Here is a 59,620-nt window from a genome sequence, read left to right on the forward strand (position 1 = left end):
CAGTGAGCCTCCACTGAAGAACGAGGAATTTCAGGCCTAAATAGGTTTCCCAGCATCTGAGAATCCTCCAAAGGCTTGTGCAGGTGAAGTGTGGCCCTCAATAAACGTCCTAAGGCTCACACACTGGAGTGAGGGTTAGTGAAGAACCCGCACCCCACCCTTCCTGCTTCCCATATGTGGAGTCCTGGTCACTGAATGACCCCCCTTCTCTGCCCTTCACCACTTCCACCACCTCTGAAAGCTATAAATCACCATGTCCATGCAGCTCCTGTCCTTGGGGCCGAGGAAGCAGTAGGATACAGCTGGGGCTGTCCTCTTGGCACACATCCCCTTCACCCTTTCACTCCAGAGCTCCTCACGAGGACCAGAAGGGAGCCCAACCCTCATGAGACTTAGGACGGGCACTGGAGTGGATCTTGGGCAGACCCTAGCAAATCTGTCTGATGCAGGAAGCAGGGACTGGGTTAGAGGAGGCAGCAGAGTAATCAAGCATTTAGCAGGGTCATTGCCGCCAGAGGGCACCGTCACCACCTGGGGTGGCTCTGCAGAGGCCCTGCCTCAGTCCCTTTTGAGGAAAATAATCCACAAGGCTCTTTTTGTGGCCAGTAACACTCTTGCTCTCTCAGCAGAGACTCTCAGGACTTCTAGTCTGGAGTTTGGCCTTATCATCTCGAGGAAGCTCCAAGGCCTCCTTTGCCTTCACCACAGGCCTCCTCCCTCTGACTCTCCATAGGCTTCTGCTTTACCTACCCCAGGCCTGGTTGGATCACATGACTCCCTGCTCACCACTCCTTCATTGTCTCCACCTGGAGAGGAGAACTGGGTATGTCACAGATGGCGCTGAGACCTCTCTCCTTTTATAGGGTCAGCCACCCTGTGACTGGCATGGTTCCTCTTCTACATCTCCTGATGCCACAGGGAGAGAGTCCTAGTCCTGCGGATTTCAGTTTGGAAATTATGGCCATAGATTTCAGTTTGGAAACTTTGTGCTCATAAAGTTTCCATGTTGACATTAATAATGATAATAATAATTAATAATCAATAGAATGCACTGATTTCTATTGCAGTGGCATCTCTGGGCCCCAGTGAGGGATTAGGGCTGGGTCATCATCCAAGACTACTATAACTTGAAATGCACGGCAGAATGTGGGTAAAACAGAGCAGGAGACATACAATTCTCCCTCAAGGAGTTCAGTCACAAATTTCATTAACACATTATTTTTTTAACTACAGTAACTTCTCACTTAAAGTCATCCCGGTTAATGTTGTTTCATTGCTACATTGCTGATCAATTAGGGAACATGCTCGTTTAAAGTTGTGCAATGCTCCCTGTGATGGAGTAGGGGCTGTCTGCATGGGGGATGGGAGAGCCGGGATGTCTTTAGATGAGGGACAGGTTCTTTAAGCCTGTAACCTGAGCCAGGTAGGGGGGAAGGGGTTAGCGCCTTGGCTGGGAAGCTGGACAAAGGAATCGGCCGGCTGGAGGAGGGGCAGTTCAGTTTCGATTTTGGGCTGGATGAGGGGAATTCAGGGGATCCTATGCTGGACCCAAGCACCCTGAAACTCCAGAAGGACTCGATTGAGGGGTCCTGACTGTGCCTGCAAGCTCTGCTGTAACCTGCATTCCTGTTGTCCAATAAACCTTCTGTTTTATTGGCTGGCTGAGAGTCACTGTGGGTCCCAGGAAGAGGGGTGCAGGACTGGACCCCCCCACACTCCGTGACACTCCCGTCTAATGTCATTTAGCAGCCACCTACTTTGTCCACTGCTTTCAGGAAGAGCAGCCCGTTGCAGCTAGCTGGTGGGGACTTGGAACCAGGGTGGATCGGCAGGCCGCTATCAGCTCCCCCATCAGCTCCCTGCTCCCCTAAGTTCCTTGTGCAGCCACCACCCAGTAGGCCTTCAATTGCCGACAGTTCAGCTGTCCCTTCCTCCATTGCCATGTGCTGTCACTGCCCTCTGCCTCAGAGCTGTTCCCCAGCCTCCTGCTTGCTGTGCGGGGGTGGAAAGAGGGGGGCTAATATCAGGGTGTCCCCCTCCCCCCTGCTCCTGCACCCCGCTTACCCCATCTCCACAGAGGAGGGGGGACACTCGACAGGACTCAGGACGGATGAAGCTTCCTGGCAGAAGCTGCAGTCTCAGCTTGCTGATTAACTTAACAAGGCAGTGTACTTAAGAACGGGTCAGTGCACTTAAAAGGGAAATGCACATTTCTCTCTCACACAAAAGGTGCGTGTCTCTGTTTGCCATGCTGTCTCCTCTCCCTCCTTTCCTGCTGCCTTGTAGAGTGTGTGAGGCTACATTAACAACGAGTTAACTCTTGAGGGCTCAGCCAATTGCTACTTCATCATTCTCATTGCCTTCAGCCAGATCGGGACACTTGGATGTCTGACTCTACTGCCACTAACACTGGCAGGCTAGGAGGACTTCTTTGGGGGAGGATCCTTATTTCCAAACTGTAATGAGGGTGTGATACAGGCTGAAATCACCATAGCTTTCCAGTTCCTTTTCTACTTTCGCTTTCTATCTCCCTGAAGGCATCAAGAGAGACACAGCTCAATTCAGTGTCCAACAAAAAATAAACACCATTTTGGCAGAAGTACGGAAAGAAAGACCAGGGTTCAGCTCTTTGTCTCTGTAATTTCTTACGAAGAATTAATTTTGCAGTCTCATCACTGAAAGAGTCACTGACAATGTAAACTAACCAGAGGAGAATGGATGAGGGTTTTAGAAAACCTGCAAACACCAGAGAGAGCTCAAAACTGTTCCAAAGTTTATTTCCAGGGTATATCAAGTAAGTGAGCTTCTGTCACTTGAATACCATCTCCCTTGCTCTTTGATATCTCCTAGCAGACATTTATTCCCTGTGTGAATTATTAACTGCAAAATGAGCCAATAATCCCAGATAAATGTGTCTTACTCTGAATATACAGTTTGCTTTTGAACTATATATTTAAAATGATACATGAGCTACTTTTTCCATCTCCTTTCATTGTAATGTAACTCCAGACTGTTCTGGTTATTTGATTTAAGAATCTATTTCTTTGCTCCTATATTTTAGTCAAGAAAACTGGATCTGATCCTGCTCTCAGTGCATTCAAAAGGAGATTTGCTATGAATTAGTTTATTGTATATTTCTGTTTTGTAAAGTAAGTTACAAACTCTTGCAAATCCAAGTTTATGGGAAGCCTCTTTCTCTGTGGCCCCTGTTACTGAGTAACTTTGTTTATGGGACTGAATCATTTTGCCTCGGATACGTTGAAAGAAAGGAAATGGGTAAAAAAAAAAACAAGAATCTTTCTCTCTCATACACACTTTCTCATTTCTTCAAACTTTTTTCTCCATTCGTGGAATTACTACCAACTTTTACTCTGATTTGACTTTTATTTAATGTGAATTTTGTAGGGATGGGACAAAATCAGAATGGTAAAGGAAACACATTTTCAACTGTAATTGAATGGCTGTTCTAACTCCATAATATGAAAGAGTTCACTTAACAATGTATTTATTCCTTTTTTTATTTAATGTGTCCTCTTTAATGTTTGACTTTAGTGATTTCATGTTAGTCAATGTTATGCTGACTATGATGAATTGTTTTCCTCCTCCTCCTTCCTGTTGTCTAGATCAAGTTTCAGTGAAGATGAAGATTCTCTCATTCTGCCACGGCTCCAGAGCCAGCTCCCCTCTCCCTGGTTTTATTGTTTTCTTCATTATATATGTTCGCAAGATGGAATCAGGTAGGAATCCACACTGTGTCTGCTGTCTCTTAGAGGATTTATTTAGGCCCCTGAAGTGTCTTAACAACATGCTTCACTCAAAGTCAATGGAACTACTCCCAGTGTGTAAACTTAACCACAGCAAGATCAGCACCTTCGCTGTTCATTGTTTGCTCTAATTGTGTTGCTGCTGGGTTATTTTATTTGCTTCTGGAATTGTGCCCAGGTCTGTTTCTTCACACAAGTATTTTTAAAAGATTGTCAAAGATGCCCAAAGCATTGGGTGGACACTTGTTGAAGAGTTTAATAACAGCAATAATAAATAATAGAATCAAATAACGTAGTGGGTTTCAGATGTAGAAAAGATCAGAGCCGTAGTCTGAGACTAATCTGCAAAAAAACATAAGAACCAGGATATAATGATGTCATGTGACTTTTTAAATTGGGCCTGTTAGCTAATACATATATGTTAGGTGTAGTATACACCATATTATTAGACATTATGTGCACAGTAGTCCTATAATATACATTAGAGACAGAGAGAGGGAGAGTGATGAGAAGTTAAGTTAACTAAATGTATTATGCTCATCCCACAATTCTGTTCACCAATATCTAATATCCCACAACACTTTACAAATCTGACATTAGAATTCAAAATAGAAAATAGGAAGCCTATCAATGCCACGAAAGGTGTCTCCTACCACTGCTTGGGATGTACTCTACACCCACCTGGTTTGGAATGCGGTATCCAAAACAGGGGTAAGGAAGGTACAGAACAACAAGTTAAGAAACTGGTGGGTTGGCTCTTAGGGGAGGTATAAAGTGCTTTCTCACTTGCAAAAAGCCACAGTATAAATATAAGTGGGTTCAGGGTGTATTTTTCAAGCATACCTTGTGTGTAAGGTGAGCACGCTGCAAGATAAGAATTGCTTCCCAGGAGGAGGGTATGGATGTCTCCTTTTCATAGTGTATTGTTTTGTCTTTAGGCAATAATTTTCGCTACGTTTGGTTATTTGGTCTCTTGAGCACATGAAATGTTGAACCATAATAGTCCAAAAATTGGCTGTAGCAATAGGGCAATGTCTCAGGAACCCTTTGGTGAAAGAACACCAAATATGGGCCTCCAGCCTTACCCTTATTCCTGGTGAGGCCCAACAAATTTCATGGCAATGTCAGTAAGCGTGTCAGTTTGAGAGCAGTTACAAAAACGAGCTGTTGAATAGTAAGTTTGTCTCAACTATACACTGAGCACGTCCATTCCCAGCTCTCTGCCTCAGTTTTTCTGATGAGTGACTGTGACATGGACTGAATACACCTGTCTTCAGCTTCTCACCCCATGTCAGCACTGTGTGCCTCTGTCATGCACTGAACCTACCAGTTGTCACCTCCGCACTGTGTCCATGCTCTGTGCCTGGGCCATGCGCCAAACTTGCCCATGATCAGCTTCACCTCCCATCTCAGTGCTGTGTGCCTGTGCCATACTCTGAGGCTGAGTGTTCTTATAACGGAGCCCCAGTCCCGCTGCTCATGAGCGCTGCTCTCCCTTAAACGTTCAGGCTGAAATGTTCCATGCTGAGTGTCTGTCTCTGGCTGAACTTTTTGAAAAGTTTGTCTGAAATGGAACCTATTGGCCGTGTCCTTCATATCAGATTCCCACTTTCCTCTGACTTACTTTTCGTTGTTATTGTTCTGGTGCATTTTCCAGCAAAGTTCACAGTGATTGGACCCCGTGACCCTGTCACTGCCATCCTGGGTCAGGAAACTGTGTTACCCTGTCACCTGTCCCCCGGGATGAGTGCTGCAAACATGGAGGTGAGATGGTTCCGACCTGAGTTTTTATCCTTTGTGCACTTGTACCGTGATGGGAAGGATCAGTTTGATCGGCAGATGCCAGAATATCAGGGAAGGACGGAGCTTTTGAAAGCCGGACTCACAGATGGGAATGTTCCCTTGAGGATTTTCAATATCAGACACTCTGATGAAGGACAATACCACTGCTTTGTTCAAGACGATACTTTTCATGAAGAAACCATATTGGAACTGCAGGTTGCAGGTCAGTAGTTTGTGACAGTTTTAGCTTTGTGCGGTTTGCAGGCTTTGTTCTTTCCTATTACAGCTGTGACTCCCTGGTTGATATATATTTTACAATAACACAGTGTATCCATGTTACGGAGTGTCAGGGAGTCAGGGCCTTGCATCCTTCTTCCTGGGATTCACCGTGATTCTCAGCCAGCCAGTAAAATGGAAGGTTTATTGGACAATAGGAGCGCAGTCTACAGCAGAGCTTGTCGGCACAACCAGGACCCCTCAATCAAGTCCTTCTGGGGGGTTCAGGGAGCTTAGACCCTAGCTTGGGGTTCCCTGCGTTGTACCAACCAGCCCAAACTGAAACTAAAAATTCCTCCAGCAGCTTTCTCCCACCTCCACTCTGCTCCTCCTCTCCTTTGTTCAGTCTCCCAGGCAGAAGGCGTCACTTCTCCCAACCCCCCTCCTGGCTCAGGTTACAGCTCAGGTAGCTTCCTTCTCCTCCCCAATGTAACTCCCAGGCAACATTCCCAGGTCAAATCTGCACTGCTTCCTGCTCTGTCACAATCTAACTTTCTGCAAACAGGGAAAATATGCTGGAAACTTTCATACTAGGGAAAATATGCTGGAAACTTTCCCAACATGTTATTAAAAACATTTTCAGAATGGCCAAGACACTTTCTTGCCCAATGTTAATTCACTCCAAAGTGGTCTTTAGTTAAGAGAGAAAGGACTTCTGGACACACATGGCCTTCCAGTTGCTCTGGAATCAGTTCTAGGCTGTGGGGCTAAGGTGAGGCTGACAGACTTTTATGGTTTTCTCATCGGTTCACTGTTGGTTGTTGCTTTGGGGTGTAGTTAAAATAAAATACAGTGTTTTTATTTGCTGAGACTGTAAAATGGTGATGGTGGTGGTGGGAGTGACAGATTGTTCCTCAGGGTACCACCTGGAACTGGGGTACAGCTGAGCCTTCTGTCTCACCAATCTGGGTTCCCTCTCGCACTGTGACATTGTGACAAGCTGCAAAGCCCTCCACACTTGCACTCACACCAACATCCACAGGCAGGGACCACACCCAGCTGTGTGCATGAATGCATCTAGCCAGGCACTCATGAACCAACAATAGTGAGGCTTCAGCCAAAACACCCCTCAGCTTCCCAGCCAAGGACCCTGGAGCTGTACCGTCCTGCCCTGGTCAAAAGCCTGACCATTAAAGATAATTACAATTACTCAGTTCGCCACTCCCTTGATGTGGAGGGGGATATACACAAAACCTTTGTTAATTGAGCTGAGATTTTTTCCAAACACTTCACACAAACCACACTGCTGCAGGTAAAAAATATAAAATAGATTTATTAACTACAGAAATATAGATTTTAAGGGATTATACGTGATTGCAAACAGATCAAAGTAGATTACTCAGCAAATAAACAAACACATAATCTAAGCCTAATATACTACACAGGATTTTAATCAAACAGTGTCTCACCCTGTTAGATAATACAAGCAGTTTGTAAATGTTTCGTACACAGGCAGGGTTTCCTTCTTTCCCACCTGTGACCAGCACTTCCCCAATTCAAAGTCTGTGCTCTTCCAGAGCTATATAAAGATGTTGGGTTGTGGGGAAAGTGAGGCCTGTTGGTGATGTCACTTCCCCCTTTTATAGTTTCTTCCATATGGCAGGAACCCCTTTGTTCAAAACCAGATTCCCAGCCAAGTTTGTGGTAAAATACAGGTACCAAACTGGAGTTCAATATCATGTGATCTAGTCAGATGCCCCTACATGCTTGATGAGTCATGGCAGCCATTATCCATAAACTGTCTGCATTGTCCCCCGGTGAGGACAAGACTTTACCATGGCCTACTCTTTTTGTTCATGGGCCATTAGCACTGTCTAGCTTCTTCACTCTTGCACCTGAAAGGCTAGTTGTGGGTGTTATCCAGCATAAGCACATTTGAAATACAGCTGCATAGTCAATATTCATAACTCCAGATTAAACATTTATGCATACAAATACGATAACCATACTCTAAAAATCATAACTTTTCCATTGACACCTTACATGACACATCTTGTATAAGATGCAACATAATTATATCATAATCATATTACTATGGTGAATATGGAGTGCAGAGTGTCACAGTGGGGAGGGAAAATTATGTATTTACCACTCTTAGATAAGATTTAAGATTTCTCTCCTGCTGCTTTTACACTGCAACAGGGCTGCCCAGAGGATTCAGGGGGCCTGGGGAAAGCGGGGGAGCTGCGGCACTTGTAGTGACCTGGTGGCGGTCCAGGTCTTCAGCGGCATTTTGGCGGCGGAGGGCCCTTCAGTCACTCAGGGTCTTCAGCAGCGCTGAAGGGTCCCCCAATGCCGAAATGCTGCCGAAGATCCGGACTGCTGCCGGGCCAGGGCTCATGGGGCCCCTGTGGGGCCCGGGTCCTGGGGCAAATTGCCCCATTTGTCCCCCCTCTGGATGGCTCTGCACAGCAACCATGAAGCTAGTTAGACTTTTTAAATAATAAATATATCTATCCAATGCACTAATGATCAGATTTTCAAAAGTTCAAATCCTATTCAGGTATCTATGTTGTCATATCTCCAAAGGTGCTCATCACTCAGCTGCTCCTATGCTGAAACAAAAATATCTGCCACTCACTTAATGAAATTATTTAAAATATTTGTTTACGTTTTTTGTGTCCATAAGTACTGGGATTTCAAACATTCCAGAATTTATTCATCCTTTCTACTGACTACCCACATGAATTAGTGCTTTCTAATATGAGTAAGGGATCCACACATAGTCCCTCATCCGTTCTGCTTTATCAATTAATTTATGGAATTGACACCTTTATGTATTTTCCCCTTAGGTCTGGGCTCTGCTCCTCTCATCTCTGTTGAGGGTCACCAGGATGGAGGGATCCGGGTGGTTTGTCGATCAGCTGGTTGGTACCCAGAGCCTGAGGTGCTGTGGAAAGATCTCAATGGACGACATTTACCATCACTCTCTGAAATAAAATCCCCAGGGGATAACAACCTGTTTGAAACAGAAACTGTGATCATTGTAACAGAGCATGCAAACCGAAACTTGTCCTGTTGCATCAGGAACACTGTTCTCGATCAAGAAAAGGAATCAGCAGTTTATATAGCAGGTCAGTTACCATCCAAATCCCACACTGAACTCACCACCACCAGAAACAAAACAAAATATAGGAAAACAAGAACTGAAATATCTGTGATCGATATTTCATAATCCACATACAAACAGAAGATGGGAGGCTGGTGTCTTTACAGGGTCGCAATTTAGGCTTATCAAAGTTTTGGGTTTCATGTAAATTTAATGCTATGTCTGACTTTCCTGATATTCTAGCATGCACGCGCGTACAGATACAAACTTCCAACCTTTTGATAAGAAACTTTTACTCAATCCACTGACGCAGTGTGTTCCTGCTACCTTAACTCCAGCTTATTGAGGTTTTTGAATGTGGTAAATTCTGTACTGTGGCTTCTTTGTGATCTTCTCACTCCTACAACTTATTGTTCATTACTTGTGTGAAATGTCACCTCAGTCATGTGATGGTCTTTCTACTGACTTTTAGTGCGACTTGTGCTCCTTAAGTCACTTTGGTCTGGATCCACAAAGGGACTCGTTTTACCCTTGTCTACACACAAAAGTTGCACTGATGAACTATTTAGTTAATTGATGACACTTGCTTGGGTCAACACTCATATAAATTTCAAAGGGCCCTGTATCGACGTAGCTTCAGTCAATTCCTTACTGACTTCAGCTAAATGGAGGTAGGGCACTATTCAGCCGATTTATGATTTAAGGTTTTGTGCATCACTTTATTCAAATTGGTGCAATACTCGTATGTTGTCAATTCTTGAACCAGTTTAAGAATGGCCACATAAGAGGGTTGCCCCAGTTTCACTGGATCAAAGCACAAACCCTGGGCAGAGAAAGCTTTAGGTATATTTCCAAAATTCCATCCTGGATGGATGTCTGAATCACTGTGAACACAAGAAAAGTAAATGAAGATTAATTAGTTTGCTACAGAATTGTCTGGAGAAATTGTGATTATGATTCCTTCAAATATTTGGGGGATAATAGTGGATTTTTCAGAAATATTCCAATTAATCTGACAATTTCTGAATGTTGCTGAACACTAAGGATTAAATTATTTGCTGGTGTAACTCTATTGGAGTCAGTGAGGTTTTATGAGCAGAGAATTTGCCCCTGAATTCTATGGCTTTCTGAATAGCAATGGATCAAACCAGGTCTGTTTTTTCCAGGATAAATCAGTGTTAAATCTCTGTTGATTGGGGCCATTTTTAAAATCAGTTTCTGGCATTTTGTGTAGTGTGGACATGGCCATTCTTTCACTCTTATCTCACAGAAATCCTGCTGGGTACTATTTATGTATTTGTATGGAGTAAAAACATCTGATTTTCATCACCACTTCCAAACAAAGGCAATTTCTGGGTGTGGTTTTTTTTCAGATCCATTTTTCCCGAGGGTGAATTCCTGGATGGTGTCTCTCAGTGTGATCCTGGTGGTTTTGTTTGGTTTCATTGGCCTCACTGTTTATCTCTTTAAAATGAAAGGTAAATATCAGATGGAGAAATACACTGTGTATAAAGGTTTTATTCTAATAAATAAATAAGAGGAATTTCAGAATTTAATATTAAAAGAACGTGTGACCTGCTGATCTTGTCCTAAATAAAGAAGAATGCATGTGAATTTATTAATAGACAGTAAGGGCAGAGCTGTGTGTGTGTGGCAGGAGGTGGGGGTATTGATAGAGGGTACTGGCGAAGTTGAGGGTGTGAGAATAGGAGGGAGGAGAGTCTTAGGCTATAGAACTGAACCAAAGAATCAGATCACAGCAGATACATCTGTGTTCTGCTCATTCCTTCATCTCCCTGTCTTCCCAGTTCTCAGGGGCTTATCACTGTCTGTCTCTGTCCCACTTGAGAGAAAATTCTGCAAAGCCTAGCCTCTCATATTTGTACTTCAAAGATCCTTTTTGTTAACAAAGTGTAGTGCATCTCGATATTACAGTGCTGGGCCCAATAGAAACACCCCTGTGGTAAATCAGTAAATAAACACATTTCTTCTTCAGTTAGGACAAAAAGCATATCAACTATCACATATGTCCATGTGACATATGTGATAGTCACAGATGTCCATGCTCCAGGGCTCTGGGTTCACTTAGTCCATAAAGAATATCTGCCCAATTTCCAAATAAATTGGACTTGTCCCTCCATGCTCCTAATGAATTTTGTACTTATAGGATGTAGACTTTTAACACTGTTTCATGAAGCAGGGAGAAGAAAATAATTTATATTTATTTCTGTATTTTTAAGGGAAACTTACTGAAGAAGTTGGTAAGTTTCAATTTTCCTTTTTCCACAAATACAAATGTTGATTACAGTCTCAGAATTGTATATAGGCTTGTTGGGTTTTTTAATTTATTTTCATTTCTCTGTGTTTGTTGGATTGGGGAGGGTTGATGTGTGTGTAATAGGCTGGACCATTGTAGGGCCCGATTGGGTGTTTCCAGAGAACCGTCTCCCTTTAAAAGTCCTTCCATTTAGGGGGTGAGGTTGGCCTAGCTACATGTCTGAGGGTGTAAGTTTTCAGTGCAGACCAGCCCTCACTCTCAGAGTCTTTCAGAAGAATCTATAGATGTCTGGCTTGTCAATGAAGGAGTGATGAAGTTGGAATTTTCTTCAATATTTTTATGAATTCTATGCATGCCTCAGTTTCCTCTATATGTGACATTGTTACTCAGTAAGTATAAAAGGACTGTTTGCTCTATGATTAAGAGACATCAGTATTGATGTTATGGGCCTTAGTCCCCATATCGATGGTGTATTAGAGAAGACAGTGGCAAATCCAGTCACCGGATATTGACATGTAGCAACCAACAGCCCAGAGGGAGATGGATTCCCCCACATCTAAGCAGGGAAGCTGAGTAACATTCCCCAGCTCAAGAACAAAGGGCTGGAGAGGTGTGAGATGGGGGATAAGAGCTGGCTGCTGGAAGGAGTCAGGGCTCTAATCTGGAGTCTGAATAAGGAGGTTGGATGGAGAAACAAACAGAGCTTGAACAGTGGGGTTCACTACAGAATATGGGCTCTGGGCTGACCAGAATGGTCTATGTTTTAACCTTCAGTTCTTTATGACAACCTATGCTGTGTCCAGTTGACTAATACAGCCGACTGTTTTGATAATGCTCTTTGAGTGCCACTGCAAACACTTGGTGAGGTGCATTTATCCCTGAAGGGTGTGCAAGTCTCTATTGGTAGTATCTCAGTTGGACTCACTGAACAGAACTCAGAGTGCAAAACAGGAGTGCTGAAGGCTGATAAGTCCAATCTAAGGAAGCGGTGAAGCCATGTGGCTTACCCAAGAGGAAGAGAGAGTCTGGCAGACTGAAGAGTCTAGAAACTGTTGCAAAGCTGGGGTGTAGCATGAATCAAGTGAGTTCATGACAGAAATTTCAGTACAGCTAGATCCCAGACAAGGTTTATCTTCAAACACTCCCTGCTGCAGTCAGCTTGTGCCTCGTCTGAAGGACCCTTGTCAGTGGCAGAGGTTCACAAGTTGTCTTCCAGTGACTCTGTTGCAAGAATCAGCTACCCCTGAGTTCCAGCAGCCCTCCCCTTCCTGTGACAAATTCTCCCTTTCAAGATCATTTCCTCCAAGTGGAGTAGGCCCTGCAGGATGCCTGTTTAACTCCAGTTGAGGCCAGAGGAGTTATAGACTTTTCCTGACTGGGATGGGGATGTGCCCCAGGATAGGGTTTGATAATCTAGTTTCATAGCATTTGGGGTAAGTCTACATTAGATAAACTTCACACCAAAATGTTATTTGGGGTGGTGGGGAAGCAATAGAAAAAGGGAAATTGAATAGAAATAATCACTTGGTTTTAACTTTCATGAAAAAGAGAAACAACACATAAGGGAAGGAAAGGTCATAGAAACATGTATGTGTATTTCTGTGTATTTTTTAGGCAAACAAGATCTAGAAATTGGTAAGTGTCATTTTCCTTCCTCTGAGAAGAAAGTTTTTATACAAAATTGGATCCTCATGTGGGAGTGTAATCGAGTTATTGATCACAGGCTTTGACTTTTCTTTTTGCTGGTGGGTGCTCCATCCCCACTTTGCCCTCTCCCTCGAGGCCTGCCCTCACTCCGTCCTCTCCCTCAAGGTTCCCTCGCCTGAGGGCCTCCCATCAGCTACTCTCTGCCCACTCCTCCGAGGGCCCCTGCCCATTGCTCACTCCTCTCCGCCCTCTCCCCCAAGCACCTCTCACCTGCCACTTGCTGCAGAGGGCAGAGAGGAACGAGTGGTGGGGCTTCGGGAGAAGAGGCGAAGGGGGGAAAGAAGGGGTGAAGTACAGGTGGTGCCACAGACCAGCCCCAGGGCCCACCCCCAAATAGCTGGTGCAGTGAGATAGGGGAACCCGGGTCCCCCCACTACACCGGTCTCTGATCCAGCATCCTAGAATGGTCAACAGTGTCTGGACCCCAAAGATACCGTCCAAATAGCCCTCCCTGGGTCACTTCCTATCAGCTGCTGGGCTTCCCCAGCTTCCAGTCCAAGATAACGTGAAAAGAAAAAGAAAAGGCACCAAACCATCAGCTCCAACCGGGTCTAAGCGAGCAGTGAGTCCCTCAAGGAGGCTGCTCCCGTGCCCTTGTCAGTAACCTTCAGGGTAGGTCTGTCCCCCTCTCGTGCCTCTCCCTTCTGAGCTGGGTTGCTCCCTTCTCAGCCCTTTCTCCAGTTGGAGCATGATCTGCAGGGCTGGAGGGGCAGAGTTACCTGGCACAGTACTGTTCTTTCACCCTATCATGCCCAGGGTGGTGTTTGGTAGCCCCTCACACACCCTTCCTCTCAGGCGCTGGGCTATGGTGTCCTTGGGCGGGTTTGTGTCGCCACCATCCTGTGATAAGTCCACATATATAGTTTCAGTGCCTGAATGATGTACCAATTGAAAGCTCTATGGCTGCATTGAGAGATGCTGCTGCATAATGCCTAGTTTATGGCTTGTCATTGACCTCAGCCAGTGGAGTGGTGCTTGGTCAGTTACTAGGCAGGAGGGCTACCCCCATAAATAATAGTACAGGGCATCAATGGCTTGTTTCACTTCCAGGGCCTCCTTTCAATGACCTATTAGGCTACCTCATGTGGCAATAACTTCCTGCTGAGATAGAGAACACGGTTTTCTTCTCTTCCAACTTCCTGAGATAGCACTGCTCTGAGTCTGACATTGGATGCATCTGTTCAGAGAATAAAGGGCTTTGAGAAGGCTGAGTGGAATATTTACTGGCTCCTGGGTCAACAGGTCTTATAGTGCTCTAAATGCCTTGTCACAGCTTTTGGTTCAGTGGATCTTTTTGGGTGCAGTGCCCTTAACCAGGTCTGTCAAAGAGGCAGCCATGGTAACGGAGTTTGAGATGAAATGTTAGTAGTATCCCACAGGCCACTAGGGCTTCAACTTTTCCACCAAAGGTCATAGCTTCCCTCCCCCCGCCACCACCACAGCATACTCTAGATACGTGACTTCTTGGGTGGCCAGCTGACACTTGGTTGGGTTGACCATCAAACTTGCCTCCTTGAGAACCCAAAATATTACAGTAATGTGCTTCATATATTCAGCCAAGATCTCACTGTAAATGATGATATTATCAATGTAGGTGGCCACGTAGGACCCATGTGATCATAGCACACTGTCCATCCTCCACTGGAGAGTGGCCATGTCCCCATGAAGTCCAAAGGGCATGGTTTTAAACTGGTGTATTCCATCACAGGCAGCTTGTTTAATTGTTGTGGAGTTGTTTCCTTTTTTAATTTACCCTTTTAATTTACTTTTTTTTGCATTATTAAACCTGTTTTTGTTTCTTTGCTTTCTTGTTTTTTATGATTATTCTCAAGGGGGGGGCATATAACTTTATAAAATGTGAAGAAAAACTAACCTGGATAAATTCCACACAAAAAGCTTATTTGATTAATTGGTAAGCAATAGAGTAATTGGGTTTGTTTAGTCTGGAGATGAGAAGGCTGAGGGGGGACATGATAACATTTTCAAGTATATAAAAAGTTGCTCCAAGGAGGAGAGAGAAAAATTGTTTTCATTAACCTCTGAGGGTAGGACAAGAAGCAATGGGCTTAAATTGCAGCAAGGGCAGTTTAGGGTGGACATTAGGAAAAACTTCCTAACAGGCAGAGTGGTTAAGCACTGAAATAAATTGCCCAGGGAGGATATGGAATCTCCATCACTGGAGATTTTTAAGATCAGGTTGCACAAACACTTGTCAGGGATGGTCTAGATAATACTTAGTCCTGCCACGAATGCAGGGGATTAGACTTTCAGTCCTATGATGGTATGATTCTAACAGAATTACAGAGTTTACAAACAGAAGGGACGACCAGATCATCTAGTCTGATCTCCTAAAGAGGAAACTGAATAGAAATAGTTTCTAAGGGTATATCTACTCTATCCGCCAGATCAGCGAGTAGTGATCGGTTTGTCGGGGATCGATATATCGTGTCTCATCTAGACGTGCTATATCAATCCCCGAATGTGCTCCCGTCGACTCGGGAACTCCACCAGGGCTAGTGGCGGTAGCAGGGTCGACAGGGGGAGCCGCAGCCGTTGATCCCACGCCATGAGGACAGGAAGTCGAAATAAGATACTTCAACTTCAGCTACGCTATTCCCGTAGCTGAAGTTGCATATCTTACATCGACCTCCACCCCCTAGTGTAGACCAGGCCTCTGCCTTAATTATCGTATTGATGATAATGAGAAATAAAACATAAGAAAAGGGAAACAACAAAAATATGCGTATTTCTGTTTAATTTTTAGGCAAACGAGATATAGAAATTGGTAAGTGTCATTATCCTTCCTCAGACAAAATTTATTTTTTGTGTATGAAATTGGATCCTGATGTGGGAGTTTGTTTAATTCTTGTGGAGTTGTTCACTTTTCAATTTAACTTTTACAATTCTGATGTAATATTTAACCTGTTTTTGTTTGTGTGTTTGCTTTTTTCATTATTTTGTTTTTGGTTAGGGGATTACAGTAACTTGATAAAATGTGGGGAAACACTAAATTGCATAGATTTCAATAAATAAAATAAATTTAAAAAACTGATAAGCAATAGAGTCACAGAGTTTAAGACCAGAAGGGACCCTCTGTTGTTTGATGTCCTGAAGGGGTTGATTTCTCTCAGCCTTCACTATGTACTGATGAAAAATAGAAATAAAACATAAGAAAAAGGAAATTCCTAACAAAAATATATATTTATTTCTCTTTTACTTTTTAGACAAACGAGATAAAGAAATAAGTAAGTATCATTATCCTTCCTCTGACAAGAATTTTTTTCTATCAGTTTGGATCCTCATGTGGGAGTTCTTTTAATTGTGGTGGAGGTATTTGTTTTCAAATTATCTTTTTAAATTGTTGCAATATGAAATCTTTTGTTTGCTTGTTTTTTTTATTGTTATCATTCCTTTTGGTGTGTATAAGCATTCGTTTTGTAATGTAATTTTAATAAATGTGGGGAAAGACTAAACTGGATGAATTTCACAGCAGAAGCTAATATGAAAAATAGATAAGCAACAGAGTCATAGAGTCACAGAGTTTAAGACCAGAAGGGATGACTGGATCCTCTAGTGTGACCTCCTTAAAAGGAGATTGAATAGAAAAAATAATCGCTCTGCCTTAATTTTCATATTGATAAGAACATAAGAACGACCATACTGGGTCAGACCAAAGATCTATCTAGCCAAGTATCCTATCTTCCAACAGTGGCCAATGCCAAATGCTCCTGAAGGAAGAACAGAACAAATAATCATCAAGTGATCCATCCCTTGTCACCCATTCCCAGTTTCCGGCAAACAGAGGCTAGAGACACTATCCCTGCCCATCCTGGTTAATAGCCATTGATGGAACTATCCTCAATGAATCTAGTTCTTTTTTGAACCCTGTTATAGTCTTGGCCTTCACAACATCCTCTGGCAAGGAGTTCCACAGATTGACTGTGTGTTGTGTGAAAAAATACTTCTTTTTCTTTGTTTTAAACCTGCTGCCTATTAACTTCATTTGGTGACCCCTAGTTCTTGTGTTATAAGAAGGCGTAAATAACACTTCCTTATTTACTTTTTCCACACCAGTCATGATTTTATAGACCTCTGTCATATTCCCCCTTAGTCATCTCTTTTCCAAGCTGAAAAGTCCCAGTCTTATTAATCTCTCCTCATATGGCAGCTGTTCCATACCCCTCATCATTTTTGTTGCCCTTTTCTGAACCTTTTCCAATTCCAATATATATTTTTTTTGAGATGGGACAACCACATCTGCACACAGTATTGAAGATGTGGGCATACCATTGATTTATATAGATGCAGTATTATATTTTCTGTCTTATCCTTTCTATCCCTTTCCAAATGATTCCCAACATTCTGTTTGCTTTTTTGACTGCTGCTGCTCATTGAGTGGGTGTTTTCAGAGAACTATCCACAATGACTTGAAGATCTCTTTCTTGAGTGGTAACAGCTCATTTAGATCCCATCATTTTATATGTATAGTTATGTTTTCCAATGTGCATTACTTTGCATTTATAAACACTGAATTTCATCTGCCTTTTGTTGCCCTGTCACCCAATTTTCAGAGAGCCTTTTATAGCTCTTTGCAGTCTGTCTGGGACTGAACTATTATGAGTAGTTTTGTATCATCTGCAAATTTTGCCACCTCACTGTTTACTTCTTTTCCCAGATCATTTATTAATATGTCGAATAGGACTAGTCCCAGGATAGACATCTGAGGGAAACCACTATTTACCTCTCTCCATTCTGAAAACTGACCATTTATTCCTACCCTTTGTTTCCTATCTTTTAACCAGTTACCAGTTGATGAGAGGACCTTCCCTCTTATTCCATGATAGCTTACTTTGCTTAAGAGCCTTTGATGAGGGAGCTTCTCAAAGGCTTTCTGAAAATATAAATACACTATATCCACTGGATCCTCTTGGTCCACATGCTTGCTGACCCCCTCAAAGAATTCTAGTAGATTGGTGAGGCATGATTTCCCTTTACAAAAAGCATGTTGACTCTTCCCCAACAAATTATGTTAATCTACGTGTCTGACAGTTTTGTTCTTTACTACAGTTTCAACCAGTTTCCCCAGTACTGAAGTCAGGTTTACTGGCCTGTAATTGCCATGGTCACCTCTGGAGCCCTTTTCAAAAATTAGCGTCAAATTAGCTATCCTCCAGTCATTTAGTACAGAAGCAGATTTAAATGATAAGTTACAGACTACATTTAGAAGTCCTGCAATTTTACATTTGAGTTCCTTTAAAACTCTTGGATGAATGCCATCTGGTCCTCACGACTTATTACTGTTTAGTTTATCAGTTTGTTCCAAAACTTTCTCTAATGACACCTCAATCTGGGACACTTCCTCAGATTTGTCACCTAAAAAGCATGGTTCAAGTTTGGGAATTTCCCTCACATCCTCAGCCATGAAGACGGATGCAAAGATTTCATTTAGTTTGTCCTAATTGGCATTATTCTCCTTGAGTGCTCCTTTAGCATCTCGATCGTCCAGTGGCCCACTGATTGTTTAGCAGGCTTCCTGCTTCTGATGTACTTAACAAGAAAATCGCTATTACTTTTTGAGTCTTTGTCTAGCTGTTCTTCAAATTCCTTTTTGGCCTTCCTAATTATATTTTTACACTTCACTTGCCAGCGTTTATGCTCCTTTCTATTTTCCTCACTAGGATTTAATTCAACTTTTTAAAGGATGCCTTTTTGCCTCTCACTGCTTCACTTTGTTGTTTAGCCCTGGTGGCTCTTCTTTAGTTCTCTTACTATGTTTTTTAATTTGGAGTACATATTTAAATTGACCCTCTATTATGATGTCTTTAAAAAGTTTCCATGCAGCTTGTAGGGATTTTACTTTTGGTGCTGTGCCTTTTAATGTCTGTTTAACTAATCTCATATTTATGTAGTTCCCCTTTCTGAAATTAAATGCTACAGTGCTGGGCTGCTGTGGTGTTTTCCCTGCCACAGGGATGTTAAATTTAATTATATTATGGTCACTGTTACCAAGCGATCCAGCTATATTCACCTCTTGGAGCAGATTCTGTGCTCCACTTAGGACTAAATCAAGAATTGCCTCTCCTCTGGTGGGTCCCTCCAGTCTAGCTGCTCCAAGAAGCAGTCATTTAAGGTGTCAAGAAACTTTATTTCTGCATCCCTTCCTGAGGTGAAATGTACCCAGTCAATTTAGGGATAGGTGAAATCCCTCATTGTTATTGAGTTTTTATTTGAATATCCTCTCTAATCTCTCTGAGCATTTCACAGTCACTATCACCATCCTTATCAGGTGGTCGGTAATATATCCCTACTGCTATATTCTTATTATTAGAGCATGGATTACTATCCACAGAAATTCTCTGGTAATGTTTGGTTCTTTTAAGATTTTTACTTCATTCGATTCTACGCTTTCTTTCACATATAGTGCTACTCCTCCACCAGCACGACCTGTTCTGGTCTTCCGACATATTTTGTATCCCGGTATTACTGTGTCCCGCTGATTATCCTCCTTCCACCAAGTTTCTGTGATGCCTGTTGTATCAATATCCTGATTTAATATGAGGCACTCTAGTTCATCCATCTTATTATTTAGACTTTTAGCACTGGTATATAAGCACTTTAAAAACTTGTCACTTTTTAGCTGTCTCCCATTACATGATGTAATTGAATGAGACTGTTTTTCATTTGACCGTTTCTCATCAGATCCTACCTGTATTTTATCATCTTCCATCCTCTCCTCCTTACTAGGACATAGAGAATCTCCATTAGTAGAGCCTGTCCTAAGGGATGTCTCTGTCTAAACCATATGCTTCTCTGCACCTGTTAGCTTTCTCCAGCCCTTAGTTTGAAAACTGTTCTACAACCTTTTTAATTTTAAGTGCCAGCAATCTGGTTCCTGTATAGGCTCCTCCTTTCCCAAAAGTTTCCCCAGTTCCTAATGATTCTAACCTCCTCCTCCCTATACCATCGTCTCATCCACGCATGGAGACCCTGCAGTTCTGCCTATCCAACTGGCCCTGTGTGTGGAACTGGGAGCATTTCAGAGAATGCTACCATGGAGGTCCTGGACTTCAATCTCTTACCTACCAGCCTAAATTTCGCCTTCAGGACCTCTCTCCTATCCTTCCGTATGTCATTGGTACCTCCACTTACCACAGTCACTAGCTCCTACCCAGCACTACACAGAAGTCTATCTAGATATCTCGAGAGATCTGCAGCCTTCACACCAGGCAGGCAACTCACCATGCGTTTCTCCCAGTCATCACAAACCCAGCTATCTAGGTCTCTAATGATCAAATTGCCCATTACTAATGCCTGTCTCTTCCTAACAACTAGAATTCCATCCCCCAGAGAGGTATCCTCAGTGCGAGACGATACCACATCATCATCTGGAAGGAGAGTCCCAACTATCATCATAAAGAGAAATAAAAATAAGAAAAGGGAAACTCCTAACAAACAATATGTGTATTTCTGTTTAATTTTCAGGCAAAAGAGATATAAGAAATTAATGTCATTATCCTTCCTCCAACAAGAAAATTTTTATACCAATTTGGATCCTCATGTGGGAGTTTGTTTAATTGGTGTGGAATTGTGTGCTTTTAAATTTAACTTTTACAATTTTGTTGCAATTTTAAACCTCTTGTTTGTTTGCATACTTGCTTTTTATTATTATTCTTTTGTGGTGAGTATTGTAACTTAACAAAATGTAGGGAAAGACAAAACTGGATAAATTTCCCATGAAAAGCTAATTTGAGAAATTAATAATGAATACAATCATAGAGTCACAGAAGGGACTACAGGATCCTCTAGTCTGACATTCTGAGGCACGTTTGATGTCTCTCAGCCTTCACAGTCATATTGATGATAAAGAGGAATAAAACATACGAAAAGGGAAACACGTAACAAAAATATGCATTTATTTCTCTTTAATTTTAGACCTACGAGATAAAGAAATAAGTAAGTGTCATTATCCTTCCTCTGACAAGAAATTTCTTGTAACAAAATTGGATCCTCATGTGGCAGTTTTTTTAATTCTGGTGGACATATTTCTTTTCAAATGTAACTTTAAAAGTTGTTGCAATAGAAAACCTTTCTTTGTTTTGTTTACTTGTTGCTTTATTATTATTATTAATTATTATTTTTATTCTCTTTTGGGAAGGTGGGAGGTTGTTTTCTAATTTAACTTTATAATATGTGGGGAAAGACCAAAGTGGATAAATTTCACACTAAAAGCTAATTTGAAAAACTGAGAAGCAACTGAGTCATAGAGTCACAAAGTTTAATGCCAGAAAGGACCACAGGATTCTCTCACCTGACTGTCTTGAACAGGAGTTTAAATAGAAATAATCTCTCAGCCTTAAAATTAGTATTGATGATAAAGAGAAATAAAATATAAGAAAAGGGAAACTTCTAACAAACAATATGTGTATTTTGCTTAATTTTTAGACAAACAAGATATAGAAATTGGTAAGTGTCATTATCTTTCCTCTGACAAGAATTTTTTTGTACCAGCTTGAATCCTCATGTGAGAGCTTGTTTAATTGTTGTGGAGTTGTTTGCTTTTAAATTTGACTTTTAGAATTCTTTGGCAATATTTAACCTGTTTTTGTTTGTTTGCGTACTTGCTTTTAGTTATTATTGTGGGTTTTTTGGTTAGGGGTTTAGTGTAACTTCATGAAGGGAAAACCAAATTGGATTGATTTCACACCAAAATTTAATTTGAAAAACTGATAAGCAATAGAATTACAGATTTAAAGACCAGAAGGGACCCCTGAATCCTCTCCTCTGATATAATGACAGGGAAGTGGGGAGGGATAGCTCAGTGGTTTGAGTATTAGCCTGTTAAACCCAGGGTTGTGAGTTCAATGCTTGAGGGGCCCATTTAGGGTACTGGGGTACAAATCTGTCTGGGGATTGGTCCTGCTTTGAGCAGGGGATTAGACTAGATGACTTTCTGAGGTCCCTTCCAACTCCAATCTTCTATGATTCTCTCAGCCTTTACTGTCATATGCATGAAAAACAAAAATAAAACTTAAGAAAATGGAAAGCCCTTATAAAAATATTTCTTTTTCATTTTTAGAAAAACGAGATAAAGAAATAAGTAAGTGTCATTTTCCTTCCTCTGACAAGAAACATTTAGTAGCAGTTTGGATCCTCATGTGGGAGTTTGCTTAATTGTGCTAAAGTTGTTTTCTTTTTAATTTAACTTTTAAAACCTTTTTTCATTTCTTTGCTAGCATGCTTTTTTCTTATTTTTATTATAATCTTTTGGGAGGGTGTATAGGATTGTTTTTTTTTTGTTATGTAACTTTATGAAATGTGGGGAAAGACTAAAGTAGATGAATTTTCCAGCAAAAGCTAATTTGAAAAACAGATAAGCAATAGAGTCACAGAGGTTAGGACCAGAAGAGATGACCGGATCCTCTAGTCCAGTGGTCCCCAAACAGTGGGGAGGGTCCCCTAGGGGTATGTGGAGGAATGTTCAGGGGTGTGTGCACAGCAGGGCCCTACGGGGGGAAGGGAGGAAGCACCACCCAGCCCCGCTCTGCTCTTGCCCCAACTCCGGCCCCAGCGGCAGCTCCACTCTGTCCTCTGCTCCTCCCCCAGCCCAGCTCTGCTTTCATTCCCTCTCTGCCCTCAGGCCAGCTCCACCTCTATTCCCAGCTCTTCTCTTATCCCCAGTTCTTTGCCCATCTCTGCTTTCAGCCCAAGCTCCTCTGCTGAGTCAATTATGCAGTAATGAGGGGTGGGGGGAGGTTGCACACTGATTCCTTTACTGGTAATGGGGGGGAAGGGGGCAACAGGAAAAGTTTTGGCACCACTGGCCTAGTCTGACCTCCTTAATAGGCGACTAAATAAAAATAATCTCTGTGTCTTAACTGTTGTAGTGATGTTGAAGAGAAATAAAACATAAGAGAAGGGAAAGTCCAGTCAAACAATATTTGTATTTCTGTTTAATTTTTAGGCAAACTACATACAGAAATTGGTAAGTGCCATTATCCTTCCTCTGACAGGAAATGTTTTGGGATTCTCATGTGGGAGCTGGTTTAATTGTTGTTGAGTTGTTCACTTATAAATTGAACTATTACAATATTGCTGCAATATAACACCTCTTTTTGATTGTTTTCTTGCTGTTTATTACTATTCTTTTTTGGAGGGTTTAGTGTAATTCTGTAAAATGTGGGGAAGTGCTAAACTGGAGAGATTTCCCACCAAAAACTAGTTTGAAAAACTGATAAGCAATAGAGTCATGGAGTCACAGAGTTTAAGATCAGAAGGTACCACTGGATCTTCTTAACTGATGTCCTGAAGAGGAGGTTGATTTCTCTCAGCCTTCACTGTCATATAGATGCTAAAGAGAAATAAAACATAAGAAAAGGGAAATGCCTAACAAAATGTCTATTTATTTCTCTTTAATTTTTAGACAAACGCGATAACGAAATAAGTAAGTGTTATTATCCTTCCTCGGAAAAGAAACTTTTTGCACTATTTTGGAGTCTCATGTGACCGTTTGTTTGTGGTGGAGTGTTTGCTTTTAAATTTAATTTTTAAAATTGTTTCAATAGGAAACTTGTTTTTTGTTTATTTGCTTTTTATTATTATTATAATTTTTTGGGACGTGTGGGGGTTGTTTTTTAATGTAACTTCATCATATGTGGGGAAAGGCTAAACTCGGTGATTTCACACCAAAAGCTAATTTGAAAAATTGATAAGCAATACAGTAGTAAAGTTGGTAGTGGGCAAGAAAATATGACCCAGAAGGATTTGTGGGAAGGCACTGGAGGACTATCAGCCCCTGAGATGATTAACTTCCCTCTACATTGCAAAGTGGGCAGGTAACCAACCTGAATGAAAGTGGTACCTGAGCTACAGCCTATACCCAAAGTCTTGCCAGCCAGTCTGGTGTAAAGCACAACAAACTAGAGTCAGAGTTTTTGTACTTGTAAAATAAACAGGTTGGGGCAAGAGCCAGGTAAGATCCTGGGCTAACTCTGCAGTGAAGATCCACCCTGGGAGACAGACACACATGCAACTCAAGGGAGGTTCTGATGAACTTAGAATTTTTTTCCCCTCATTGTATTAGTTTGTACAATATTGAATCACGCAATACTTGTTCAAATCCGCTCTCATATCTAATTATGTGGTTGTTTTTAGGGTGGAGAAGATCTGTGGCACCTATAGAAAATGGTAACTAAAGATCATATTTTATCAATGTCCAAATATCAGTCCCTATGAGGCAATATGCCTCTTTTCCCTTGAACATGGGAGTGGATGTGATAGTTCAGGTACATCCCCAGCACCCTGCATTTCACAGCACATCACAAGGTGAGATGGGGTTTGTGCCTATGTCCTACCACACCATAATGAATCTACATCATATTGCATCTACTCTTCCTGCCCCTCCACTGCCCACATGTGCACTGCACCCTGCAGAAATCTCTGATAGCAGCTCCAGTGGGACATGCACCTCCACAGCCACGTCTCCCTGCACTGATGACTGATCTCCGATTTCTCTGTTTCTTCCTTCATCTTTTCCCCTCTGAAGAAGGCTAGGAGTTCTGCAATGACCCCATGCTGATGGGGTGAGCAGGGACTGTGTCTGTGTGCAACCCTTGCTCCAGTCTCCAGCAGGGGAACAGAGCCTTGCTCACAGACAGGGGCTCTTCTGGCTCCATTATGCACATCTGGGGAGCTCCTGTGAACAGAGCTGTGAGCTTGTCTCTTTTCTCCTGTCTCCACCCACCATGATATCAGCATTCTCCTGTCTCTCTGGTAAACAGGACGTCACTTTAGCCTCCCATCACTAGCATGACCCTCTCCCTCTTTACACCAGCCACCTCCTCCTCCCCCTTGTGGTGGATTACCCATGAGGGGCCCATGAAAAATTGCTGTCTCCATGCCCCGACCTGGTCTGCCTGCCCCGCGCTCCTCCAGAGAGTGGGGTCAATGTTCGGGGGCTTGCCAGGCTTTCCCCACTCCACTCATTCATACACCAGTTGAGGAATGGGGTCAGGGCACAGGGGCTTATCCCACTCTCCAGCTGTAGAGCCAAGTGGGAGGAGCAGGGCAAGCCCCCATGCCCTGACCCCATTTTCCCAGCTGAAGTGTGTGGGAGTGGGGAGAATTCAGGGAGAAGGTGTCCCCATTTGTTCTGGCCCAGGGCCCCACAAACCCTAATTAGCCCCTGCCCCCCGCGCTTGTAGCTTCTGCCTCATTCCACCATGAACCCCCTTCCCTTGTGTTGAGTCCTCACTCCCTGCCCCATGCTAATGTGCTTTTGAATTTCTGGGCATGTTCAATCCTGGTACCATGTGGCCTGTCTGAGCTGTGACATTTCAGAGCAGGCTGGATGCAGTGAGGAGACCCCATAGCAAAGTCCAGTATGGGGCAGCTGGGACACAGTGAGATTTAAGGTGTGGAGTGGGAGGGGAGCTCTCTCAATATTCACTGAGTTGTACCATCTGCTGGGGCTCCCAGAGTCTCTAGTCCCCTCTCTGGGGAGTGGTGGGGGCAGGAGGGGAAAGATTCTGTGTTTCATGCCTGGTCCAGTCTATACTTTCACCTTGTCACTGACAGTCTCTGCCAGGGGAATGACTCTCCCCAGCCCTGTGCTGAGATCTCAGAGCTGAGGGCTAAATCCTGGAGGAAAGAGATTCCCTGATTCACTCTCCAGCTGGGGCAGAATCTGTGACTGACTCCATCAGACTGTTGCAGACACAGCAGTGCCAGAGGCAAGCAACAGCGGTTCGTTGCCCAGAGTGCTTAAGCGCCAATAAACACACCAGGGTAGAGAAGCAAACAACCAAATTTATTTGAGCTCAAATAAGGTGCCAAGGAGAAATAACAATCTCAGATCCTGCACCCCTAAAACAAGCAGTTTCTTCCTTTTATATCCCAGTTGTTTACTACAAAACTTTCTTGCTGACTAGCTGATTTCTTACTCCCCCCTCCTTTCCCATCCAGCTGCAGTATCTTCTCTCATTCAATCTTTTGACTTCCCCCTTCCTCCCCCCTCTCCGCTGCTGAGCCATGTACACAGTATCTTAAAACGACCTTGAACATGCTCTAGCCTAGCTTCAATGTGTTACAACAGAGAACTGGCTATTACAATCAAAAGCTAACTGCTAATACTACATTTTTGCAGTTATTAGTACATTAGGTTACACTAGGTTACACAAAGTGTTTAACATGGAGGAACATTGGTTCATTAAGACCTACAGCAGAAGGGCTTCATTGACACTTGTGGTCTATCACCTTTTCGAGTTACCTAGGGTTATGCCAGAGTGACACCAACAACTCCCTCCTTTGAGAATACTCAACAAACTTTTGGCTGAGTGTTCTCACATTTAAAGGATAACGTGTGATTAAGCTCTAGGGAGCTGGAGTGCTTTACTGCAAGCAAGCAAGAGAAGAGTAACGATACACAACACCACACTAGTGAGCAGGAGGTGAACAATACCTTCCCTTAGTTTTTCCAGGTTGAGCAACCAGCCCCAGAGGGAATTAGAAATAGTGGGTTTCCTTTCCTGGGCCTTCCACTGTTCAAAAGCCTGTTTGGCTGACAGGATGTGCTTGTTAATATCCTGTGCGCTTTCTGGGACATAAGTACAGTATTCATCCCCTATAAGGGCGCACACCTCGCCCTGGGAAGCCACACTTCCACCCAGGAAGTGTCCACATATGTCTCCATGATCACAGATCAGATGGTATTCCTGATGCATCTGTAAGGGCAGTGGGCCAAGTCTGATACTCAAGATCACTCCGAATGGCCATCAGCTGGTCATTCAGGAAATCCCGAATTCCTAAACATACTAGATCCCACTGCAATGCCTTCCCAGCCTGAGTTATATTTAATACCATCTTTTCTTGGTGTAGTACTATAATACACCTGTTATTTAACTATTCTCAGGTACTGTCAAAAGGCATTTCCATTAAGAGCATACATTATTAGTCATTGGAATGGTTTCAATATGGGTAAAATTTTTAGTAGCAGAACAAACTTTTGGGTACTTGTTATTTAAAATCCAATTAGAGAGAGCTATATATATGCTGAGGGATTTATCCAAAACACAGGGCGCAGCCTGTAGAATAAACCCCAAAATCCATTCAATACCACATTCTCAAACATGGGTCCCACAAATGTCCTCCCACCAGTGTATAATTCTTTGTTTCTTCACCAGGGTCAGTTCTTAATGTCCTTTCTAGTCAGGAATTCCTGGACTTTGGCAATTTCAGTGGAGCGAGTGTTCCTTCTTCTTTCCCAAAACAGTCGTGATGCAGTATCCTACAGGGCAGAGGTTACTAGCACATAACCCTGTAATGGTTTTGATTCTTCTAGAAAAATTCAAAGGCACAGTAGATCTGTCAGTGGATAAGGGAGAGGTTACTAGCACGTCACCTTGTACTTTTTCCCTGCTGTCCAAAAGGCACAGTGGAGCTAGAAGGTGAAATAAGCTAATCATCAGTAGGAGAATTCTCCCGATGTGAAGGGGTCTTTTTGCAGTGAGAATCTTGGGTCCAAGCAGTCAGTCTTTGGCACTTCACAGCAATGTTGGTAGTCACCGGGACTTAAGGGCCTTTCCAGCATGGAGCCAAGGCAGTCTTTCGTCGGTGGACCTTTACATCAATCCCGTCTCCTGGTTCCAAGGAGTGGCAGGGCTGCTAGGGTCTTTGGGTAGCGCTTCTTTACCTGTGAGAAAAGAAACGTAACACATTTCATTAGTGCCTGGCAGTGTTTTCCAGATTTCATAGCTGTGTGGGCAAATCCAGGCCCTCCTTTTCCTGGTTGTTAGCCATGTCTTAACTGTGAGCAGGGTCCTTGAATGGAGTCAGTGTCTTATCTATAGCCTGAGCTTGCTAGCTAATTCTGTTTTCCAGTTAACTCATTCTGTTCTTTGTTCTTTTTCCTTTCTTGTCTTCTTTTAACCTGCAAAGGGAACTTCCACTTTTTACTTATACACCTTTTTCCCAACAATGAAGACATAAACATTGTCATTATACAGTAATTAGTCTTATTATTTAATATATGCCACACACACCCTTTTACCAAAATAACCTTATTACAGAGCTTTGGAGCAACAAGCCAGAACAAGCACACCCACTTTGAGGAGTTCATTCAATTTAACCTTTAGTCCAATAGCTTTCCACCATCGCCAGCCCTCTGGCTAGAAATTTGAGGTAGCCAGAAAGATCCCATATACAATATGGGGAGTGGGTTAACTTTTCATGTCCTTGCTTTCAAAGACTGTTGGTATGCAAATTTTAACAACAATTTTTGCAATTAACAGTTTGACCAATGAAGTTTCTTTTCCTTGAGGAAATGCATTAGATTTTAGTATATTACATTCTTCTGATTTACCCAAACACTTTGTATTCCAAATTGAACAAAACAAGTATCTGCATTTTAATTTAACCTTTTTGTTTGATTTTAAACTAGACTATTTTATAAAAATATTAAACACAAAAATTCCGGCCACAAGACAAACACCACAAGACAGAACATAGAACACAAAACATAATTTCTATTGTGCCAGTAAATGCATGGTATGTTGAATGCTGTTCAGCTGGCATCAGTTTTCTCTGATTATCTGAAAGACAAAAAAACAAGAGGTCTACCCACCCTTGCTGGGCAGACAATCATCACTTGAAATATACAAATACCCTTGTTGACTTCAGGCAAAAATAGAGAAATTACCCCATATTTTCTTGTATTTTTTTCATAAGCAGCCCAGGTTTTCAATTACATAACACTGTATACATTCTTCAGCTAATTTAACTAAATTGTTCATAGCCAAACCAAATGATTGCAATCCAATAATTTCTTTGCCTGAATTTATTTACAAACATTTCACAGACACCAAAAACCTTTTTTTTTCTTTATCTTTTTCACAAAGTTCAACTGCTGTTCCCTCCAGCAGCTACAGAGTTAACTTCTCACTCTCCCTTAAATCACTTGCTTGTCTTCCAACAGCCACTTTTATCAACTCAAATCACCATTCCAAGTAAGTCCTAGGTATTTGAAATCTCCATGCTTACACTTACTGACTCCTTCCTTCCACTACACCCTTAAAGTTTTCCAACCTGTTTTCCAATCTCTCTGTCTGTTGCCTGCCTGCCTGGGCCCGATCCTGCTTTTCTTGCTGAACCGTCCCTTCCATGGGCACCAACTTGTTCCACTACCAGTTTAGCTAGGAGGGTGGGCTTCTCAACTAGCCCCCACCCTTCCTGGTCTCTTCCCTTAAACATTCTTACTCACAAGACTACCCAAGTCCTCCTTCATGAGGCTTGTCACCTGGACAAAAACACATGGCCCATTGGGCAAAGGCCAGTTACTTAACATATAATTTAAAGGACTATTCTTAGAGGGTTTACCCAGAGACTCATTCATCTGTTTGACACTCAAACAGAAAAGAGAATTACACAGAGCGCAGAGGGAATTACAGTCTAAGCCAGACTTTCCCACTTCTATACACTGACCGCTACAGGGGACGGGACAGAAGGATCTCAATTCAACCTCAGAGCTTTCTCGCACACATGGCTTCCACTCGGAGGAATTACAAACGAGAGGTTCAGTTCGGCCCACACTCCTAACGTCCAAATGAACAGAGCAGAAAAACAACAGTAACCGGTTAAACAGAACAGAACCAGAACCAGATAGTGTTTCCTTATCCTATTAGGGCTCACTTTTACTCATGCAATTCTCAACATATAACACCAACAGTACCAAGCAAAGCAAACATAAAATAACAAGGGTAAAACAAATAGATGGTGTAAATTCTGCAGGGCTCCCTCCTTCTTAATTGCTCACCAAACTGTGACAAATTTCTGTTACCAATCTATCCCTCGTGTCAGGTGATCAGGCTGACACTACAGGATCATTGGGGGAAGATAAAGAAAACACACCATATAACTGAATTTTAACGCTTCATTAATAAAATAATAAAACAACAGAGTGTGTTGGGAATGCTCCCTCATCACTCAGGAAAACATTAATGCCCCAAGCCCCTTTCATACCCACACACGTACGTCCAGACTGGCCACTTCTGTGTATAATGTTTAGAGGAGGGGTAGAGATAGACAGGAGATTATCCTGTATACAGCTTGTCCAGAATTTCCAACATGCTTTTGCTCTTGGGAGGGCTTGTTCTCTTACACCCTGGAATCTCCTGCGGCGTCTCTTTCAGAGATTCCAGTCCAGATCAGCTGCCTGCGGCTTCTTTGGTGTCACCAAGCCACACCGACTCCAGGGTCACAAAGGCACACTTACTGGACAGTTAAGCTTTGCAAATGTAATCTCAGTTCTGTAACTTGTATTGCCTTTGGTTCGCCTCTGTCTATATTTTTTTCACAGCCAGCTGGGGCTGAAAGCAGCCCCTCCCTGCACCAAGCACAGTCCGCGCCGATTCCTGACCCTGAATGCAGAGCAACCCCCCCCCCTTCCATCTCTGGGCCAAGATGATTTTTAAATTAACCCGTTCCTTTCCTCAATAGACAAATTTGCTCATGCTGTGTCAGGGCTTTTTGGTGATTAAACGCTCCTCTTCGATGTATGATCTTATCTAGATTGAAGTACCTTCTAGTGGGCATTGTTTAGATGGATTTTCACGCATGTAAATATTCCAATTCTCTAAATACCTGCAGGCTGTTGAACCATAATATACGTACATGTAATATGCTGGGGTACTCTTAGGGGGTGAGATGGAATGTTTAGATTGCCCCCCACTCATTTTCCACTTACACACACAGGGAGGGTGCCCTGTCCGCGCTAGCGGCTCATAAACTAAGGATTTTTCCCTACAGGGTACTCACACAGGAGAGGCTAACGAGGGTGGCCACGACCCTCCTACACCTCCCTTCAGCAAAGAGCGTCGGCTAGTCTCTGGGAGACGGCGCCGCTTACTCTGATTGCATCCAGTGAGATGATCAGACTGTCAGTAGCCCACACGGAAAGGAAAGGGGAAGGGAAGATGGGTACACACACTCCTAGACCCAGGTAGCTTCCTCACCGGACAATGCCAGGCCAAGTCAGCCCACTATGGGTCGGACCTCCTAAAGATCCACTAGTTACCGGACTTGCGTTAGAGTAGTCCTGGTCACGAGCTTTTGCTTCACAGGGTACTCTGGGCGTCTTCCGCTAACAGTCACTCATACTGCCCCCCCCCCTTTTTTTTTTTGCAGCCACAACAGGGAGAGAGTGCACTAGGACATAGGGTCTCCCATTCCTAGACAGGTCCCTCCTTTGTCCCTGAACTATCCCTAACCTGCTTTTGGATCCTTGCACTTCACCAGACAGGGGGAAGAACAGGAGTTACGGTTTGTTTTTTGTTTTTGTTTTTCTTTTTTTTTCTTTTTTTTTCTTTTTTTTCTTTAACCAGAGCTTTTCATACAAACAGTTTCAGAACCTACCTGTTCACTGACAAAACAGGAGTAATTGTACTGTACTTTACTGATCCTTCAGGTGGCCACCTTTCCTGACCCTCTAATTTGTACTGAGGCCAGTCCACTGTACAAAACCTTTGTAACCTATTTTTGGATAACGGATCCGATCCAAACACCTTCCAATTCTCCAGAATGCATTCTAGGGGGGAGCACCTTGCCTTCCCCACCTTGCTCTGCCCCTGCCCCGTGTCGCAGGTAGATGCTGGGCGTCCCCAGATCCTAACAGAGAGAGTCCAGACAACCGGACTGTTCCTACCTTATCCAAGGGACCGGTTCCTCACCGTCGCCCGGGACCGGTTCCACACCGTCGCCCACAACTGCTTCTCCACTATTTGAGCACGTTGCACCGTTGTGCCCTCTGGGGTCGCTCACACCGCGTCTCCACCGAGGCCCCCGGTGAAGTCACCGGTGTGCACTGGGCGTCGGTCGTCACCGCGATCCGTTGACCTCCAGGAGGGATCCAGGCAAGGCTAATTTTCGCCTCAGCCCACCCAGGGACGCCAAAAACTGTTGCAGACACAGCAGTGCCAGAGGCAAGCAACAGTAGTTCATTGCCTAGAGTGCTTAAGCGCCAATAAACACACCAGGGTGGAAAAGCAAACAACCAAATTTATTTGAGCTCAAATAAGGTGCCAAGGAGAAATAACAATCTCAGATCCTGCACCCCTAAAACAAGCAGTTTCTTCCTTTTATATCCCAGTTGTTTACTACAAAACTTTCTTGCTGACTAGCTGATTTCTTACTCCCCCCTCCTTTCCCATCCAGCTGCAGTATCTTCTCTCATTCAATCTTTTGACTTCCCCCTTCCTCCCCCCTCTCCGCTGCTGAGCCATGTACACAGTATCTTAAAACGACCTTGAACATGCTCTAGCCTAGCTTCAATGTGTTACAACAGAGAACTGGCTATTACAATCAAAAGCTAACTGCTAATACTACATTTTTGCAGTTATTAGTACATTAGGTTACACTAGGTTACACAAAGTGTTTAACATGGAGGAACATTGGTTCATTAAGACCTACAGCAGAAGGGCTTCATTGACACTTGTGGTCTATCACCTTTTCGAGTTACCTAGGGTTATGCCAGAGTGACACCAACAAGACCCTCCCCCAGGGCTGAGCGCTGCCCCTAACACTCTGATTCTCTCCCTCCAGTGAATGTGACTCTGGATCCAGACACGACTCATCCAGAGCTTGTCCTGTCTGAGGATCAGAAAAGTGTGAGACGGGGAGACAGACGCCAGGATCTGCCTGACAACCCTGAGAGATTTGATACCTGGGGCTGTGTGCTGGGCTCTGAGGGATTCACCTCGGGGAGACATTGCTGGGAGGTGGAGGTGGGGGATGGGCGATTCTGGGCTGTGGGGGTGGCCAGAGAGTCTGTGGGGAGGAAGGGATGGATCAACCGTAGCCCTGAGGGGGGGATCTGGGCTGTGGGGCAGTGGGGGGATCAGTTCCAGGCTCTCACCTCCCCTGAGACCCTCTTGCCCCTGAGCCGGGCCCCCAGCAAGATCCGGGTTTGTCTGGACTGTGACTGGGGGCAGGTGATATTTATCGATGCTGGTGATGGGGCCCCGATCTTCACATTCCCGCCAGGCTCTGTCCCTGGGGAGAGAATCCAACCCTGGTTCCAGGTGGGATACCAATCTCGGCTCTGCCTGTGTCCCTGAGACTGGGGACCCTGAAATTAGCATCTCTGGCCTCACACACCCCAGTCTTTCTGACTCTTGAGGACTCCCATCTACCCAGCCCTGGCTTCTCATCTCTGTGACCCCTGGAAGCTTCTCCCCCTCTCTGCAGTCCCAGGGATGAGAGGGGGAGGGGGAAGAACCCCTGGGGCTGTATGGGGGCAGAGGTGGGGGCTGGGCAGGGAGTAGCACTAACAGCCGGGCTGGGGACAGGCAGAGGTGGGGGTGGCAGGGACACAGCATGAATCAATCAGGGTTTAGGGGGTTGTGGAGAAGCTGGCAGCTCTGCAGCAGCAGGGAGCAGTTTGTACAGATTGATGGGAATAGCTCTCATTGGGTCTCCGAGCCAGAGCTCCTGCCACAAGGGCCGCAAGTCACCTTCCCTTGTAACTACAGGAGAGCCAGTAACACTGTAATTGTCACACACATGTGGGATGGGCAGGGAGCGTTCAAAAATCAGAAGATAAAACAGGATACGTTATGTATTGTTTTGAGCCCTCATGTTTTGGAGGGTCAAGTTCATGATTTCTGGTTCTGACTCATGATTTTTAAGTTCTGGGGTTGGCAACACTGTGAGAGTCATGGGTTGCGGGGCGGGGGGGAAGGTTGGGCTGAACCAGAGGGAACAGAGAAAACAGGAGGAAAAGATAATGTAAAACAAAATAAACAGAATCCTGGAGAAAGGGTGAAAATTAAATATAAAGACAATGAAAGGAAAACAGGCAGAGAGGGAAAACAGCAAGAGGCAGTGAGAGGGGAAGAGATAAATTCAGGGGAAAGAATGGAAACCATGAGGGGGATGATCCATGACAGGGATCAAAGGAGAGTGGAAGACACAGAGAAATAAACAGGGATGGGAAATGAGGGCTATAAAAATGGTGAGTACAAATGACCAGTGTGACAGAGAAGGGAGAAGAAAAGGGACAGAGATTTATAAAACATCACTGAAGGGGCGACTGTCACTCATTAATTTCATATGTTACTTCCTTGACTTTGTTGTCATTTTAGTTTCATTAAAAATAACTGTTCCCAAAACCTGTGGGTCTGTTTTCCGTTGTTGTGAGTATTAAAGCTGCTTCTCAGCTCCTTTGCACTCTGACGGGTCTTTACAGTAAATAAAGCATGAAAGACCATTCTGATTTGTTCCTTTTGAATGTCCCAGTTGCAGTTGTTAGGGGTGGAGTCATGGGATTTGCTTCCCTACTTGGTTGTGTCCCCCCAGCACCAGCAGGGAATACAACGGCATGTCCCTCTGATGAGAACTGGGGTTTTGCTGGGCTATGTTGCTGTCCAGCCTGTGCTCTGTCCCTTGTGCTGTCTGCAGCCATGTCAAGCAGGAATTCCTCAGCTGGGCTCTGTGGAGAGGGAGCTGAACACATGGTGCTGACTCTTCTCTTTGTTTCCAGAGGTGTTGACTTTATTTAAGGGTGGCTAAAGAGATATGAACTATGCTGTTCACATTTCTTCTGCCCATCAGCAATTGCTGTGGTGTCCACGGGGCAGTTCATGGGATTGGACCTGCTCTGAGAGATAGTCTCTGGGGGTTTGTGTACACTAAGGTGCAGGATTCTCTCTCTCTCATTGTACAATCTGTGTATAGACAAAGCAAGTGGTGGTTTCACCTCGCTGTAACTGGTCAAGAAGAATTCTTTGGGTTGGCGGGTGTTTAGGAGGGTTAACAGTCACCTTGAGTAGCTACACTGTGGTGAAAGCATCAATCACTTGCCTCATCTCCACTGGGACTGTATAATGAGATCACTGCCTCGTGTTTGCTATTGCATTGAAAAAACACCCACCCCTTCACCTAGGGTGGCCATGAGCTAAAAGATGGGATCTACAGGGAGAAAAAGGAAACACCTCACCTTCATCTGGGCCTGTGTCTTTGCTCTCTGTGACCTTCTAATGTAAATGACTGGGGGTGGGATCCATGAAGGGACTTAGGTGTTACAATGCTGAGCATCACCCCCACCTAATTTTTAGGTGCTTTGAACATCACAAGAAGAACACTGCAGTGCACACAGCCTGACTTAGGTGCCTAGTCTCCCAGCACAATGAACGGAGACAGGTAGGTGCCTTACAATGCCATCCACAGGAGCCAGCACGCTAGTTGGGGAGCCATCTAAATACCCAATGGGAGATGCTAACAACAGGGTGTGTCCTAAACCATGCTCCTCTCCCAAAGATAAATGCCTGAGGCTGTATCTGCACGACAGCTGAAGTCGGCAGAATTCATGTTGCTCAGGGGTGCGAATAGACCAACCCCCTGACTGAAGTAAATTTAGTACCGGATTAACATTTTGTTGACCCAGCACCAATTATATTTGTGGGTCTCCCTGGGGAATGCAGGGGCCAGGGGCAAGAGCACAGGGTGGATTTGATTTAAATCACTAGTCAGGAAGACTCAATTTAATCATGGTTTTCTACATAAACACGCATTCTTGTTGGGTGTAATAACCTTAATACATATTCTTCACAACTCAGAGATAGATGTAGGTTTCCTTTTTAGAAGGTACACGCTATAGATTTTTAAACAGCTATTTTGAAAACTTTTCAGATGAGTTTTACAGCTATATCAGAAAATCAATGATTGTTTGGTTATTTCCTTTTTCAAAGGTAATGGAAGCAGATATTTATGAAGTCATTGGGAGGTGAACAATCTCCAGTTCAAAAGGTTAATCATTAATATTTGGGGGATTTTCTTGCCATGATGTTTTAGGAGGAGAACATCACCAGATAGACACTTAAATTGTTTTATTTAACTAAAACAACAGCGTTAAGTATTCTGGATTTTTTTCTTCAACAGAAAACACATAATATTTTAACAAAAAGGCATATGTCCCTCGCTTCTCACATTTATCTCCAGGCTTCTTCTCCTTGTCCAGATCTATTCCGCCCCCAACAGTCTTCTTCTATTCATTGAACTTTTTGAAACTTTTCACTTTTTGAGAGAGTTAAGGGATTGACTCTATACATAAATTTGCAGAGGGACAATAGAGTTGAGGTCTGTTTTTTCTCACCTCTATATATTATTTATTTATTTGTTTAAAAACATTTTTGCTGTTAACAAGCATGTTACCTCTGGAGACACAAAACCGCAGTTTGAGATCTGCAAAACTAAGCATCTCTGATGGTATCTTTTAGACTGAGCACTGAGTGCCACTGGGTAGATAGAAAGATTAAACTAAGTAATCTATACAGAAGTCTGTGGAACCCCATTAGATTGGGTCCCTGACCTCTTTGCTGAGCCTCACATGGAGGGGCATGATTAATTCAAACTTTGCTGGTTACCTTGCTGTGTAATGGAGATGCCTACACCCCGGGAACCAGGCTGAGATCCCAGTGCATTTCACACAGCTCCCTGAGTGGCTGCCCCCATGGATAGGATGTGGGTTATTAAACTGAAACAGACCAGCCAGAAAAAGGCATCTTTACTTGATCCCAACCCCAAGGCTTTGACACTCATTTTGTTTCTCCCCAGAACAAGGAGTTTGGGATGGTGTGACACTCCATACCTCAGAGTAGCACCCTGGCACCCCAATATTCACCACTGTGATATAAGTATATGTTTTGTACAAAGTGTGCCTTGTGAAGTATCTCTTTAAAAGTCTTGATCTGTTAAACATTGATATCCTGTTGCATTGTATGTTATCATTTTAGGTAAAGTTATGAAGTATTGCTAGGAGTGTGTTACTGAAATATGTTGTGAGGTTGGGAATACTCACAAACAGCCTTCCAGATACAACAGTGGAGTAGCTAGACGTGCTGATGGCCCATTAAGGGAAATCCACATTCTCAATGACCATCCCAGGAACCGTATGCAGTGGAGACTTTTCTCAGAGGGAGCATGTAGACAGTGGAGGCTGCTTGACCCACGCACAGCAAAAGAGCTTTCCAGTAAGCCAGAAGAAACTATAAAAGGGGGATGCGACATCATCACTGATCCTCACTCCCTCCACAACACAACACCTGGGAACATATCTGGAGGACAAAGACTTTGAACTAGGGAGGGGGTCCAGCCTGTGTATTGAGGAACTATACCATCTATTGGGGTGGGACATTGCTCGATTCAAATCCTATCTAGTTTATAAACTCAGACTGTGAATTTATTTTATTTCTTAGGTAACCAACTTGATCTCTATGCTTATTACTTATAACCACTTTAAATCAATCTGTAGTTAATAAACCCATTTTATATTTTACCTAAAACAGTGTGTTTTGCTTGAAGTGCTTGGGAATTCTCAGCTCAGTTACAAAGGATGGTGCACGTCCTCTCCACATTGAGGGAGGGGTGGACTGGGTAATAACTTACACTGGTCAGGCTTCTGACCGGGGCAAGATGATACAGCTGTGGGATGTAAGGCTGAGGAACTGAGGGGAATTGGCTGGCGCCTCCCTTTTATTGTTTCATAAGTGGCCGGGACAAACATTCATGTAACTCAGCTGGATGTGTCCCTGCCTGTGGATGGCTGTGTAAGTGCAGCACCTGCCAGAGGTTTGTCGTTTGTCACAGCATCACAGTGTGACAGGGAGCCCAGGCTGGTGGGACAGAAGGCTCGGCGGTACCCCAGTTCCAGGTTGCACACCGGGAAGCTCTGTCACAGATGGCTGAATCTTTCTCAGGTGCTTTTCCAAAGGGATCCAGAGAGAACTAGGTCAGATGTAAGTTGAACAGGGAAAGGAGGGGAGGTGGGGCCAGGAAGATGAGCTCAGGAAACTCCAGTTTGCAGATTGGCCTTGACAAGTTTGTTTGGGGCTGCAGAGCTATGTCTTGCTGCCCCATGGCTGTTCACCAGAACCTGGTCTTTCTGAGATCATATCTGCACTACACGGTTTTATCCACATAAGGCAGCTTACGCTGACCTAACTATGGAGCTGTACATGCTGCAATGCTCCTCCTGCCACTTCATAGACTCATAGACTCTAGGACTGAAAGGGACCTCGAGAGGTCATCGAGTCCAGTCCCCTGCCCTCATGGCAGGACCAAATACTGTCTAGACCATCCCTAATAGATATTTATCTAACCTACTCTTAAATATCTCCAGAGATGGAGATTCCACAACTTCCCTAGGCAATCTATTCCAGTGTTTAACTACCCTGACAGTTAGGAACTTTTTCCTAATGTCCAACCTGAATCTCCCTTGCTGCAGTTTAAGTCCATTGCTTCTTGTTCTATCATTGGAGGCTAAGGTGAAAAAGTTTTCTCCCTCCTCCTGATGACACCCTTTTAGATACCTTCAACTCTCATGCTACACCCGAGTAATAAACCCCCCACGATAAGAGGTGTGGAGCTTAGGGCAACAAGTTTAGAGCGACGCAGTGTCAGTGTAAACACTGCATTTCTTACATGTCCCTAAACAGCCTCCAGAAGGTGTCCTACGGTGCCCACCGTGACCGCTCTGATCACCATTTTGAATTCGCTGCCCTGCAGCCAGGTACACAGGTGAAAGTCCCTCCCCTTCCTCTGGGAAGCTTTGAACTTGCTCTTCCTGTGTGCTCAGTGCAGAGAGCTCATATAGCAACTGCCCGGCTGAGCATGCCGGCTCCACGCAGCAAATGGGCTCCTGCCTGGAATATAAGGGAGGTGCTGTGGGGAGAGGAGGCTGTGCTGGCACAGCTCCAGTCCAGCTGCAGGACCTTGCTTGGGGCACAGAGGGGAAGAGCGATGGTAGGGACCAGGGCCGGCTCTACTCCAAGCACGTGCTTGGGGCGGCACTTTCCAAGGGGTGGCACTCTAGCCCCCTCCCTGCTTTTTTTTTGCTTGCGGCACAATAAGCTGGGAGCCGGCCCTGAACCAAGATGTTCCCTGTCAGCTGAGGCTTTCAGGCTGAGCTGGAACTGACACTGCCGTTCTGGTATCAGTCACTAGATGGCGCTCATGGCAGCCTGAGTTGCACAGGCTGGACTGCAGTTCAGACTGCCCTGAGCATCATGCCGGAGCTGGGCCTGGACTGCAGCTGTGAGAGGGGCTCAGCTCGGGGGGATGATGCTCTGGCTCCCCAGCGGCGGGGCAGCCTGAACTGCAGTCCAGCCTGGGTGTGAGAAGCTGGGGAGGGAGGGAAGCGGGGCCTGGGATGCAGGGAGGGTCCTGCTGCCCTGCTCTGAGTCTCCTCAGGTCGGCGCTGCATTTCCCCGCCCGAGTGGGCTGTGCAGGGTGCCGACAGGCTGGGCAGGGGGCGTGGATCCCGACTCACGCTGACAGGGCGAGTGGCTTGGCAGCCCGAGCTGCCAGGGAGCTGCCCGCTCCTGCCTCTGGACCCAGCCTGCCGCGCACCACCACCGCCTCAGCCCCCCCGCTGCCTGCCCTAGGTGGGGAGAGGCAGAGCCCAGCTCCGAGTGGGGCAGCGGATACTGCCCTGCCGAGGGACCCCCATGGCTCGGGCACCTGGAGATCAGTGTCTGTCCTCTCGGCTCTGCCTGCACGGGGCTGGGGAAGAAGCTGTCAGCGCCTGCCCCTCTCAGCCCTTGCACCCTCTATCCCGCTCGCAGCCCCTCCATTTGTACCTCCCCCCATCGCTCCTTCTCTGCACCCCTTTCCCCTGTACTCTCCCTTTACCCCACCTCTCCCCTTGTACCCACCCCCAGCCCTGTCCTCCTGCACCTCCCTCTTTCCCTGCACCTCTTCTCCCGCAACCCTGCTGATACCCTTTCTCCTCCTCCACCTTCCTCCACGAGTACATCACACTCCGCTTCTCTGCCAGTGTAGAGCCTCCAGCACCCCCACACCCGCTCCTTTGCCTGAACCCTCTTTACTAGAGCCCCATCCTTTTCCGGGTCCAAGGTTTGAGGATTAGTCTCTGTGCCTTCCATGTGCATTTGGAGCACTAAAGATGGGGTTGCGGGAGATGAGGGGGTGAGATTTGTACTAAAGTGAAATAAAAATAGGAGAAACTGTTTGATTCCCATTGCAAGTGTAAATGGGGATTGCTGTGGTGAATGAGGAGGTCACGTTTGGGCGGGGGAGCCCAGGGCTGGGGTGGCAGGGCGTGCGGGTGGGGGCGCGGGGAGAGAGAGCCCAGGGCTGGGGTGGAAGGGAGTGGGGAAGGTGGGGGGCAGCAAAAAATGTTTTTGCTTGGGACGGCAAAAAACCTAGAGCAGGCCCTGGTAGGAACACACAGCAGTGCCCTATAAAACTCAAAGAGCTGTAGCAGGCAGAGCAAGGGGCAAAGGAGGCAAATAGTTTCCCCTGTGTGCAGCCGCAGACATGCTGCTTCTATAATGAGGGGGCTGGGGTCAGGATGGTAAATAGCCCATCTGCCGCCCCCAAGCTCCTGTTGTAGCCTTGTGTTCCTAACACACCACACAGTGCTGAAGAGCAGTGCGGGATCCTGCTTTCTGACCCACACGGCTGGCTCACAGGTTACCAGGGCAGTTGAAAAGCATCTGGAAACCCAGCAGGATCCCCATGGAACGATGGGATTGAGATACCTGTATCATGTGATGATGAACCTGCCCCCACGAGGCATTGCAAACTCTTCACTGCCAGCCTGAGAAGTGGGAGGGGGACCCCACTGCAGCCCCCGCCAGGCTTGAAGAAGGTGAGGAACTCTACAAGGAGCAGAGGTGAGGCTGGGAGGGCTGAACTATAGCCTGGGGGGCCAAAGTGAGGAGAGTAGGGGCAGGTGGGGCTGTATTGATGGTGGGTTCTGAGCAGATGGGGCAGTGCTGGGAGGGTGAACTGAGGGCAGCAGGGGAATCAATGGGGGAGGGAGGCTGAACTCAGGGAGTGGTGATGATGGGGGCTGGGAGACTGAACTGAGGGTGGCTGAACTGATAGGGTTTGGTGCAGACAGAACTGTTGAGGGACTAGGGGACAGGATTAATTGCCGGGCAGGAGATGGGGCGGATGTGAGAAAGAGCTCCTGCACCAGGGGTCAACACCACCTTATCCTGTACATGTGGGAGATTGGGCCACACTCGTTGTCACGTGCACACACCCTGGGGAAGGGCCAGGAGAGTTCAAACATCAAGAGACTGACCTAAAAACAATACCATTTTTTAAAATGTCGTGATTTGGGGGCCAATCTCATGATCTGGGGGAGGTTGCGCGTGAACTTTAATCTCTTGAAGTTGGCAAGTTTAAAAGGGAGAACAAAGGGGACCAAGTACCCAGCGAGACATGGTACGTCTCACGGCCAGTGGAGATAAATTACAGGGTATTATATGTACCACTCCCATCTTTGTCTGTAACCCTGTACCTACAGCATTGAATCTGCTCTGCTCTAAAATGCTGAGTGAAGACCCAGGTAGCTGAGACAGCAGCAGGGGAAAGGTGTTTGAATGATGACGGCAAATCTCAAGCCGTGCATTGCGCACTTCACTAAGCTGAGCTGCAACATCTATTAACCACGTTGTTAAAACTGCTGCAACAAGCTAGCTGCATCCGCAGCAGCATCTCTGCGCAGCATGGTTCCCCCACCACAGCTGAATTCCCTCTCCTTGTCCCAGGTAGCTGCTTCCCAGAGTCCCCCAGGCCTCCTCAATCTGTCCCCAGATCCTCTCCTGCAGCCACACTGGGAAGTGACCTGAGGCGTCTCTGTTTAGATTCAAAAAGTTAAAGCTTTAGAACTGTTAAAATTGTCTGTGAGCAGGTAAATCTCCCCCCAGCAGCTTCCCCAGGGCAATAACCCAAGTCCTTCCCCTACCAACACCCGGACAGAGGCTCACAGTCCATCTGATGGCAGCTCAGGGGCCGGGCTGGAATGTGCTGGGATCTCAGCCCGGTCCCTAGTGGGGCAGGTGACCCTGTCTCACACAACCACACCCAGCAAGGCCTGCACCGATTTTCTTCCTTTTTGTCAATCCCAGCAGAGCGACCAGGGACTTAGTAGTCCCCAGAGACCAAGCTCCTGTCCACTAGGTGAGGGCTGGGGCACAATAGCCAAGGGCAGCGGGATGAGGGGAGCTCGTACTAGGGACCTGAAGGGTACATGGTGTGGGATAAACATAAATTAAAATTAATATCACTTCCGCTGCCCTTGGCTATTGGGCCCCAGCCCTCACCTGGTGGGCAGGAGCTTGGTCTTCAGGGACTACTGAGTCCCTGGTCGCTGTGCTGAGACTGACAAAAAGGGAGAAAATCGGTGCAGGCCTTGCTGGGTGTGGTTGTGTGAGACGGGGTCACCTGCCCCACTAGGAATAAGGCTGAGATCCCAGCACATTCCAACCTGGCCCCTGAGCCGCCATCAGATGGACTCTCAGCCTCTGTCCGTGTGGTGGGTGAGGAATTGAGTTATTGCCCTGAGGGAGCTGCTGGGGGAGATTTACCTGCTCACAGACAATTTTAACAGTTCAAAAGCTTCAACTTTTTGACTCTCAGTGCCCAGTGTCATTAAATAGTTATTGTCTGACCAAACTATTGCCTGATCCCCCCATAATTTCCCACAGCCGTGAAAACTGAAATTGGTAACAATTGGAATGAAATGCTGAAACCCAGATTTTTGTGCAACTGTGAAAGTTTAAATCAATAAATATAAAAATTGCTTAAAATAAACCTCTGTCAAAATTATATATTATTAAAAAATATCCTGCCATGTCTGACTATCGCTCCTTAGACACACAGACCCTGCTCCTGCAGGCTCATCCTGAAAGGGGGATGCTGATGTCCAGCCCCAGTGACCCTCCCCACCAGCACACGGGCTGATTGCAGCACCAGAGCCCTAGTGGTATATTTTTCAACAAAGCCTCCAGGGCTGTAATGTTACCAGTGGGCCCCTTCCAATTCAGCAAACAGTCAGTTCCAGGAAGGGAAACACCCCCTTGCTGCTGCAGGCGGGGCATAGTGTGAATTCAATAATTTGAAACAAAGACTGTTACAAACTGCCCAGAGGGAGCCATGGCTGCAGAGAACCCGGTGGAAAGTCTCCAGGAGGAAGCGACATGTCCCATCTGTCTGGAGTATTTCACAGAACCTGTCACTCTGGAGTGTGGGCACAATTTCTGCCGAGCCTGCATCGCCCAGTGCTGGGAGGGATCCGATACAGACATCTCCTGCCCTCAGTGCAGAGAAACTGTGCAGCAGAGAAACCTCAGGCCCAACAGGCAGCTGGCAAATGTAGAAATAGTAAAACGGCTGAGTTTACAGGCAGCAAAGGGAGCAAGAGGGGACGGGGTGTGTGGGGAACACCAGGAGGCTCTGAAACTGTTCTGTGAAGAGGATCAAAGCCCCATCTGTGTGATCTGCAGAGAGTCCCGGGCTCACCGCGCTCACACGGTGGTTCCCATACAGGAAGCTGCCCAGGAGTACAAGGTACAGAGTTGCTGTCCAGTCTAATGGGTAATAACTTTGGATTTGAATTACAGGTTAATGGCATCACAAGTTGCCCAAGATAGGTGTATCTGTGTCATTCAGCTGTGTGTAGCCTTTATTGCATGAAAGATGCTGTAGAAATTAATGATACTCCAGCCTGGCAAGAATGACAAGAGATGAAGTTTTTAAAATTGTCTGATGTGGGAAAGTTTTCTCTGAGCAGCTGAATCCTTTTCAAACCCAGCTCCCACCAGTGAACTAAGAGAATTCTCTGCAGACGGGAAGTTATTAAATGACCAATGAGGTTTGATTCACAAGAGCTGCAGGCCAGTCTATGGGCGAGCGCTGCCTTCAGACTGGAGAAGAGGGAGTTACAAGCTGTGGCTGTTATTACTGATTGGATCACAGTGTTTATTATTGTTATTTGCATCCCAGCAGCCCTTACAGCCCCCAGTTGAGATCTGACCTCGATTGCAGGGGGCCCTGTGCAAAACCCAGTGAGGGGCAATCCCTGCCCTGAGCGATTTACAGTCTAACTGGACAAGAGAGACAAAAGGTGGGAGGGGAAACTGAGGCACAAAGAGGGAAAGTGACTTGTCCAAGGTCACTCAGCAGGTCAATGGCAGAGCTGGGTATAAACCCCCACTTTTCCAAGGCCAAGCCCAGTGCCCTAACCACTAGGCTACTCTGCCCACCTCAGTAGCACTGAGCAGTGAAGAAGTGTGGACAGTAGGAGGAAAAGACTCCTTGCTAAAGGCCCGAGGCCCAGCAGGGAGACGAGGTTTCTCACTGGGATTCTGAACTCCCGTGTTGCTCCATGAGGGGTTAAACTCAGATGCTGCCGTTCTGCACTAGAGGAGGTCATGGGGCTAAACACTGTGTGGACCCCAAGCACCTTGAGTCCACACACAAAAGGGCTCCAGACAGCGCACATCCATGCCAAGTACCACTGGGATTAGACTGGATTGTAGCAAAACTAACCCCAGGCTGGAGCTGACGGGTGTCAGTCTGACCTGTTCTGTTGTGTATGTGGGCAGGGACCAGCCAGAGCTGTTCTGTTAGTCCCACCAGGCAGCCTTTAGAAATCTCCCAGAATGCACTGCTTCCAGGATCTCTACTAGGGAATGGGACAGTGGGGACCTACCCAGAGTGCATTGCCACTGAAAGGGTTTAGGGCAGCACTGGGGCAAACCCCAACTGTTCTTTATACAAATCTGCCTCTCCAATTAGGGTGGCCACTGAGGCATCCCCAGAACATAGGACATCTCCACACCTGCCTGCATGGGCCCTCCCACATGTGAATCGCTCAGCCTGCATGGGCCCACCACCACCTTTGTCAATGCGCCCCCATCTGCATCATTCTGCATGGAAGTGCCACTCGCACCCCTGCCCCCGCCCTCACTGGTATCTTCCTGCATCCTTGGTCTCCTCCTCGCTCTTTTTCACCAGACAAACCCACGTCCAGTGCTGGGTTCCTACTGGACAGGGACAGTGCTCCACAAAACTGGGACTGCACAGCTTCCAACCAGACGAATGGCCTCCCGACATCTCATGGGGTTTGCCCTGGTGCTTAGACCAGCTCTGCCCAACCAGTGCAGTCCCCAGGGCTTCAGGGCTAAAATCCCAGCCCATATTGAAACTCTGGTGGCTTCTGGGATTTATTCATTAAACCTTCTCAAAGACAGGTTTATTGATTCACCCCCATATGACTCCAGTGTCCTGTTATGCGCTGTACCACTAATCAATTCACAAATACCAACAAAGCTTAGTTATAATTGAGATCTCTGTCTAATTACTGAAAAGACTGAACCTGAATTGGTAACGAATCGGAATATGACACACTCCCAGTCTGCATTGATAAGGTTTCATCTCCTTGGTGGCCCTGATGTCACAAAGCAATTAGAAACCAACAGTCATCTTGGGTTTGGGTGAAAAAACACTCAGGGTTTGGGTGAAAAAACACTCCACACTCCTCTCAACCCTCAAAATGAAACTTCCAAACCCTTTCTGTTTCTTCAGGAAAAAATTCAGGCCTATTTGAAGGCTCTGAGAGAAGAGAGAGAAAAGCTGCTGGGATTTAAAGTGACTGAAAAGGGGAAATGCCAGGAGTATCTGGTAGGTGCCTGTTGTTATTAACCCACAGGGACTGGCAATGGGACGTCTGTTTGGAGGCAGACTCCTGTGTGGCCTTGGTGAAAGTAGACATGATCAGTGGGTTAGATTCATGTGCAGAGAAGCCCTAAGCTTCCATTTCGGTTGATGAGTTAATGTCTAGCTCTTGTGGCTTTCCCAGAAATCCTCCCCAAGTGAACTGATTGTCACCTGTGCGGTGCTGTCCGCTGTCTCTGGTCATTTCGTGCATTAACATGTTTGATTCTTTTTTCTCCCCCATTGTCTCTGTCAGTGTAGTGCTCAGTCCTGCCTCCTGCTGCTCTGGGGCTGAATTCCCAGAGAGCATGAATAACATAATATGAATAACATGAGAGACATGGAAACCTCCCTTTCAGAGATATAGAGGCTGAAGGGCAAGGTGTGAGAGAATCCTCTCCCTAGGGTAGAGTCAAATGTCAGAAATCTTAGGAATTTCAATGAAGTTCTCCCTCCTGCATGCTCAGCTCTCCATGAAAGGACCCCAGGTGCCATTCATATCCCTGACCAGCCCTTTCCATATTTTCATACAGAAACAAACACAAACCGAGAGGCAGAAGATTGTGTCTGAATTTCAGGAACTGCGGGAGTTCCTGGAGGAACAAGAGCGACTCCTGCTGGCCCAGCTGGAGAAGCTGGACGAGGAGATTGTGAGGATCCAGAATGAAAATGTCAGTAAACTCTCCGAGCAGATTTCCCGTCTCAGTGAGCTGATCAGTGAAATGGAGGGGAAATGTCAGAAACCAGGAAGTGAATTCCTGAAGGTGAGACTGAGGGAGAAACAGAGGCGCCGACTTCACGGTGGCTTAAGGGCTAGAGCAGCCACGGAAAAAAATTAGTAAATCCTTAGCACCCATCAGCAGCCAGCTCCCCTTCCTATCAATGGCCCAATCAGAGATCTCAATGTAACTGGATGTGCATTGTTGACATGCAAATGACTATTGTTCTTTGGAGCACTACAGACACAGAGATATTACAGATGGAAAAGCCCCATTAGAAACATAGAGTTGGAAGGGACCTCAAGAGATCATCTAGTCCAACCCCCTGCTCAAAGCAGGACCAATCCCCAAATGGCCCCCTCAAGGACTGAAATCATAACCCTGGGTTTAGTAGGCTAGTGCTTAAACCACTGAGCGATCCCTCCCCATTTGCTCAGGGAATCCATGGCCCTGGAGCCAGGGCAGGGCCTCTCTTCCCCATATTTGCCAAAACCCTTCCCTGGGATCCCCTGTGTGCATCAGATGGGACCGAGAGTATGTCTTCACTATCTCCCCAATCAGTGGGCAGCCATTGATCCAACGGGGATCAATTTATTGTGTCTAGTGAAGACGCGATAAATCGACCCCCGAGTAGTGTCCCATCAACTCCTGTACTCCACTGCTGTGAGCGCCACAGGCAGAGTCAACAGGGGAACGGCAGCAGTCGTCTCACCGTGGTGAAGACACCACGGTAAGTCGATCTAAGTACATCGACTTCAGCTATGTTATTCACATAGCTGAAGTTGCGTAACTTAGATTGATTCCCAGCCCCCTAGTGTAGACCAAGGCTGAGATTCTTTTCTCTCTCTCTCTCTCTCCCCTCTAGGATGTCAGAAGCACCTTTAGCAGGTATGTGGTTCTCTCTTTCCCCCTCACACTTCACAATACTGGGAAAGAGCTTGGTGGTGATGTTAGCACTGCCTCTCCCCAGGGCTCTACAGCAAAATGTGTGGGGAAGGTCACATTCTGGATACAAATCTCTCTGGTCAACTTCATCCTGAGGTTCTCACCTTTGCACAGAAGACTCTGGATTTATCCATTCAGTAGGAAGGACTGACCTAAAATATTTCCCAGAGATGTCACCTCCCTGGGGGACAGGCTGCCTCAGGATAGTGAGGATGGAATATGGGCCTGTCACTGCTGGGGCCCTGGTTGCCATTCAGCCCAGGGCAGCAGTGGTCAGGAGTCTGTCCCACCTAAGGACTGTTTGGAGACCTGTGTGAAATGAGCTGAGGAGGGGGGAATTGTTGTCTCAGTCTAGTTCCTAGAGGGCAGATTTCTACAGCACTTCACCTGGGAACCTCCTGTCCCTCCGAGCAAGAAAGCCTAGGAGTGAATTGGCCATGGAGACTCAATTCTCCTTTTATCTCCAGAGCTGGTCTCTCCAGGCCAGAGTTGAAGAACATTCATGGAATCTTTGGGGGGAAGGTTGCACTGCCCTGGGTTGTGTCACATCTGCTCTGAGGCTGGGAGAGGTAGAGGAATTCTAACTCCAGGCCCATTAGAGCAGCGACTCCCTAGGAACAACTTATAAGTCACTAAATGAAATGTAATCAGGTGAAATTGTTTCTCTCCAGGTGTGAGAAGGGGAAGGTCCAGCAGCCAGAAGGGATTTCTGCTGAGCTGGAAGAGCAAGTCAGTGGTTTCTCCCAGAAAACTATTGTGCTACTGGAGGCTTTGAGGAAGTTCAAAGGTACCTATAAGGGATCTAGGAGGGGAAACTGGGATCAATGTCTGAGACTGTGGGAAGAGAATGGCTCTGGTCAGTTGGTTCATAATTAGATTATGCTTCTATTTAACTGTTGGATGAGAATGCCACGCGCTTAGGGTGCAAGTCACTCAGATTGATTAATTCAACCCCTTATTTGTTCCAGAAGCATGTCTTGCCATTACAATTACTGTTAAAGTAAGAAATGACAGACATACTGAAAGAAATACTGCCCAGCTACCTTCTCCTGGGGCACAGGTGGAGCATGATGCATTTCTCCTATGATGCTCTTACTACCCCTTACAATGTCTGACATATTAAACATATCCAGGTTATATATTTATTAGTTCTTTTCCAATCACCTTTGTGTGTTATGCATTGTTAGTATCTTGTATAACTCACACACTACACATGCATGAACTTTCTAACTGGCAGGGCTTTTGCTGTCCAAGCTATTTTCAAGTTATTCTCGTTTCTGATTCATTCATTACCAATCATTACACACTGATGTGCACAGGTCACTTTGACCCTTTTCTCCACATGGGATTTTTTGGACTTTGGTAACTGCTCCTTGACAGCACATTTTGCGTGTCTGGTGTCTTTAAGCACATTGTGTGGTCAAAACATCTCGTTGTCCGACTTAACAACTTATGAACAATCACTTAATAACAAGGTCTCCTCCCTTGGTTTTCACACCTCAACTGCTAGAACAGGGCCACATCCTCCCTGATTGAACTAACCTCGTTATCTCTAGCTTGCTTGCATATATATACCTGCCCCTGGAAATTTCCACTATATGCATCTGACAAAGTGGATATTCACCCGCGAAAGCTCATGCTCCAAAACGTCTGTTAGTCTATATCCTAATGCCACAGGATTCTTTGCTGCTTTTACAGATCCAGACTAACACGGCTACCCCTCTGATACTTAAGGTCACTTAAGGCAACATTTCTCTTATGTCAAGCAAACTGCTCACCAGGCCAAAGCCAAGTCAGTCAGTGCAAACAGCCCCAACAGCTTACAAACAGAGCCAGGATTTTGCAAACTCTCTACATCCCATTAGTATCAAAGGGACCCAAGTGGGTAAAGTTACTTTTATGCCAAAGTCTTTGCATGATCTGGGTCTAGGTTATGACAGAATGCAAGAAGTGAGAGAAACCAACTGGAGTCTGAAGGGTGGGAGGAGATGATGAGGGGAAAAGTAAATCTCACTTAAAGATTGTCTGTCCTGGGATGGTTGTGCGGCTGCAAGGGAATTGGTTCTATTGCTTGGAGATGCCTGAATGAGAGAGGAAATAGGTTTTAGACCTTTTTACATTAAATACCTGAGTGTGTCTCTGTCTGTTTCTGTGTCATGACGACAACACAGGTCTATGAGTTCAGAGTTGCGATGTTGTTATAAATATGAAAGCCTGAAATCTCGCGTCTCTTATCCTTTCCCTCTCCAGACACCCTGCCGTCTGCACTGAAGAGAAAAAGTGGGCAACCACTAGGAGCACACAGACAGGGTGAGATTGCAGCCTCTTCCTGGTGCTGGTCCCCGCTCCACTTCCCCCGAGGCCCTGGCCCCTGGCCAGGCCAGAAGCCAGAGCAGGATTCCCACCCAGGGAGCCGGGGCAGCACTAGGGAGCCCTGCACCCTCCACCTGCCCTGAGTGGCGCACTCCAGAGAGCGGGGACATGGGCTGGGGGCTGCTCTCAGGCCCCCCAGGTATCCAACAAGGGCAGGTGGTGGGTCGGGGCTCTCCCCAGCAGCCAAGGCTCCCTGCCTGGCCAGGGGTCAGGGGCTCGGCAGGAAGAGGAGGAGGGGGAAGGGCCATGCAGTGGGTGGGGTCACCGGTGGTGGGACCTCGTGCCCCACCCCCAACTTCTACCAAGGGTCTGGAACTCCTGGGGAGATCCCAAGCTGACATCACACAAACAATCTTGACATCAACCTTAGTGCTGAGTTCATGCCCAGGCTAATGAACAGAAACACTCATTGAGCAGCACCCGAACAGAGCTCTCTGCCCTGAGGGCTGACACATCCCTCTGCTTTACCCCAGTGCAGGGGTCTCCCCATCACTCTTCTCCAACATCCTGCCTTTCCTTTGGGCAGGACTGGACTCTCCCATTAGAGCTGCTCACTGCTTCGTGGATTGGGGAGATTTTCTCCCTCTGATGCTGGCAGCTCCTCCCTTCTCTCTAGACTGGGGATGGGGCTCCCCGACCCAATACACCTCCTACTCTCTGGTTTTAAGCAGCTTTTCCCCAGTGTTGCACCTTCCTCTGTTCTCCAGTGTGGGAGCAGACGCTGCCTTTAGGGGACAGAACTTCCCTCTGGGGTATAGAGCTGGTACCTGCCTCCTCTGGTCCCTTCTCAGTAAAAGCTTCCGATACCTTCCTGGCTGTTTCTCTGCTGCTGGGAATGGAGCAGCTGCAGCAAAGGGAGCAGGGAGCTGAAACTTCTGGAACCAAATGAGAAACACACTGAGTAACTGCAATGACATCTCTGCTCAGTCCCAGGTGCCCAGGACAGAGGCAGCGCCCTGGGATCTAGGCCTGTCCCAGCCAGGACGGGGCTGCTGGGTAGTTTGAAAAATGGTCCCAGCCTTCCCTAGGGCCGAGTTCTTCCCCTAACGCTCTGATTCTCTCTGTCCCAGCTAATGTGACTCTGGATCCAGACACGGCTCAACTCCGCCTCGTCCTGTCTGAGGATCGGAAAAGTGTGAGATATGGAGACACACGGCAGGATCTGCCCGACAACCCTCAGAGATTTGACACTGACTTCTGTGTGCTGGGCTGTGAGGGATTCACCTCAGGGAGACATTGCTGGGAGGTGGAGGTGGAGGATGGGCAATGCTGGGCTGTGGGGGTGGCCAGAGAGTCTGTGGGGAGGAAAGGAGGGATCAGCTATAGCCCTGAGGGGGGGATCTGGGCTGTGCTGCGATGGATGGGTCAGTTCCAGGTTCTCACTTCCCCTGTGACCCCCCTGCCCCTGAGCTGGGTCCCCAGCAGGATCCAGGTTTGTCTGGACTGTGACCGGGGGCAGGTGACATTTATCGATGCTGGTGACGAGGCCCCGATCTTCACTTTCCCGCCGGGTTCCATCCCTGGGGAGAGAATCCGACCCTGGCTCTGCGTGGGATACCGATCCCGGCTCTGCCTGTGTCCCTGAGACATGCAGGGGAGGGGCAGGGGACTAGCTCTCTGGGAGCCCGGAGATCAGCCTCTCTAGCTCACACACCCTTGTCTCTGTGACCTCTCCCTGTGGAGTTTCTATCATGCCATCTCCATGACCCTGGAGGTTGTTTCCAGTCTCAACTCTGCACCATTTGGACTGTCAAACCATAGAGAGCATTGAGTGAGCGAGGTAGAGAAGTGAATCTCATCACTGCCCCAGGCATTGTGTAGCCTGTTTGCCGCTGTCCTCTATGAGCCAGGAGGACTCTGGGGATCCTGGGTCAGACAGTGTCACTGAGACATGGCGGGGAACAGCCCACTGGAGATGGAAAAATGGGTTTCTCTAGCCAAGTAATCCTAGCCCCTATGGCCTGGAGGACTCCTCTCTACCCAACCCTCTGGTCTCTTAGCTTTATCACCTCTGGAAGCTCCTCTCCCTCTCTCCCTCCCTGCAGCACGAGGGAGGGAGAGGGAGAGGGGGAGGGGGAAGAACTTCTGGGGGTGCAGGAAAAGGGACCCCAAGGGGCAGATGTGGGCGCTGTGGGGTCGCAATTGTTGGAGGGGCTGGGGGCAGAAGTGATATGGGGTTGGGGGACAGAATTAATGTGGGGCTGGGAACAAGCATATGTGGAGTGGTAGGGACACATAATTAATTAATTGGGATTTGGTGTTTTCTTAGAATGATAGAATATCAGGGTTGGAAGGGACCTCAACCCCTCAAGAGGTCATCCAGTCCAACCCCCTGCTCAAAGCAGGAACAATCCCCAACTAAAGAAGAAGAAGCTGGAAGCGCCGCACCAGCTGGGAGCCTGGGAGAAGGAGACCCAGGGACTGGGGAGTGTGCATTCATCCCAATATCCAGTAGAAATGAGTTGCTAGCATAGACACTTCCTACATCAATAAACAGAGTTTTACCATCAATGCAATAAATCCACCTTTAGGAGAGGCAGTAGCTAGGGCAACAAAGAATTCTTCCCTTGACCTACTTGCGTCTACATCAGGGGTTAGATCGATCTAACTACATCACAGAGCGTTGATAGTTTTCACAGCTCTGAGCGCTGTAGCTAGGCTGACCTAAGTTTTAGGTGTGGACCAGGTCTCAGGAAGAATAATGGTATATCTACACTATAGTCACTACTACAGCAGAGCTATAACGTTACACCTGTGTCGCTGAAGTGCCGTAGTGTAGAAGCATCCTGCATTGACAGAAGTGTTTTTTCCATTGCTCTAGTTCATTACTGTTTCTGAGAGACTGTAGCCAGGTCACTGGAAGAATTCCATTGTCTACATTGGGGAGTTAGGTCGACCTAGCTGTGGCACTCAGGGCACACAATGTTTCACAGCCCTGAATAACATCACCAGGTTGATCTAAGTGTTAAGTGTAGAGAAGGCCTAAGAGGGGTTTCCCTGGTGCTAGCTGAAAACAGATAGGCTGAGGGATTGGCTGGCAGCTTGGTGTGTGAGAGACAGAAAGCCAAGAGAAGCAGTCGTGAGTGTGACCATGGTAGGAAACTGTGAGACAGGACTTGCTTCAGGCACAGAGTTCCCTGGAAAGACCGATGTGGAGTTCTGAGTAAAGAAACTGCTGGCTTCTATTAGTTTCTACTGTGTTCAGGACACAGACGTGTGGATGTTCTTTGTAAATAATAAAGCTTGCACCAAAGAAAAACCTGACTCCTATAATCAGTTTCTCCTCCCAATAGAAGAACCTAGCAAGGCCCCAAATACTGGCTAACTGCTGAGGTCAAAGGAGCAATGGTGCAACCCAGGTCAGAACCTAGAGCTATGGCGGCAAATGTGTTGGTGGGAACCATTTGCGGGGAGCTCCAGCAGCAAAGAGCCTGTGCAGCTTTGTGTGCTGAGGAGTCCTCATTGTCCCTTCTCTCTGAGCTGATATGCATCTCCCCAGAGTCAGGCAAAACCCAAACTAGGATCTCTGACTCATATTTCCCCCAGTAGACCCAGTCCACGCAGTGATTATGGGCTCAGTATTGGACCAGGGAGAAAAAATGACTAGAAGAGATTGGGGCAGCTGGAATGGGGCAGGGATGGGGGTGGGGAATGAGTAGGATTGTTACTTTCCCTTCTGTGTTTGGTGTTTCACAAAGTTTAAACCTAAAATCTTTCCAGCTCTTAGCTGGCGTTTTGAATGAGCTGGGCTGTAACCTTTAGACTGCAAAGTCATAAAGCTTAGAAGTATCCGAGACCAATACAGGTTCGAGTAAGTTTTTGATCGAGTGAGGAAAATCAAAACGTGATAGATTGAAAGTTCAAAATCACGTGGTCGTTTATTGATGGGGGATAAGTTGCAACTTGGGCTGAGGAGGAGCGCTTTTACCAACTAACAATACTATTAGAATGAGAATATTTACACAACTTGAAACAATCTATTTACAACCAACAACAGGAAACCAAATGATCTGTGATTAACTGCTCATCAGAAATTAGAGCAGATACACCAAACTGAGTAAACTATATACATTAACCAAATATTGTAAAGTACAACAATTAACCACATTAGCAATTAATACAACAATTTAACTTTCATATACTATATACATAACTTGGTACCAAGTAACAACAATATATACAGTTCTGTACCAAATAAGGGAGGGAAAAAGAGAAGAGGCTAAGCAAACGGAATGTTACAGAAATTAGAATACAAATTCCGCACTCCAGGCATAGCTGACCAGCAGTACAGACACCGAGAGCATAACGAATTGATGGGAATTAATGCCACCCAGGAGACCCTTCTAGCTGGAAGGAGGATCCAAGTCTTCCAGCTAACATGCGGATACTCCTGCAGATCTTGGCACGAGACATGGTTTTATTCGAAAACTCTCTTACTCGTGTCAGCATCTGATTGGTCCCTAGCTCCTTCACCAACCAGGTTCCAAGCTGGTGCCCTCTATGTAAACAGGATCTGCACACGGCACGCTGGTATTTTTGCACAAGGCACTAGCCTGACCCCTAGGTGACCAGGCAGAAAGAGCGGGAAAATGCACACGGCACTATAATGTTGCACACCGCACTAGCCTGACCCCTAGGTGACCAGGGAAAAAGAGTGTGAAAATGCACACGGCACTATAATGTTGCACACTGCACTACGGTGTTGCACACGGTACCAATGTGACCTTTTGACCGACAATTGGCCATACAGATGCCATGTTTGAGCACAGGCTTAGGGCTGCGACAAGAAGATTTACCATAAAATCAACTTTCAGCTCAAGGTTTGCTCCATATTAATGAGTTGCTGCCGTTTTCATGCCTTGGCACTAGCAGTACACCTTGCTGTCCAGGTATTTACTCTGGCACTGGCTGCCCTGCCAGCAGTTTGCCGCTCTTTTAGCCACTTTGCCTGTTGCTTCCCATCCCACCTTCTCTGGGAGGTCTTGAGGTCCTACCACTTAGCGCAGTTGTTAGTTATTTCAGCTGTTAGTGGGGCAGCCTCATTACTGGCATAGACAAGGCAATCTATTGTATCAGAGACAGTGTCCCAAAGCAGGTCTAATGCTTAGACCTGGTTATCTGTGATTTCAGTTTTGTTGGTATGCAAGCAGACCCACCCTTGAGTCTCAATCAGCTATGTTATTACACAGTAGAGAAAGAAAAGATCAAATAGTGTCTAGGGCCCACATCAAAAGGCACAAGCACCTATCCCAACCCTCTCACAACTGCACTGGGCTTTGGCACCCACATCTCCTGCCCAGAGAGTGCAGTTTAGTTGAGGGTGACCCCTCAATCAGAGTATGTCAAGCTCAATTCTGCTGCCCTTGATTCACACAACAAGGAGAACAATCCTTTAGTGCCCCTGCCCCCAATAACAAAGTGACTGGTGATCCAACACCAGCCAAAAGTGACCATTTTTGCAAAGCAGCCCCATCATGCTGAGCACCGAGGCAGGATGGGTGTGTCCATGCAAACAAGGGCAGCTCCTGAAATCCTCTTCCCCAGCACATCACTAGGTGTCAGGGGAGAGCTCATTCAGACCCTACTTACATTAAGAATGTCCTAGTTTGATTGATGGCACATCTACACAGCACCTGGGAGATGTGATTCCCAGCTCGGGTACATGTACACATGCTGACACTGCTGGAGCAAACACACTACCAATAGCAGTGAGGCTGCTGCAGCAAGGGGGCAGTGTGGGCTAGACACTGGAGTACAATCCAGCCCGACCCCCATCTGGACACACACTGTGTAGAGAGATCCTGAGTTTAAGCTTTTGTGTTTTTGTTTGTTTGCTTCCTTCTCCCCTTTTTCTTTCATTCCTTTCTGCTTCTTTACACCCCGCTGCTCCCATTACTTGCCTATGTAGTTCCTGCTTCCTTCTTTCCTTATCTTTCTCCTGCTCCACCTCCTGGCCTCTCCTTTCTCTTCACCTTATTCTGCTTCTCTGCCACTGATATGAGGAGGGACAGGCACCTCCCATTATCAGCAAAACCATTTCTGATGCAGAGAGAACAGAAGCCCAGAGATCCCAGAAGTCATGGCCACAGTGACTCCTGTATGAGAAATCCAAGAGGAAACAAAATGTCCCATCTGCCTGGAATATCTCACAGACCCAGTGACCATAGACTGTGGGCACAACTTCTGCCAAGGCTGCATCACTCAGTACTGTGAGACATGGACAAAGGGGGACTATGACCCTTTGTGCTGTCCCAGCTACAGAGCCCTGATCCGGAAAGGGGATCTCCAAATAAGGAGGAGTGGGGACATGGCATACTCGGGGGGGGGGGGAGGAGGAAAGAGGTGGGGAAGAGGAGGGTTGGGGTGGAGTGGGGGTGGAAAGTGATGGGGCAGGGGTGGGGCCTTAGAGAAAGAGGAGAGTGGGGCCAGAGCTAGGGTTTTGGGGGGGTCCATGAAAAGTAGGGGGCCTGAAAATCTATTGCTAAGCTGATGGCAGAGCAGAGCAGTTTGTAGGACTGTTAGTGTGGCTCATGGTACAGCTGGTGGATCAGAGTGGTGCTGAGCAGTTTGTGGGGTGGCTGGAGCAGCTCATGGGACAGCTGGTGGAGCAGAGCAGAGTGGCTGGCAGAGTGGATCAGTTCGCAGGATGGTTGGAGCGGCTCATGGTGAAGGCTGTAGCAGAACCTTGTGGAGAGGGTGGCAGTTGGCCTTGAACCACGTAAGGTACCCCTTACTGTCCCCTCCCCATTTCCACCCCGGGGGGGGGGGTTAAAACTCTGCAGATAAACTTTTGAACTCTGGCACTGCATTGACCAGGGACAGAGACTTTTGGGTTGTTACACTTTTGGGGTGTTGGACTGTTGGGACTCTGGGTGGTCATTTGCATTGCTGGACTTAAGACCCTACTCATGGGTTGTGTTATGAATCCTGTTTGTGGGTTTCCCCCAATGTAGTGCTGCATTGTTTCCTTCCTTTATTAAAAGGATTTTGTTAAACTCAGACTCTGTGCTTGTGAGAAGGGAAGTATTGCCTCTTAGAGGTGCCCGGGGGTGGTGGTGGTATGTAATTGTCCTAGGTCACTGGGTGGGGGCTTGAGACAGTTTTGCATTGTGTTATTGAAACGGAACCCCTAGATACTGACCCTGGCCTTTGTTGCTGCCAACTCAGACCAGCAGAAGGGTTACACATGTAAGAGCAGCCACACTGGTTCAGACCAAAGGTCCGTATAGCCCAGTATCCTGTCTTCCGATAGTGACCATTGTCAGGTCCTCCAGAGGGAATAAACAGAACAGGGCAATTGTTGAGTGATCCCATTCACTGTTGTCCAATCCCAGCTTCTGGCAGTCAGAGGTTTAGGGACACCCAGAGCATGGGGTTGTGTCTCTGACCATCCTGGCTAATAGCCATTGATGGACCTATCCTCCATGAACTGATCTAGTTCTTTTTTGAACCCAGTTATACTTTGGGCCATTAACAGTATGAAAGTAGAATGAATTATATTGTAAAAATAAGAATGGATTAAAGAAATGTTGTATGTACCTTTAAGCAGAAATAAGAAATGCTGAAATACAGGTGCCAGGAAAAGAAACATTAGGCATAAACAAGGGTGCTAATGGCAAAACAGGAAATAAGATATGCATGCCTAGTCCAGGTAACTTATCAGATTCTGCTTCCTTTGTTATCTTGTTAAGTGCTCGCCCTTTTATCTGTATAAATAAGATAGTTTGTGTCTTGCATGGTGCTCACATTATCTGGGTGTTATTAGCAGAGCGCTGTGCTAATAAAACAGAGTGGTCTGACAAACTGTGAGTCCTGAGACTAACTTTGACAACAGAAAGTCCCTTGTAAATTTTACCCTGGCTCTAACTTTAATTGTTTTCATTATCCATGGCAATGCCTAATTCTTCTTTGACTCCAATAAACCTCTGGCCTCAGGTAATCACTGTGACAGTTGGTTTCAAAGGTTAACTATTTGTTTGTGAAAAAGGTTTTCCTTCTAGCCATTTTTAAAATAGCTGCCCTTACATTTCATTAGTTGCTCTATTTCTCCTTCTATTATATGAGAGAGAAGAAACAGAACCTCCCAATTTGGTTCCGTATACCTGTATGTTATTTATGTTTGCAGAATGTATTGGGAAACCTCCATGAAGTCTGTCTTCTGTCTTCCCCAGTTTTGTTAACTTACCATATATGGTCCCTGCCTTTGGTACAATCCTCCACCTTTCTTCAAGTATTTCTAGTTTACAAGTAATTCTGTGTTTTATCTGGATGCCCCCATTGAAATGCAGCCTATTTGTTCTGCACAATTATGAAGTGATATAATATTAGCTACAGCTGAAGAAATTCAGATACATTTGGCATAGATGATTCTCCCCAGCAGAAAACTGAGACAGATGGTTGCCTTCTAAATACAATTTTATTTTAGCCTCATAATGCTTGGGGGCATGGGAAAAAGAACATTTTCAAAATTATAATTATTACCAGGCAAACGGAGGACCTTAGAAAATCAAAACGGCTGCCTTGGATATACTTTTTATTGATGTGTTTTTCTTTAAGATAGCATCTTTATCTCTCCGGTATAACCAGCACACGATAAGGATCCTGGCTGCTAATCTACTTTCGCTTCTAAAGTTACTGAGCGCAGTGCGAGAACATTTCAAATCAGTGCAAAACAATCAGGTAAAGGGGTAAAAATACAATCAGGCTAATGTAAAACTCCAACTTCATATGTAGAGGTAATGCTGCACCCTCCTCAGCTGACATATTCACTAAAAATATTATGTTAACGCTAATGCCTTGAAGTGGATGTTAAGGTGGCTGAGAACACTGCGGGGAGCCTGAAATTATTCAGAAGTATTTTTGCTCCAGGATTCATCAGGTAGGTGATCTTTGTTCATCTGAATATCATCTAGTCTGATTTTTTCTAGTTTCCCTACTCACTCTGTGGAATTTATTCTTTAGATGAACTGTTAATGTCAAATACAGATTGGTCCTAGGACATCCACAGATAAACCATCAGTTTCTTACTTTGCATTTAAATGATGTTAGCAATATTAACTTATGTCAGAGGCTGGTACTTTCTTTCGTTATTATGATTGGGACACTAACATTCATTTCTCACACAGAACTCTCCACTGTCATTAATGTAGAGTTCTGCGGGAAGACTGAGATATTATAACTGCAGGTAATGACACTCTTATATAGTTTGCCCTCTTGTATATTACTGGGAGGGAAGGATATATTTTACCCTCATGTGCTGTGTCAAGAGGGTTTTCAAAGACGGGAGCATATGGAGGGGAGGAAGCTGCTTTCTCACCTTTTTCTCTAAGAATGGGTGTCTAGTGCAGAGTAAGAGACTAATTCTCTCATGCCCTTTGTATCTATATTTTCTCATATTCAGAATATGGATCTTCTGCTTCGATAGCTTCCCACTAGCAGAAGACTGAGATGTATGGTGGAGTTGTATCCACCCTTTCATTACTTCATCCATTAATTAAGAGACTGAATTCCAGAGCAAAGATATGGAGGATTTTCAACCCAGCTTCTTGGCTTCTAATTAATGATAATCGTAATTTGTATTATTATAGTGCCCAGGGGGCCCTGCATGGGCGGTGGGTGTCGCAGGCCAGTGGAGAGTAAGGCTCCCCAAACAGCCAGGTGTTGTCCTGCCCACGCTCCACCCTGAGGCCCTCTCCTGCCTCTTGCTTTTCCCCCATGGCCCTGGCACAGGCTGCTCCTCTTCCCAAAGCAGGTGGGGCCTGGAGCTGGGGCTAGGCCTGGCAGCCCAGGACTCAGGACAGCTGGGGATGGTGCTCAGGCTGCCCAGTGCTGGGGCTGCTCAGTGCTCTGGAGCTGGGGCACTGGGACTGCCCTCCTGGCACTCTGGGACTGGGGGTGCTGAGGTGGGCTGGCAGCCCAGGGCTGGGATGAGGGAGCTGATGGCCGGGGCCAGCCTGGGGGCTGAGACTTGGGGCAGCTGGGGAAGGGCTCCTCTGGCCATGATGGTGGGTTCGGGGCTCCAGCAGTGGAAGGGTGGGGCCTTGGGCAGAAGGGGCATGGCTGGGGGTAGCCTCCCCAAACAGGCGGATCATGTGCTGCCCATGGGTTCCTGTCCTGGACCTGGACTTCATTATGCTAAGGGCTGTACAAACACAGAACATAAAGTTGAGCCCCTACTTCAAAAAGTTTACAAGTTAAGTAATCTCAGGAGTAT

At 46.0% G+C, this 59,620-nt stretch overlaps 2 protein-coding genes across 2 annotated transcripts; both read left to right on the plus strand.

The window, feature by feature from the left end:
* Nucleotides 1–2,515: 2,515 nt before the first annotated feature.
* Nucleotides 2,516–34,109, plus strand: LOC115640758 (butyrophilin subfamily 1 member A1-like). Its single transcript, XM_030543736.1, has 16 exons — nt 2,516–2,794; nt 3,624–3,737; nt 5,422–5,769; nt 8,615–8,896; nt 10,245–10,349; nt 11,112–11,132; nt 12,764–12,784; nt 15,621–15,641; nt 16,081–16,101; nt 20,789–20,809; nt 21,299–21,319; nt 21,933–21,953; nt 22,818–22,838; nt 23,277–23,297; nt 24,008–24,040; nt 32,444–34,109. The coding sequence occupies exons 1-16, from the start codon at nt 2,719–2,721 to the stop codon at nt 32,956–32,958; spliced, it is 1,662 nt and encodes a 553-aa protein (XP_030399596.1). The 5' UTR covers nt 2,516–2,718; the 3' UTR covers nt 32,959–34,109.
* A 406-nt stretch (nt 34,110–34,515) lies between these two features.
* On the plus strand, nt 34,516–52,965 carry LOC115640789 (zinc finger protein RFP-like). The gene is made up of 8 exons (XM_030543783.1): nt 34,516–35,205; nt 42,801–43,222; nt 45,242–45,337; nt 45,904–46,134; nt 46,955–46,977; nt 47,706–47,821; nt 49,285–49,344; nt 50,478–52,965. Exons 2-8 carry the CDS (start codon nt 42,809–42,811, stop codon nt 50,990–50,992), a joined length of 1,455 nt encoding a protein of 484 aa, XP_030399643.1. The 5' UTR covers nt 34,516–35,205; nt 42,801–42,808; the 3' UTR covers nt 50,993–52,965.
* Nucleotides 52,966–59,620: the final 6,655 nt, after the last annotated feature.

The sequence above is a fragment of the Gopherus evgoodei genome, unplaced genomic scaffold, assembly GCF_007399415.2.
Source record: "Gopherus evgoodei ecotype Sinaloan lineage unplaced genomic scaffold, rGopEvg1_v1.p scaffold_32_arrow_ctg1, whole genome shotgun sequence".
Taxonomy (NCBI): domain Eukaryota; kingdom Metazoa; phylum Chordata; order Testudines; family Testudinidae; genus Gopherus; species Gopherus evgoodei.

Coding starts and splice junctions, on each gene's coding strand:
- LOC115640789 (XM_030543783.1), top strand. CDS start 42,809: ATGGCTGCAGAGAACCCGGTGGAAAGTCTCCAGGAGGAAGCGACATGT. Junction 43,223..45,241: donor AAGCTGCCCAGGAGTACAAG/GTACAGAGTTGC, acceptor CTGTTTCTTCAG/GAAAAAATTCAGGCCTATTT. Junction 45,338..45,903: donor GGAAATGCCAGGAGTATCTG/GTAGGTGCCTGT, acceptor ATTTTCATACAG/AAACAAACACAAACCGAGAG.
- LOC115640758 (XM_030543736.1), top strand. CDS start 2,719: ATGAGGGTTTTAGAAAACCTGCAAACACCAGAGAGAGCTCAAAACTGT. Junction 12,785..15,620: donor CAAACAAGATCTAGAAATTG/GTAAGTGTCATT, acceptor TTTAATTTTTAG/GCAAACGAGATATAGAAATT. Junction 21,954..22,817: donor AAAACGAGATAAAGAAATAA/GTAAGTGTCATT, acceptor TTTAATTTTTAG/GCAAACTACATACAGAAATT.